Source organism: Rhinopithecus roxellana, chromosome 3, assembly GCF_007565055.1.
Source record: "Rhinopithecus roxellana isolate Shanxi Qingling chromosome 3, ASM756505v1, whole genome shotgun sequence".
NCBI classification, from domain to species: Eukaryota; Metazoa; Chordata; class Mammalia; order Primates; family Cercopithecidae; genus Rhinopithecus; species Rhinopithecus roxellana.
Window position 1 is genome coordinate 166,021,610 of NC_044551.1, and position 55,830 is coordinate 166,077,439.

At 49.6% G+C, this 55,830-nt stretch overlaps 2 protein-coding genes and 1 pseudogene across 2 annotated transcripts; 1 reads left to right on the forward strand and 2 right to left on the reverse strand.

Moving 5' to 3' along the window:
- Positions 1 to 1,922: 1,922 nt before the first annotated feature.
- Positions 1,923 to 4,614, reverse strand: C3H5orf60 (chromosome 3 C5orf60 homolog). The gene is given in 7 exon segments (XM_030927658.1): positions 1,923 to 1,954; positions 1,957 to 2,072; positions 2,452 to 2,793; positions 3,023 to 3,083; positions 3,619 to 3,676; positions 4,395 to 4,520; positions 4,522 to 4,614. Coding segments are annotated over 7 exon segments (828 nt in total).
- Positions 4,615 to 9,746: 5,132 nt separating this feature from the next.
- On the forward strand, positions 9,747 to 22,327 carry LOC104676230 (annotated as a pseudogene).
- On the reverse strand, positions 22,276 to 49,170 carry CBY3 (chibby family member 3). Its single transcript, XM_010381000.2, has 5 exons — positions 49,121 to 49,170; positions 47,701 to 47,795; positions 46,553 to 47,581; positions 36,995 to 37,303; positions 22,276 to 22,441 (listed from the first exon to the last, which is right to left on the reverse strand). Exons 1-3 carry the CDS (start codon positions 49,168 to 49,170, stop codon positions 46,851 to 46,853), a joined length of 876 nt encoding a protein of 291 aa, XP_010379302.1. The 3' UTR covers positions 22,276 to 22,441; positions 36,995 to 37,303; positions 46,553 to 46,850.
- Positions 49,171 to 55,830: the final 6,660 nt, after the last annotated feature.

Consider the following 55,830-nt stretch of genomic DNA (forward strand, 5'->3'; position numbering starts at 1 on the left):
GACCTCCTGAGTCTTGGAAAATGTGCATTTCTTAGAACTATTTAAAAAATGAATCCTTGGCCGGGCACGGTGGCTCAAGCCTGTAATCCCAGCACTTTGGGAGGCTGAGACAGGCGGATCACAAGGTCAGGAGATCGAGACCATCCTGGCTAACACGGTGAAACCCCGTCTCTACTAAAAATACAAAAAAAAACTAGCCGGGCGAGGTGGCGGCGCCTGTAGTCCCAGCTACTTGGGAGGCTGAGGCAGGAGAATGGCGTAAACCCGGGAGGCGGAGCTTGCAGTGAGCTGAGATCCGGCCACTGCACTCCAGCCTGGGTGACAGAGCGAGACTCCGTCTCAAAAAAAAAAAAAAAAAAAAAAAAAATGAATCCTACGGCTGGGCATGGTGGCTCACGCCTTGGCTCAGGCCAAGCTGGGAGGATCACTTGAGGTCAGGAGTTCAAGATCAGCCTGGCCAACATGGTAAAACCCTGTCCCTGTCTACTAAAAATACAAAAATTAGCCCGGCATGGTGGCGGGAGCCTGTAGTCCCAGCTACTTGGGAGGCTGAGGCAGGAAAATTGCTTGAACCCAGGAGGCAGAGGTTGCAGTGAGCCGAGATTGTATCACTGCACTCCAGTTTGGGTGACAGAGCGAGACTCGGTCTCAAAAAAAAAAAAAAAAGGAATCCTTCTAAGTAGTTCATCAGCTTAAGCCATGTTGGCTGAACATTAAGACTTTGTCAAATCCTAAGGAACAAAATAATATCAAAATTAGGATGAATTATTTTGCCATAGAATAAAATAGAAATACTGCCATACATTTGACCCATTTGTTTGAAAATCTTTATATGATTGTTGCTTCATTTTAAAAACCAGACCTCACAAACCTGACCCAAGTTATGTGCAAAATAACGTGTCAGTTGCACAGCCCCTGGAGGCCAGTGTGAGCCCACATGCCTCTGCTGGTGTAATTTCTAGAGTCCATTTGCTGTGGGTCTTTATCATGTTTCCAAAATAAGGAAGTCACCCAATGAAATTTTAAAATATAACATTGATACCGTTTGACTAGAAAATAACTAAAATTGGGCAAAGAGGATATTTTACTCTCATTGGAGGATGCAGCATTTTATTCAGGTTTAAAATTTGTGATTCATCCAGGTGTGGTAGCTCAAGCCTATGATCCCAGCACTTTGAGAGGCCGAGGTGGGCAGATATCTCAAGGTCAGGAGTTCAAGACCAGCCTGGCCAACGTGGTGACACCCTCTCTAGGCTAAAATTACAAACATTAGCTGGGTGCATTGACACGCGCCTGTAATCCCAACTACTCAGGAGGCTGAGGCAGGAGAATGGCTTGAATCTGGGAGGCGGAGATTGTGATGAGCCAAGATGGTGCCACCGCACCCCAGCCTGAGCAAGAGAGTGAGATCCCATCTAAAGAAAAAAGAAAAAAAAATTGTGATTCTCTAAACTGTGGGTCAGGGAACTGCAGATAACAGAAGTTTGCAGGTTACACATGGAATCTGCAGCGCTGTTAGGAAAGAATGGCATTGAAAAGACCAACAATTCCTGAGCCTCTTCCCTAGCAGAGTCCATTCTAGCGACAATGTTGACAATGACCCAAAGTCTCTGGGTTCTCCGGTGGGGGCACAGCTGATGTCATCCCTCCTGTGCTGGCAATTTTCTAAGTGAGTTCAGATCCTCTAGGAAGGAAGAACGGACACTCGGAGATCTCTGCGGGAGGTCTTTGCTTTGCAGTGGCAGGTCTCTGTGTGCAGCGCTGTGGAAGAAGTCTCTGTGCGGGCCAAGCCTCCCAAGCAGATTTACGGGCTCCAGGGACTGGAGGTTTAGACCCTGTCTCCGCCTCTCCCAATCCATTACAACACGTGTTTCTAGCATCTGTGGAGTGCCCAAATGAGGGGACATGCCTCCAAGTTGTCCTCAGGAGATTCCCAATTGTTCCTGGATGTCGATGTGCCGTGTCCATGGGAGTGTCTGGGATTTTGGTGTCTTGTGCGTCCAGCAGTGTTGGCACATCCAAGCTGAGGGAAGAGGGGTCCCTGCCTCCACCTGCCCTCATGCGGGGTCTCCCTAGAAGGAAGCCTTTGGTAGGTGGGTGGGGAGATTAAGGTGCTCGAATGGGTACTGTGAGGAGGTGCAGAGGCACCAGGCTCTAGCAGCCTCCTGCCTCCAGGAGAGGCCCAGGTCGAGATCACTGCGGCGACCAACGCCTCGGATCACTCGAGGACTAGAAGGCACCCACCAGCTGTGTCGACAGGAGTGCGCAGGGGCCTTGCACATTGGGCATATTGTGGCGTCAGTTTCGGAATCAGCCTGCGTGGAGTCGGTCCAGGACACCCAGCCAGGATTCCGTCGTCGGGGAAAGGAATGCCCACGTGGCCTGGAGGAAGGACACTCCAGGGGACACAAAGGCTCTGGTCGCTGGGAGGAGCTGAGGGATGACAGATACCCCAAGGATTCTGCGGAGGTGGTCATGTTTGGTGATAGGGTGCTCACAGGTGGCTGGTGTGAAGGCTGCTTCAGGGGATGCAAAGGCTCTGGTGGCTTGGAGGAGCTCAGGGATGACAGAGACTCAAAGGACCCTACAGAGGTCTTCAGGACTGATGACGGCGCGGAGGCCAGAGGAGCCGGGGGAGCCCGCGGGGACACATGGAATCTGGTGGGAGAAGCTTTCCCACGTCCCCCACGTGGCCGGTGGTTCCTCACAGACGTTCGTTTGTACACTGACCCCGAGCGGGCTTGGCGTGGAAGGTGATGGGAGCTGCCCTCAACAAGGAGCTTCCTCAGGCACCTGCAGCAGACAGGAGGCACAGGCTGCAGCCGGGAGCACTGGGCCCCTGCGGCCCACGCCTCTCCAGGGCCCCCCATGCTGACTTCACAAAGCTCTGCCTACCCCTGCCCCAGGGCTTTAATGATATCCCGGCTGTGATCTCCCCTCCCAGATCAGCCCCAGGCCCTGGGCTGGCATCCTAGGTCCTGGTAGGAAGGAGGACACTGGAGAGAAGGGGAAAGAGCCTCACTTTTTCGACAGGAAAGTGTAGAACTCAAGGTTCTCCAATTCTTTCAAGAGACTTCTGCAATCTGGAAAGCAGGAGATGGGTTATGGTGGCGAGGGAGGGAACTGGGACTTACAGGAGGCTGAGTGCATGTGCCCTTAGGGGAGACCCCGGGATCGGGGATCAGACCCTGGAGCCCCAGCATCCCTGTCCAAGGCCACATGGCCCCAAGAGTGAGAGCCAGGTGCCTGGGGGCCAGCACTTTGTCATTTACAAAGTGCTTCCCGACATGCCACCTCCTGGGGAGAGAGGACAGGGGCAGTCTCAAAGAGGACTCAGCCATGTTAAACAGCTGCCCACATAGACCTGCATCCCTTCCAGCATGTCCAGGTGGTCTCTGGTCCCCTCCCCCACACAGTCCCCTCCTGGGCAACACCTGCTCCCTGGACCCCGAGGCTTCATCCCAGCAGGGAATGGGAGACATATCCCAGGTTCCATTAGCCTTACCAGGAGCTTCCCCATCAGGCCTCTGCAAATGACTCCCTAGGAGACTTGGTGCTTGTTCCTAGGAACAGGTGAAGCTGTCATCTCTGGGGCTTCTGGGACTCTCAGAGACTTACCTTTCCAGGTGATATATTTATTTCCGATCCTGAGCCATTCCCCCACTTCACCTTGATCCTGAGAGACAAGACAGAGTGAGGGCGCAGGCCGGGTCTCAGTCTCCTGCCCCACAGCTGCAGACTCACAGTGCTCACGAATGACACACTTTCTCCGCCCAGCTCATGGAGCCCTGTGTGCTTCTCTTTCCTTTCACTCGTTTCTAAAGTGTGTAGTAACCTGTTCTGGTTTCCTTCTTTGAAAAGCACGGAGGGGTTTTCTATGTGAGGCCCGCCCTGGGCGTCCTCGGTCCCTGTTCCGCTGCTTGGGAAACACACACACTTGCATCTGCAGGAGCCTCTGAGCTGGCGGGGAGGATTCTGCCTCCGAGGAGGCCAGAGGCGACTCCAGGCTCAGGTGGGAGGCTCTCAGGGGCTCAGCAGAGCCGCCAGAGCACCCCACACAGAGGCCGGGCCCCGAGGCACCTGCCCGGGAAGGCGGCTGATGAGCCCGGGCTCAGGGCCTGTCGTCCCACAGAGACCTCACCCCTCTCATGACCGGGTCCTCGCCGCTGAGTCCCGGGGTTTGTTTTTGCTCTGATGCCTCCTGTGCACCCCATGGATGGTCTGGGAGCTTGGGATGGAAATCCTATGCCCACTCCAACCCCTGCCTGCCCTGCTGTCCCTAGAGGGATGAGACTTCCCATCATAGGAGCGCCTCTGCTTGATTTGGAAAAGTGGAAAAGAGAGCAGGAAAAATAGAATCATTCTCTGCTGGGTGTGGGCTGAGGGCTCCTTACGTTCTCGCTGTTCTCCTCTCTGGGAGGCACTGAGGACGGCTCCCTGGGAAAGTAGGGGCTTAAGATGATGAGGAACACCAGGCTAAACCCAACGAAGAGGATGAGATGGATGATCTGGGGAACAGGGGCTGGGGCACAGCTCTGTATCAATAACACTCAGAGGAAAGAGAATATCCATGTCAGCTGCACTGCTGTCCTCAGGCTACTGAGCCCTGGGCATCCCCTCTGGAAGTATTTATTGGGGCCCAGGCCCACATCACAGAGCTGGGGCCTCCCCCTCACAAAGGGCTCCTAAGGGTGGGTGGGCAGTGGGAGGAGGAGGCTAAATCCCAGCCCTGCCCACCACCACCCACCCCTACAGTTCCCTTCACCCTCCTGGCCTTCCAGATCCCTCCTTCCCACTCCACCTGCTCAACCTGTCAGAGACAGACCTGGTCCGTTTTCTGTCCTCTCACCCTGGCACACAGATGGTACCTGGCTCCTTGGAGATCTCTGCTCAGGCTCCCTCAATTTCACAGTTTTCAAAGATCTGGATTTGTCCCTGAAATTTCTGTTATTTCCGGGGATTATTGTTCTAGGGTCTCCTTTGCCAGCAATTCTAACTTTGCCACACAATATGTCCTTGCCTTGCATCAACTCAGACATAGAGCTTCCTTTTTTTTTTTTTTTTTTTTTTTGTGAGATAGAGTCTCACTCTGTCACCCAGGCTGGAGAGCAGTGGCGCGATCTCAGCTCACTGCAAGCTCCGCCCATTCTCCTGCCTCAGCCTCCCGAATAGCTGGGACTACAGGTGCCCGCCACCACAGCTGGCTAATTTTTTGGGATTTTAGTAGAGATGGGGTTTCACCGTGTTAGCTAGGATGGTCTCAACCTCCTTGGCCTTCTAAAGTGCTGGGATTACAGGTGTGAGCCGCCGTGCCTGGCTAGAGCTTACTTTTTATACTTCTTTGTATAAACACTATCATTGTGAGTTTTGAATAATTTTTTTTTTTTTTTTTTGAGACAGACTCTTGCTGTGTCCCAGGCTGGAGTGCAGTGGTGCAATCTCGGCTCACTGCAAGCTCTGCCTCCCAGGTTCACGCCATTGTCCAGCCTCAGCCTCCCGAGTAGCTGGGAACACAGGTGCCCGCCAACACGCCCGGCTAATTTTTTGTATTTTTTTTTAAATAGAGACAGTGTTTCATCGTGTTAACCAGGATGGTCTCGATCCCCTGACCTCGTGATCCGCCCACCTCAGTCTCCCAAAGTGCTGGGATTACAGGCGTGAGCCACCGCACCCGGCCTGAATAAAATTTTTATAATTTTTATTTCAGTTAATCTTTACATCTTCAGCTAGACTTAATCAAAGATTAAATCATTTATTAATCAAAGACTAAATCAATTCTTAGAGAATTAAATCAATTCTTTAATAATCAATTTTATTATTAAAATTCATAGGACTAAAAAAAGTATAAAAATTGAACTAATTAAGCCTTCCAAGGATATTTTTATGTATTTGCAATATTTTTGCTTCTAAAATCAATAAAAGTTAAAGTGTATGAGACAGTTTGGAATATTCGGCACACACACACGCACACATACCCTGAACTGACAAATCAATTCAGTATTTTCAAATAGAAGAACCAAGCCTTTCTTTCAGTTTAAAAAGCTTTATTTTAGTATTTCTTTCTTTTTTTTTTTTGAGACGGAGTCTCGTTCTGTCGCCCAAGCTGGAGTGCAGTGGCCGGATCTCAGCTCACTGCAACCTCCGCCTCCCGGGTTCACGCCATTCTCCTGCCTCAGCCTCCCGAGTAGCTGGGACTACAGGCGCCCGCCACCTCGCCCGGCTAGTTTTTTGTACTTTTTAGTAGAGACGGGGTTTCACCGTGTTAGCCAGGATGGTCTCGATCTCCTGACCTTGTGATCCGCCCGCCTCGGCCTCCCAAAGTGCTGGGATTACAGGCTTGAGCCACCGCGCCCGGCTATTTTAGTATTTCTTGTAAGTTAGGACGGCTGGCAGCAAATTTTCTGTCTTTATCTGGGAATATTTTTATTTTTAATGGATAGATTTGTTGGACATGGCATTTTTAGTTGACAATTTTTTTTTCTTTCATTCTTTGGCTATGTCATCCCATTGTCTTCCCATCTTTCTCTCTTGTTTTCTCTCTCTCTCTCTCCCTCTCCTTGTCTCTCTCTTCCTCCCTCCCTCCCTCCCTCCCTCCCTTCTCTCCTTCCTTCTTTCTTTCTTTTTGATGGAGTCTCCCTCTGTTTGTTGCCCAGTGGCGTGATCTCAGTCCAATGTAACCTCTGCTTTCCAGGTTCAAGCGATTCTCCTGCCTTAGCCTCCGAGTAGCTGGGATTACAGGCACACACCAAAATGCCCAGCTGATTTTTGTGTTTTTAGTAGAGACGGGGTTTCACCATATTGGCCAGGCTGGTCTTGAATTCCTGACCTCAGGTAATCCACCCGCCTTGGCTTCTCAAAGTGCTGGGATTACAAGTGTGAGCCACGGTGCCTGGTCTCACCATTGTTTCTGATCAGAAATCAGTGGCTAATTTTATCGTGGTGCTCTTGTGCATCAAGAGAAGTTCTTGTCTTATTGTTTTCAATGTTTACTCTTTGTCTTTTCATAGGTTGACACAAGGTGTGTAGGAGTGGATATCTGGGTTTTTATTTTACTAGAAGTAAACATTGATTCTATCGATTTAATGTTTTATATCAAATTTTGTAAGTTTTCAGTCATTATTTCTATAAATAATTCTTTCCCCTTTTCTTTCTTTCTGAGGCTCTCATTCTACAAACGTTGTGCTTGATGTTTCATAAGTCATTTTTCTTTTTCTTTTTCTTTTTTTTTGAGATGGAGTTTCGCTCTTGTTGCCCAGGCTGGAGCGCAATGGCATGATCTCGGCTCACTGCAACCTCTGCCTCCCAGGTTCCAGCGATTCTTCTGCCTCAGCCTCCTGAGTACCTGGGATTACAGGCATGCACCACCACATCTGGCTAATTTTGTATTTTTAGTAGAGACGGGGTTTCTCAATGTTGGTCAGGCTGGTCTCGAACTCCTGACCACAAGTGATCCGCCCCCCTTGGCCTCCCAAAGTGCTGGGATTACAGGCATGAGCCACCATGCCTGGCCATTTTTTTAGTTCTTTTAACATACAGTAACTGCTTTGAAGTCTTTGTTTGCTAAGAGTGACATCTAGGGACACAAAGACAGTTTCTATAGACTGGTTCCCCCCACACTTTCCTGATTCTTTTTGTCTTGTAACTTATCATTGAACACTGGATGCTTTAGGTTATAGACTGTTCTATGCTGGATTCTGATTCTTTTCTCCTGAGAATTGTTGTTACTGTTTTGTTCATTTGTTTGTAACCTGCCCGTACTAAATTTGTAAATTTGGTCAGCAGTGTGTAGCCACAGCCGCCTCTGCTCATTTTTTGTTTGTTTTTGTTCTTACGTATGGCTTCCCAGGAACCACTCCTTTATCTGCATGCGTGGTATTCCGCCAACAGTTGTGTAAATTTGTGCACTAACACCTTGAGTCGGTGAGGCTTCCATTGCTGCTGATGGATCTCCCCGTGGACTGGGGCGTGCGCACAGTGCTCAGGCCATCTGCTTTCCACAGGCATCTCCCCTTGCCGTGTCTTCTCTTCACATGCACGCAGGCACCGTCATCAGTCAGGGATGCTGGGTGGTTTGGGCAGGTTCTGGTCTCTGGGGAGACGAGCAGAGCTACTGGTCCTTCCTGTTTGTTTGCATCAATATCCCTGTTTGAAAATTCTCCAAATCATGTGAGTCCCTCTGGTGGTGACAGCAAAGCTGCTGGTTGCGTGGCGTTCAACAAATGTGTTTTACATTTAGGTCTATGAGCCCGGAGTGGTGGCTCAGGCCTGTAATCCCAGCACTTTGGGAGACTGAGGTGGGCGGATCACCTGAGGTCAGGAGTTCAAGACCAGCCTGGCCAACATGGTGAAACCCCATCTCGACTAAAAATACAAAAATTAGCCAGGCGCGTGGTGGCGCACGTCTGTAATCCCACCTACTCGGGGGGCTGAGGCAGGAGAGTCGCTTGAACCCGGGAGGTGGAGGTTGCAGTGAGCTGAGATTGCACACAATAAATTAATAATTTAATGCCCATATAATGGAGTGCAGTGAAGCTCTTAAAAAGAATGCCATGAGGATGATCAACAAATACTGTTCTCCTGGATGAGGATTATTACCATCAGCTGCATTTTTCAGATGAGAAAACCGAGACTTAGAGAGGTTACATAATTTTCCGAAGGTCACTCCCTACTGAATGTAGGAGCGGGGATCTGACAGCCACCTGATCACACGCAAGAACAGCATTCTCTCCTCCGCTCTCCTCCATGGCCCCCATGACTCCCAGGAGACCTCCCCAACTCTGCAGTCCCCAGGGCCCTGGTGTCCATAACCCGAGGAAGGGGAAGGGCCATGAGATCTTGGGCTTTCTCACTCTCGGAAAATGAGCAAGTGAGAATGAGACTTCGCTTAGAAGTATAAAATAAATGCAACATTTATTGCCTATCAAATATGAGAAGCAGTTTCTCTGTTTAACACATGTTAGTATCGGTGGCCCCTGTTATTCAAACTCTCCCTGTTGAGCTCAAGAATCAAAGTCAGATAACTGTCGATAAATCCCTTCCTCTCTACACCCTGGCTACTCACTGTCTCAAGACCCAAACTCACTGGGACAGGGCGCTGGCCCTCCTGATTCAAGCCTGGTGTCTGCCTCTCACTACGCAAATCGGGAGGCAGAGAGCAGAGGAGGGGCGGCTGTGAGTGCACAGAGCACACGCGTGCAATGGGATTGCCCCCACCCCGCCCCCTTAGCTCTATGGGTGTGATGAGAGAAACCTTCACCTTTCCGGTGAGCTGCTGTGCTGCTTTGACTTTCACAGGCGTGTTTACTTGATGGATTTTTGTAAATACAGCCGTCAGTGCAGGCCTCTTGTCCCCATCTCGGGAACCATAACCCAGATTCCCAAAGGGGAGCTTGCCCTCATGGATGGAAACTGAGGCCCTCAGAGATGCCGTCGGCCTTGATCCCTTGCTCCTATTCAAAGATCTCGACATTACCGGAGATTCCTTGGGGCAGCCGGACATTCCCGTGTTGAGGAAGCATCCACTCACGCACCGTGGGAACTTTGTAGATTTTACTGTGATGCAAACAACTCCCTATGAGGCCCCCGGTGCCCAGGGTCCATTGTTGGCTGCTTTTGAGGGTGGGAGGTGGAGGCATTTCCATTTTGCTTGGGGGATCAGCCTCACCCTTTCTCTCTTCTTTTCCTCTGGGCTGGTGCTCAGATGGTGAGAACACAGTGCTGATGAGGTGGGCTCTGGGGTGGAACCCATGGCCCCCTCTGACTCCCGGAGACCTGGCCAGCTGCAGCGGCGCCCGTGGACCAGCAGAGGGACAAGAGAGGAGCTGACGTGGAGGAGCCGAGGCCCACTGGGGGCTCCTGGCGAGTCCGTCCACCTGTGGACAGCAGCTCAGGGCTTCAGCTGCTTCCAGAGAGGAAACACCTCTCCCTAGACTGAGGCATCGTTCTGGTGAAAAAAAAAAAAAAAAAGTTGATTTTTTTTTCACCTTCGTGTAAATTTTTCTTTGTAACAATATGTTAGTTGTGACAGTTACCCCTATTTTTTTTTTTTTTTTTTACATTTTTGAAATTATTTTTAGAGATGGGCTTTCGCTATGTTGCCCAGGCTGGTCTCAGACTCCTGGCCTTAGTGATCCTCCCACCTTGGCCTCCCAAAGTGCTGGGACTACAGGTGTGAGCCGTGGCACCCGGCCTGTTTTCCTTTATTACCACAGATATTATATGGAGCCTTAAAGCCTCCTGGAGTGAGAGCTAGTTCATAACCACGCTGTTTGGAGAGAAGAGAACTACCTGGAATTCTTGTTCTCCAAAGATGTGGAATTATCATCCCAACAACAGCCGTCCCTCGCTCTGTCCTGAGGACCCTCAGGTGTGGCCCATCCACCCCCTCAGTGTGTCCCTCTGTCCTGGGAACTCTCAGGTGTGGTTCATCCACCCCCTCAGTGTGTCCCTCTGTCCTGGGAACTCTCAGGTGTGGTTCATCCATCCCCCTAGTGGTTCCCTCCAACCTTGGTACGCTCAGGTGTGGCCCATCCACCCTCTCAGTGTTTCCCTCTGTCCTGGGGACCCTCAGCTGTGGTCCATCCACCTCCTCAGTGTTTTTCCTCCCACGTTCTCTCTGTTTTGTTTCCAATCTTCCCACAAAGGTGGAGAGGAGGGGATCCCATTGCCTGTGAGGAGGACACGGCTCCTGGGTGGGCCCTGCAGATTGTGAAGTTCAAGTCACAGCTCCTGGGAAGGTCTCTGTCAAAATCGTGGGCGCGAGACAGATGCAGGGACCACACTCTGCCCTGCTCTATACCTCTGAGTGTTGATCGCTGCAGCTGCCTTGTGACCAGGACACTTAGAAGAACCGTAGATCCTGCAAGAGGGCAGGTTTGGAGAGCGAGGTGAGCATGCTTGAGGGATTAAAATGTAACTTGAACCACTGCTTTGCAAACTGCGTGAGGGTGTGCAAGTGTGTGTGTGCTGGGAGGATGTTTAGCAGCCTCATGGAGGGGTAACTGAAATACAAGAGAACAAGGCCGGGCATGGTGGCTCACGCCTGTAATCCCAGCACTTTGGGAGGCCGAGGTGGGTGGATCACCTAAGGTCAGGAGTTCGAGACCAGCCTGACCAACATGGTGAAACCCCGTCTCTACTAAAACTACAAAAAATTAGCCAGGCGTTGTGGTGGGTGCCTGTAATCCCAGCTACTCTGGAAGGGTTCCAGATGCTGGGAGCCATGGAAATTGTCCTCATCCCGATCATCTGGCTTGGCAAATGATGATGAAGATAGTTTTCCCACAAGATAGGCATAGCCTTTGGGACAGTGCCTCGTTTGTTTTCTAGCACAAAATAGGCATTAGAACAGTGGGACTTTGTAGGCATATGGAGATTTTTAAGGTTCCTTAGGAGGCAGGTAAAAATTTCTTCAATAAGACAAAACACTATCCCCAAAGAAAATGATTGATACATTGGGTGATAGTAAAATTAAGAATTTTTCGTCAATAAGAGAGCGAAAAGATGGGACTGGGTGTGGTGACTCATGCTGTAATCTCGGCACTTTGGGAGGCCAAGGTGGGAGGATCTCTTGAGGTCAGGAGTTAGAGAACAGCCTGAGCAACTTAGCAAGATCTTGTCTCTACAAAAAGTGAAAAATTAGCTGGGTGTGGTGGTGCACACCTGTGGTCCCAGATACCTGGGAGGCCGAGGCAGGAGGATCACTTGAGCCTGGGAGGTTGAGGCTGCAGTGAGCCATGACTGTGCCACTGCACTCCAGCTTGGGTGACAGGGTGAGACTCTGTCTCTTAAAAAAAAAAGGCAGGAATGGAGGAGGGTGAAAAGATAAATCATAGGTAGAGTATAAAGAGAATACCTGTACATTAATAAGAAAAATTCATGCGGGGCTTAATACCTAGGTGATGGGTTGGCAAGTGCAGCAAACCACCATGGCACATGTTTACCTATGCAACAAACCTGCACGTTCTGTACATGTATTCCAGAACTTAAAGTAAAATAAATTTTTTTTAAAAATTAAGAAAAAAGCTGGCAGACCAATAGGTGAAAGAAATGAAGAGGGACAAAAAAGGGAATGAGGAGGGAGGAAGGGAAAGGAAAGAACAAATGAACATTCCAGTGGCCAAAAAGCATATAAAACATGCTCAACCTCATAAGCCATCAAATTTAAACCACAGTGAGAAACCAATGTTACACCTACCAGAATGGCTAAAATTAAAAACACTTGATACCAAGTTTGGGCAAGAATGTGGAGTAACTGAAACTTCATATACTACTTTTGGGAATGTAAAATAGCACAACCACTTTGGAAAACCCTTGGGTAATACCTACTAAAGGAGACCACACCTGTGATCCCCACATTCCACTCCTATGCATAGACCCAAAAGAACTGTGCACTGTACATGTGTTCACCAAATGATGTGCACTAGAATGTTTGTATCAGCACAATTCACAATAGCCCCAACTTCCAACAGGAGAATGGATAAGTACCTCTCAGTGTATTTATAGAGTAAAATTCTTACAGCACTGAAAATGGATTAACAGCTGCCATGCACAGTTGGTGAATCTCAGCAACATAATGCTGAGCAGAAGAAGCCAGACACAAATGAATGGGTACTGCACGATTCTGTTTCTGTGAAGCTCTAAAACAAGCAAAAGAAACATCCGGTGAGAAGTCAGGATAGCAATTGTCTTAGTGCTCTGGGGGAGGGTGGCTCTGGTAATATTCTATTTCTTGATCTGAGGGCTGGTGTCCAGATGTATTCACTCTACGATAATCTACCAAGCTGCCCACTGGGGATTGGTGGCTTCTCTGTATGAATATTATGCTTCAATTAAAAAAAATAGCCAACAACAAAAACCTAACAATCAAATTAAGAAATTAGCAAGGCCAGGTGCAGTGGCTCACACCTGTAATCCCAGCATTTTGGGAGGCTGAGGCAGGCAGATCACCTGAGGTCAGGAGTTCAAGACCAGCCTGGCCAACATGGTGAAACTCCGTCTCTACTAAAAATACCAAAAAGCAGCTGGGCGTGGTGGCGCGTGCCTGTAGTCTCAGCTACTTGGGAGGCTGAGGCAGGAGAATCACTTCAACCCGGGAGGTTGAGGTTGCGTGAGCCGAGATCTGTCTTAAAAAAAAAAAAATGAGCAAAGGACTTGAATAGACATTTCTTAGCATCACTAATCATTAGGGAGATGGAAATGACAACAAGATACCATTTCACTCCTACTACATTGACTAGTATCAAAGAAAACCCGGAAAATAACGAATATTGGTGAAGATGTGGAGAAACTGGAACAGTTGTGCACTGCTGGTGGAATGTAAAATAGCGCCACCCCTCTAGGAAACAGTATGGCAGTTCCTCGAGAAATTTTACCACTCTAGCAATTCCACTTCTGGGCATATATCCCCCAAAAATTGAAAGCAAGGAAATAAAGAGACACTCGCCCATCCCTGTTGATAGCGGTGTTATTCACAATAGATAAAAGGTGGGAGCAGCTCGGCCGGGCGTGATGGCTCACGCCTGTAATCCCAGCACTTTGGAAGGCTGAGACGGGCAGATCACGAGGTCAGGAGTTTGAGACCAGTCTGACCAACATGGTGAAATCCCATCTCTACTAAAAAATACAAAAAAAATGTCCAGGCGCAGTGGCTCATGCCTGTAATCCCAACACTTTGGGGTGCCAAGGCGGGCAGATCACCTGAGGTCAGGAGTTTGAGACCAGCCTGGCCAGCATGGTAAAACCCTCTCTCTACTAAAAATACAAAAAAATTTAGCTGGGTGTGGTGGTGGGAACCTGTAATCCAAGCTACTTGGGAGGCTGAGGCAGGAAAATCATTTGAAAGCAGAAAATCATTTGAAAGAAAATGGAGGCTGAAGTGAGCGCAGATTGCGCCATTGCACTCCAGCCTGGACAACAAAAGTGATACTCTGTCTCAACAGAAAAAAACCAAAAAAAAAAAAAAAAAATTAGCCAGGTGTGGGGGCACATGCCTGTAATCCCAGGTACTCAAGAGGCTGAGGCAGGAGAACCACTTGAAGCCAGGAGGCAGAATCTGCAGTGAGCAGAGATCATGCAACTGCACTCTAACCTAGGTGACAGAGCGAAACTCTGTCTCAAAAAAAAAAAATTCTGGTTTGTTGCTTAGTGTGTGTGTATACATATATGCACATATGCGCGCACACACACATATAAAACAGTGTGTTAAAATAAATTATTTCATATGAATGCAGGAAAATCATAATTTTTTTTTTTTTGAGACACAGTCTTGCTCTGTCGCCCAGGCCAGAGTGCAGTGGTGCGATCTTGACTCACTGCAAACTCCGCCTCCCAGGTTCACACCATTCTCCTGCCTCAGTCTCCTGAGTAGCTGGGTCTACAGGCGCCTGCCACCACGCCCGGCTAATTTTTTGTGTGTGTTTTTAGTAGAGACAGGGTTTCACTGTGTTAGCCAGGATGGTCTCAATCTCCTGACCTTGTGATCCGCCCGCCTCGGCCTCCCAAAGTGCTGCGATTATAGGTGTGAATCACTGCACCCGGCCAGGAAAATCATAATTGTTTTGGTAAATTGATCACTTTGCAAAGCATGTGAATTCAGACCATTACAGGAAGGTATTAACATAAATTAAGAGGGTAACGGTTAACTCTGTTTTTGTAAATGTGATTTTTTTTAGGCTTGCCACAGAATTCTGAAGGAATGCTACTCACTAAATTCATTTTTCCTCTACTTCAAATAGTGCTATTAATATCCATGTGGAAATTAGAGTGTGAAGGGGATAACCGAATCGAGAATGGTAATATTCTGTACTCCCGAATAATTGATATCATCAGTCCTTTAGAGCCATATTCTTAGTCCAAGAAACTCACAAATTATGCTTTGAAATGGCAGTGGGATAATTAAGGAATCAGAGAGACCGAGGGGTTGAGGAGGAATTATTTAATTATTCAGGTGCAGCCACCCAGTCGGATTAACATCCAAAGGACTGAGCCCTGAACAAAGAGTCGAGTTACCTTTTAAGCATTTCGTGGGGCGGCAGGGAGCTCTGCTTCTTAAGCATTTCGTGGGGCGGGGGAGATCTGTGCATGGGGGAAGCATGTTACAGAAGCGAGAAACAAAGACAGTTATTCAATTGAGACATGCATTACATAATTTTTTACTTTTCAAGGAACAACATGTTTTACGACTTATCTGTCTAGGGCCCTTGCAGCTGCACAGCTGGAGAAACAGGGTCTTCACAATGCCTGGGATAGGGAGAGAGAAGGCTCAGTAGCCACAGACAGAAAAACAGGCAGTTAATTTTTAGAGGACTCCACCTCTTTCTCTTCCTCAGGGGGAATTGGGTTTTCTTACACACAACGGAGTTTTTGTTTACACGTTCTTTAATTTCTTTTCTTTCCTGTTTCATTTCCCCCCTTTGGTGCTTTTTATAACAAAGGTGTTGATAGAAAGCACCACTATTTGCCACCTCTTCGTGGAGCTGAGCTTCTTCTTTTACTGGCAGTGGCTGATATTTGGTTAATGCCATCCATGGCGTGGTAGTGTGTTGGGTTACTGCTGCCTCTATAGTTGACTGAATACTCCTAATACACAGGGGTAAAAGGCAAGGGAGGATGAGGCAGGTGCCAAGAATAAGAAAAAACCTACCAATGAGGGTTTGAATCCTCCAAAGGTTGAGAACCATCCTCCAAACAAGGAATCCGGGGACCATCCAGACCAAGTCTAAACTGGAACTTGGGCCGACTTGCGTATTCTAGCTGTGATTATGCTGCTTCTAGTTTTTTTATTTTTATCATAAATTGGATACCCTGAGAGTTCCCCTTGGTTTAGAGGAAGTTAAAAGAAGGATGGCTTGATTGTTTCTAACACACATGTCCTTGTCCATTTAGCCGGCAGTTGCCGATATGCCCGTGTTCCACATATCCAATATAGGCCAGAGGGTGCTTTCCAAGCATCTGGAGCCTCTAGCTGATGCCAAGAGTGGCTTAGAGTAGAGAATCGAGAGAAAGGATTTGGATCTGGTAAGTAGGAGTGGTTCTGGGCGTTTCTCCGTTGAGTTTTGTTTTCGGCTCATTGTAATACGCTGCCCTAGGCAGGTGGTTTCTCCTACTGCCTCTGTGAAAGTCTTTCCTTAATGGGAGATACAGTATTTTCCAATTATGGAGGTTTTTAACAACCAAACACTGACTGAGGCAGTAGGTTCACTGGCAGGGTTAGGCGAAGCGAAGTTATCTTGTAGCATTAATTTCTTTGCCTCTCCCGGCCACTGGTTCCCCATATCAGTTCCTCCACATACGAAGCATGAGGACATTCCTAAGCTGCCAGCTATGTTTTCAGCTAGTTGAGTAAGTTTTTGGTCGATGGGAAAGCTCAGGCACTGACTGATCAAAATGCTTATTGAATGACTTATGGACCCACAATTGTGGGGTTGGTCAGCTTCCGGGATGTGACTAGAGCAGAGCTTGCAGGATCCTCAAGCTTCAGCCATGCGTAGACTGACCAGCCTCCAGTGTGGTCAGAGCAGGGCAGTTGTCCTTCTTACCGCTGGGCGTACGACTATTCGGGTGGGGAGATCTGGGTCTTATTGGTTAATCCACTGGTCATGATCGGGAGTCACTGCTGCCGCTGGTTTCAGCCGGCTAGGATGAATCCAAGGTGTGATACCTGCAACTTTCACAGCAGTGGAAGTAGACATGATTACAATATGAGGCCTATCCTATATGGGTCCTAGAGTGGTTGGATTCCTTTTTTTTTTAGCTTAAACAAAATCCTTAGGTTTGAAAGGGTGTACTGGGTCTGTTAGACTTACAGTCATTTTTCTATACCTAGCCATGCATTTTTACATGGCCATACTTAAAGTCTGCATTTGCCTTCTTAAAGTTAGTTGTTCTCGTTTATAGAAATTACCCTTAATCTGACTTATGATGGGGTGGGGGTGGCCGGCCAAACAAAATCTCATAGGGCAAATACCCAGTTTGTTTGGTGGAGGTGCACCCGACTCGGAGGAGGACCATGGGTAAGACCTGATCCTACCTCTGATGAGTTTCGTGACACAATTTCTTCAGTAGCTGTTTGAATGTCCGGTTCATGCGTTCCACCTTCCCTTAACTCTGTGGTCGGTAGGCTGTGTGCAGTTTCTCTTTGATCTTTAAAATTGAGTCAGCTGTTGTACAACTTCTGCCACAAATGCAGGACCATTGTCTGATCCTAGGGTTAGAGGCGATCCAAACCTTGGTATGATGTCCTTCAGTAGCACCTTTATCACCCCTCATGCCTTTTCAGTTCTGGTGGGGAAGGCCTCAACCCACCCCGAGTAGGTGCAAACAAACACTAGCATATACCGGTAACCCCCTGCTCGAGGCAACTCAGTAAAGTCTACAAGCAGGTTCTCACAGGGCACAGCTCCCACTTCCTGAATTCCTGGAGGTCGAGTAGGTCCTTGTTTTGGATTATTCTGGGCACAGGATAGACATTGTTCACAAACAGCACGGTGATGGCAGAGGGCCGTGGCACACAGAAATGCCGACCTATTAAAGTCTCTAGGGCCATCCTTCCAACGTGTGTTCCTTGATGGATCTTCTTCACAAACCTTGGGGCTACTGTTTCTGGGATGGCTAGCCTCCCATCAGAGAACAGCCACCATCCACCTTTAATATATTTTCCTGTTTCCTGACCAAACCAAGGTTTTTCACTTCAGAGTAATTGGGTACCTCCGGTAAAGGGGGCTCTATAAGGAGAGGCATTGCTAGAGTTCTTTCTTCAGGTGAAGCCTTGTTCCTTGCTGCCCACCTAGTCTCCTGATCTGCCTTTCTGTTGCCTTGTGCCTCACAGCTTTTCCTGATTTGGTGTCCTTTGCAATGAATGACAGCCACCTTCTTTGGAGCTTATGTGGCTTCTAATAATTGCAAAATTTCCTCTTTATTTTTTTTTTATTTCTTTTCCTTCAGTAGTCAAAAGTCCTCTCTCTTTGCATACTACCTCATGGGCTTGCAGGGTTGCAGAAGCATATCGTGAATCAGTATATATGTTTACTTTCTTCCCCTTGGCCAATAACAGTGCTCTGGTTAATGCTATTAATTCAGCCTTCTGAGCAGAAGTGCCAGAAGGTAAGGCTTGAGCCTCAACTACCGAGTGTTGGATCACTACTGCACACCCCGCATATCGCACCCCATCTGTTATGAAACTGCTACCATCAGTGAAGTATTTAACATCTGGGCTTTCCAAGGGGTTATCTCTGAGATCTTCCTGGCTCGAGAACACTTGGTCCACCATATTTATGCAACAGTGGGGAAGCTCCTACCAGCACTGAGGCAACCCATGATCCTTCCAATCGGGTTCCTCCACAGGCAGCAGGGTAGCTGGGTTCAAGCTATTTACAGTCTCCAGTGTTACCTGGGGATTTTCACACAGAAGCCCTTGATAGTTTAGCATTCTACAGTTGGACAGCCAACGATGTCCTCCTTGCTCCATTAAGGTGACTACAGCATGTGGCACCTGGACTATTATCTTCTGACCTAGGGCCAGCTTGTTGGCATCTTCTATGAGGACTGCAGTAGCTGCCAACGCCCTGAGGCAGTGGGGCCAACCTAAAGCCACCAAGTCTAGTCTTTTGTATAACTATGTTACTGGCCAGTGCCAAGAGCCTAACAACTGAGTTAAGACTCCGACTGCCATCACTTTCGTTTATCCACATACAAAAAGAAGGGCTTTTTTAAAATCTGGCAACCTTAGCGCCGGGGCTTGAATGAGAGCTTCCTTTATACCTTTGAAGGCCTTTTTTTGTTCCTTTTCCCATAGAAGGCGCTCTCTTTCTTTTCCTTTGGTAGCGCCATATAAGGGCCTTGCTATAAGGGAGAAGTTTGGAATCCAGGTTCGGCAGAATCCCACCACACTGACCTGCTGCCTTGTAACTGGGGTGGGCAAAGCACACCCAGCCTCCTTGTGTGCACTTCCAAGCCTGCACTGGCCTTGGGATACTATGAATCCTAGATATCCAACCTCCTGAAAACAGACTTCTGCCTTGTCCTTGGACACCTTGTAAACTGGCCTGTATTCACCATTTGGCTTGCACACAGGCAGCAGAGGAGTATTGCAGGAGGACTTGCATTTTACTATAATCCCATGTTTATAGGGCCGATTGAAATGTTTTGTTATGCCATCAGTTGCCTCTCTGGGTGGGGGATATTGACGGACTCATGCTGGGGCAGCATGAGGGTTAAGCTCTACTACCACCGGGGGTCTGTTTGCAGCAAGTCCAGGGGGTTGTCCTCAGCCCATACACCTGGTACTTTGAAAAGCATTCCCCACATATTGTGTAGGTCCGGCTGTGGTAGCCTGCTGGCACACAGTTCATAGAGCCGCCATTCCTCAGTTCTCCAGACAGAGTCAATACCATTGCCTTAGTCTTTTCAAACTCCAGTGTCATATTCCCTTTAGATGTAAAGGAAATTTGTGCCTGCAGTTTCTGGAGTGAGTCTCTTCCCAAACAAGGGCACTGGACAGTTTGGCATATACAGAAACTCATGCTGCGCTTCTTGTCCCCCAATAACACATCTCCTGGATTTGCAAAAAGGTCTCTTTTCTTTGGCCCCAGTAACCCCTACAATAGTAGCACAATTCTTTGTTGAGGGGCTAACTGAGTGAGTTATCACAGAGAAATCAGCACCAGTATCGACCAAAAAATCCATTAATCGGCCCTCTACTTCCATAGAGACCATAGGCTCCCCAGGCCCTAAAAGGAGGGAGCCCAGTCTGTCTCAGTCCTCTAAATTCTCGGCCCCTGCTAAGCCGATCAGATCAGGATCTGCCTTACAATTGCTGATCCACATGCGCTGACGAACCTTCACAAAGTCTTTCTTCAAACTCATTGGTGCTTTTATCTGCACCCCAGAGCACCTCTGAGATTTTTTTTTATATTGGTTGCCTTTTTCTTTTACCATCCTTTAGACTTTGCAGAAGTGCTTCTCAGCACTTTTGTAGGTGCTGAAGCTGGACTGCATCATCTGGGTCCTAGTGGGGGTCCTTTTGTCCTCTTAAGAGGCATAAGCATAATTTGGGCATGGCCAGACCTGAGACAGCCTGCCTGACTTTTCTGGCCTTTCACTTTAACTTCCCGGAGCTCTGATTTCTGCTTCTTGGGTGATACTGGGAGCCTGTATCTCTTAACCCCTTAGGGACAGTTAGCCTTGGTAAAGGGGGGAAGATTGGAATGTAGGGAGGAGGGGTCTCTATTCCCTCCTGTGGTTCTTGCAAAACCGGTTTTCTCTTTCCTGAGACTTTTCTTTTGTTTCCATAGCTGCCTGGGCAGCTGATTTTTACTTCCACTTTTGGTTTTTACTTTTCACTTTTTACTGTTGGAGTTACAAGCCTCTGTGACTTTCCCTTTACTCTGTAGCTGCCAGCGCAGCTGGTTTATCTTGGCATGAGCTGCGAGCATTCTACAATAAACTGCTAGGCAGGGCTGCATTTATTTAGCCATGAATCAATATAAAGACTAGGTCTGAATGCCCTGGCTGTCCTTCGACCCTAGTCACCACCTTAAAACACATGGCCAAGTTCTCTATATTGCCTTCGGCCAGCCATCCAACACTAAAAGAGGGCGGTTCTAATTCATAGAATGTCCTTAACTTTTGAGCATCCAGTTTCATCCCACAATCACCTCTAAATCCTTTTTAAAACCTTTTTTTTAACATGCACTCCAAAGGAGTTGGTTTTGATGCTTTTCCTCCCATTTCCTTCCTTGTGGCACACTTTCAGTCTCGGGTCTACCAGACCAGGTCCTATTATGAGAGTTTTGGATGCTGCTTAGCCAGGAATGTGCCTTCCCCTCTCACAGCCTGCTGCAGCCGTGGAGCTGGTCCTATCAGCCATATGCAATGCCCTAGGTCTGATTTCCCCTGCACTCACCTCGGAGCACACAGCCCACACTAAGGGATCTGTGCCTCCCCACGTCACTCCCTGCATTGGCCTCTCCCATACCATCTCTTTCACACACCTCCTCTGCCCCAGGACTCCTCATCAGATGAAACTGGCTTCTCCTGTGTCCCAGGTGAACCTAGTTAGGCTCCCACATTCACACACATACATATACCACTGCTACCCCAGGACTCCTCATTGGACGAAATGAGCCCCTCTCATGTCCCTGGTAGCTTCATACACACCCACACACTCCCAGTTCACATGCACCCACACACTCCCATTTGGGGTGGCAAACCACTCTTGCTACCCTGCCAGCAAGCTCTTTCTTGCTGCACTTGCCACTCTGTTGGCCTGTTTTCTCCCTTCCACCTTATTAGTGGGGACATGAGGTTCATCCAAATTGGCAGGCCACTCCTGCCACCCCCAGCCACTCTGGGTTGGATTAGTGGTCGGTCCCTGGGAGGTGATCAAGCTCCCCTTTGACCCTATGGGACGGGCTTTCCTGCCTTGGGCCTTTCTCCTTACAGCAGTTCCTGAAGTGCTGCTATCGTCCTGCAGCCCTGTCTCTGGTTCCACCACACTGTGGGGCAGGGCACCAGGACACAGGGAGAGCCGGTCTCCATCCGGTATTTTTAGTAGAGATGGGGTTCACTGTGTTAGCCAGGATGGTCTCGATCTCCTGATCTTATGATCCGCCTGCCTCAGTCTCCCAAAGTGCTGGGATTACAGGTGTGAGCCACTGCGCCTGGCCTGGCCTCCTGCTTTTTAATTTAACATGGTGCAGATGACAATGTTCACTAAAAGCTGTGATCCATCATGACTACTGACTCATGAATATATAACAACTACAAAAAGAACCCAAACAAATAAGAAAGAGGGTTGACTTACAGGGCTAAAGCCAAGGAGCCCTGTAGGAGGAATGAGGAGGCTGTTATCAGAGCCCTGTGGAATGGCCCACAGCCCCAGAGTCCACTCCAACCTGCAGCCTTACAAGGCCATGATGTAGATGAGCACAACACAGAGTAAGGGCTGGTCCTAACTGAGTAGCTGTGACCATGGCCCTCCAGCTCAGAGTGGGAGCTCCCACACCTTCAGCTCAGTGTGAACGTGAGGTGTGCCAACCTTGATTTGAGCATACTTTCACTTGCCAGCCAGCATCCAAGAAAGGAACTCTGGATTCTTAGGGCTCAGAGTTTCCAGGGAAATAATCTGTCTGCCTGTCTGTTTGCTAGTTTGCTTGTACTGTTTTGTTTCTGAAAGGATTTAGGGTGTGTTAGTCAGGATAGGCCCGGTTTGCTGCAATAACAACACCAAATCTCAGTGACTTTACATGACAAGGTTTATTTCTCACAGCTCATACTACAGGAGGTGAATGACGCCTCTGCCATCTGGATTCATCACTATGGCTCTTAAAGGCTTTTGCCCAGAAGTGACACACATTCCTTCTGCCAACATTTCATTAGTCATATAAGTCACATGGCCAAACCTTTCCTCAAGATGCCAGGAATGAAAAACCTTCCCATAGGCCTAGAAGGGAAAGAATCAGAAATATCAGTGAACTACAGGAAAGACCACCCTTGGCAGTGTGTCTGTGTTTATATTATATACACATTGAAAAAATATATATTTATACACATTGAAGACAAAATGCCTCTTGCACTAAAAATAGAGCACCTTCTTGGTAGCACAGCTAAATTTCATTTAGCCTTTGAACCATTTACCTTGGTCCATCCTCACCTAATCAATCAGTCAGGAGGTGATGGCAGTGTACCAGAGAGCTGGGCCTCCTCAGTGATACCCAAATACACCAAAGCCCTTGCCCTTCTCCCCTTCGACACCTTTCCTCCAGGGTTTCCCCCACTCACCGCTGTGTCTATTGACTGACAAGACCTAGACTTTTGGTCCTGAAATTTGACAGATAACTATTTTATTTTATTTTAATTATTTTTTAGAAATGGGATCTTGCTGTGTCACCCAGGCTGGAGTCCAGTGGCACAATCATAGTTCACTGGAGCCTCCAACTCCTGGGCCCAAGCTCTCCTCCCATCTCAACTTCCCAACAGGCCGGGACCACAAGTGGGTGCCACCACACCCAAGTAATTATTTTAAATTTTTAATAGAGACGAAGACTCGTTTTGTTTTCTGGGCTGGTTTTTGTTTTGTTTTGTTTTGTTTTGTTTTGTTTTGTTTTGAGACGGAGTCTCACTCTGTCACCAGGCTGGTGTCAGTGGCATGATTTTGGCTCACTGCAATCTCCGCCTCCCGGGTTCAGGCAATTCTCCTACCTCAGCCTCTTGAGTAGCTGGGACTACAGGTGCAAGCCATCATGCCCAGCTAATTTTTGTATTTTTAGTAGAGACGGGGGTTCCCCTTTTATTGGCCAGGATGGTCTCGATCTCTTGACCTTGTGGTCCGCCCGCCTGGGCCTCCCAAAGTGCTGGGATTACAGGCATGAGCCACGGAGCCCGGCCCCTGTTGGGATTACAGGCGTGAGCCACCACACCGGTCTCAAATAATTATTTTAGAGTTGAGTTTTTACTGAATCTGGTGAGTTTGACTAATGTAAGACTTCCTTTTAGCCCTAGGTGAGTATAAAAGGCCGGGCGCTGTGGCTCAGGCCTGTAATCCCAGCACTTTGGGAGGCTGATGCAGGCGGATCCCCTGAGGTCAGGAGTTCGAGACCAGCCTGATCAACATGGAGAAACGCTGTCTCTACTAAAACTACGAAATTAGCCGGCCATGGTGGTACATGCCTATAATCTCAGCTACTCAGAAGGCTGAGGCAGGAGAATCAATCGCTTGAACCCGGGAGGCAGAGGTTGCTGTCAGCCGAAAGTGCGCCATTGCATTCCAGCCTAGGCAACAAAAGAGAAACTGTCTCAAAAAAAAAAAAAAAATTAAAATTAAAATTAAAATTAGAAAAATAAAAACGAAAGGTAAAGCGAAGCCCTTGTGTCAGGAGCAAGCACAGGACAAAACCACACAGAGCGGTGAAAGAGGGGGACTGGGAAGGCAGCCACAGCTGTGTGGGGTGGTCTGGAGAGGACATGGGGCAGCCACAGCTGGGGGCAGGGGCTGGGGAGGAGAGGAGGAATGTGCAAGCTCAGCTGTGCAAGTTGGGGTCAATGGCTGCATCAGAGCCAGACCCCACTGCTGGTAGCTTCACTGTCTCGCGCTCATGGGGCCTCCCAGCTGTCCCAAGTCTCCAAGAAACAAGCTCAGAGACCTGCGCAGTCAGAGGTCCAGCGAGGAGGAGCGCGGAAGTGAGCTCCAGGCCACGTGCAAGTGCAGTCCCGGTCCCCCGCCATCAGCACAACCTGTGTGACAGTACAGGGTATCTGGGCAGAAGGAAAACTAGGGGAGCCTCATCCAGCGCTAGAGATGGACAAGCTTTGGGCTCCTCGACGGCGAGGCACCCGGGGAACGGGGAGTCACTTAGAACCTCAAAGCAGCCTCCGGCGGGAACAACCAAAACAATTCCAAGCTCTAGCATGGCACAGAGGGCGCGAAACCCGCCCCGCTTTCCGGCCGGCCGGCAGGGGGCGCGCGCTCCCCGAGCTCCCGCGCACCGCGGGGAAGGCGGCCCTGGCGCGAGGAAGCAGGGTGAGGACCTTCCATTTCCAACCCTGCTCTTTAAGTACGAAACATACCGTCTGGCGCATGTACAAACGTGTATTATTTTGACCCAGTGCACGTGCCGTAGGTGACTTGGCTTGGCTTCCCGTGAAAGCGGCGGCTGTGGGGAGTTGATTGGGAAGTGAAGGGCGCTGGGCGACCCGGCGAGTGGAGCCAACACCAGCGCTCCTCCTGACCGAAGGGTGTCCCCGCGCGGTGGCTGTCCGGCCCCAAGGACAGGAGGGATGTGTGCACTGACTCCTGAGCCGTCCTCCAGCACTGCTCTGAAGGGAGAGTGTGTGCAGTGGCAGCTGTGCGAAGCCGGCCAGAGCCTGCCCAGACTGCCCTGTGCAGGATGGAGTAAAAGGTGAGCCCAGGGGGTCTGATAAAATGACCTCAGTAGCCACCTGTGGGAAGGGGCCCAGAGGAAAGCACACACAGTGACTACCAGGCGCCTTATCTCAGGGCTATTTGTGACGGGGGATGCGTGTTTGAGATCCATTCTGTGAAGTGGAATTGCCTGGTCAGAGGGTGAAGGCACACGCGGTTTTGCTCCCCATTGTCAAATCTCCTTATGTAGGCATTTTTCCATTGTACATTTTCTTCAGCAGTTTTATGTGAGTGCCTGCCCACAGCCTTGCTGGCAGTGGATGTTGCAAACTCTTGGGTTTTTGCTAATCCCTCAGGTGAGCAGAGATTTTTATTTTTATTTTTATTTCTTTTTGAGGCGGAGTCTCCTCTCCCAGGCTGAAGTGCAGTGGCTCCATATCGGCTCACTGCAACCTCTGCCTCCCGGTTTCAAGCGACTCTCCTGTCTCAGCCTCCTGAGAAGCTGGGATTACAGGCATGCGCCACCACACCTGGCCAATTTTTGTATTTTTAGTAGAGACGGGATTTCACCATGTTGGCCAGGCTGGTCTCGAACTCCTGACCTCAGGTGATCCACCCACCTCAGCCTCCCAAAGTACTGGGATTACAGGCATGAGCCATCGCCCCCGGCCTCTTTGTTTTTGAGACAGGATCTTGCTCTGTCGCCCAGGCAGGAGTGCGGTGGCTCAGTCTCGGCTCACTGTAACCTCCACCTCCTGGGTTCAAGTGATTCTCCTGCCTCAGCCTCCCGAGTAGTTGGGACTACAGGTGTCCATCACCATGCCTGGCTAATTTTTTGTATTTTTAGTAGAGACAGGGTTTCACTATGTTGGCCAGGATAGTCTCGATCTCTTGACCTCGTGATCCACCCGCCTCAGCCTCCCAAAGTGCTGGGATTACAGGCATGAGCCACAGTGCATGGCCCTAATTTTTGTATTTTTAATAGAGATTTAGTAGAGATGGGGTTTCACCATGTTGGCCGGGATGGCTCTTAGTTTATTTTTAATTTTTATTTTGCATTTCTGTGATTAGGAGGAAGACTGAGCACCCTACCTTATACTCAAGACTTTTCATTACAGTTTTGTTGTGTTTTGTTTTTTTTAGACGGGGTTTCCCTCTTGTTGCCCAGGCTGGAGTACAATGGCGCGATCTCGGCTCACCACAACCTCCACCACCCTGGTTCAAGGGATTCTCATGCCTCAGGCTCCCGAGTAGCTGGGATTGCAGGCATGTGCTACCACGCCCGGCTAATTTTATATTTTTAGTAGAGATGGGGTTTCTTGATGTTGGTCAGGCTAGTCTTGAACTCCTGACCTCAGGTGATCTGACTTCAGGTGATTCGCCCGCCTCAGCCTCCCGAAGTGAGCCACCACTCCCAACCTCATTGCAGTATTAATTGTATGAATGAAAGACAGGAAACACAAAACCACAGTGGGGTACCACCTCACACCCATCAGGATGGCTAGTGTTAAAACAACAGAAAATAACAAGTGTTGGCTGGGCGCAGTGGCTCATGTCTGTAATCTCAGCACTTTGGATGGCCAAGGCGGGTGGATCACCTGAGGTCAGGGGTTCAAGACCAGCCTGGCTAACATGGTGAAACCCCCACCGTCTCTACTAAGAAAATACAGAAATTAGCTGGACGTGGTGGCAGGCACCTGTAATCTCTGCTACTCAGGAGGCTGAGGCAGGAGAATCACTTAAACCCGGGAGATGGAGGTTGCAGTGAGCCAAGATCGTGCCATTCCACTCCAGCCTGGGTGACAAGAGTGAAACTCCGTCTCAAAAAAAGAAATTTAAAAAAAAAGGAAAATAAGTGTTGTAAGGATGTGGAGAAATTGGAACCCTTGTGTACTGTTGGTGGGAATGGAAAAAGATACAGCTGCTGTGGAAAATGGTATGGAGGTTCCTCAAAATATTTAACATAGAATTATACGATCTGGTAATCCCGCTTCTGTGTATATACCCAAAAGAACTCAAAGCAGTTCTTTTTTTTTTTTTTTTTTGAGACAGTGTCTCACTCTGTCACCTAGACTGGAGTGCAATGGTGCAATCATGGCTCACTGCAGCCTGGAACTCCTGGGCTCAAGCCATCCTCCTGCCTCAGCTTCCCCAGTAGCTAGGACTATAGGCATATACTACTGTGTCTGGCTATTTTATTTATTATTTATTTTTTATTTTTTGAGGCGGAGTCTCGCTCTGTCGCCCGGACTGGAGTGCAGTGGCGCGATCTCGGCTCACTGCAACCTCCGCCTCCCGGGTTCAGGTCATTCTCCTGCCTCAGCCTCCCGAGTAGCTGGGACTACAGGCGCCTGCCACCTCACCCGGCTAGTTTTTGTATTTTTAGTAGAGACGGGGTTTCACCGTGTTAGCCAGGATGGTCTCGATCTCCTGACCTCGTGATCCGCCCGTCTCGGCCTCCCAAAGTGCTGGGATTACAGGCTTGAGCCACCGCACCCGGCCTATTTTATTTCTTTATTTAGAGACGGAATCTTGCTCTATTGCCCAGGCTGGAGTTCAGTGATGCAATCTCGGCTCACTGCAACCTCTGACTCCTGGGTTCCGGGCATTCACCTGCCTCAACCTCCCAAGTAGCTGGAACTACAGACACCCGACACCATGCCCGCTCAGCTAATTTTTTGTGTTTTTAGTAGAGACAGAGTTTCACCGTGTTAGCCAGGATGGTCTTGGTCTCCTGACCTTGTGATCTGCCCTCCTTGGCCTCCCAAAGTGCTGGGCTTACAGGCGTGAGCCACCGCGCCCAGCCATTTTTTTTTTTTTTTTTCCTTTTTGAGAAGTCGTCTCATTCTGTAGCCCAGGCTGGAGTGCAGTGGTGCAATCTCGGCTCACTGCAGCCTCCGCTTTCCTGGGTTCAAGTGATTCTTCTGCCTCAGCCTCGTGAGTAGCGGGGATTACAGGTGCACGCCACTGCACATGGCTGGTTTTTTACATTTTTAGTGGAATCGGGGTTTCACAATGTTGGCCAGGCTGGTCTTGAACTCCCAACCTCAGTAATCTGCCCACATCAGCCTCCCAAAGTGCTAGGATTACAGGTGTGAACCACCGCGCCCTAATTTTTATTTTTTTAGATGCATCTGGCTAATTTTTATTTTTTTAGAGAGGGTCTCAATTTGTTGCCCAGGCTGGTCTCAAACCCCTGGGCTCAAATGATTCTGCTGCCTCAGGCTCTCAAAGTGCTGCGATTATAGGCATGAGACAGCTTTATTTATAATAGCCAAACCTGGGAACAACATAAATAATTTCCAGCAACAAGTGAATGGATAAACAAATTGTAGTATTTATTTATTTGAGACAGAGGCTTCCTCTGTTGCTCAAGCTGGAGTGCAGTGGCACGATCTCGGCTCACTGCAACCTCCGCCTCCTGGGTTCAAGCAACTCGTGCCCCAGCCTCCCAAGTAACGCGTGCCATCACACCTGACTTATTTTTGTATTTTTACTAGAGATGGGTTTTCACCAAGTTGCCCAGGCTGGTCTCGAACTCCTGGCCTCACATGAGCCACCAGCCTTGGCCTCCCAAAGTGCTGGGATTACAGGCGTGAGCCATTGTGCCCAGCCTTTTGTTGTTGTTGTTGTTGTTTGTTTTTTGAGACAGGATCTTGCTCTGTCACCCAGGTTGGAGTGTACTGGCAGGATCACAGCTCATTGCAGCCTCGACCTTCTGGACTCAAGCGATCCTCCCACCTCAACCTCCCGAGTAGCTGGGAGTACAGTCATATGCCACCCTGCCTGGCTGATGTTTTGTTAGTAGAATCAGGGTCTTATCATGTTGGCCAGGCTGGTCTCAAACTCCTGACCTCAAGTGATTCACCCGCCTTGGCCGCCCACAGTGCTGGGATTACAGGCATGAGCCACCACACCTGGCCTCAAATGATTTTTCTGTATCTGTTGAGATCGTATGACTTTTCTCATTTTTATTTTCTTTCCTTTGTTTTTTTTTTTTTTTTTTTTTGTTTGTTTGTTTTGAGACAGGATCTTGATTTGTTTCCCAGGCTGAAGTGCAGTGGTTCAATCACAGCTCACTGCAGCCTCAACCTCCTGTGCCCAACTGATTCTTCCACATCAGCCTCCCAGGTAGATGGGGCTACAGGCACATGCCACCATGCCAGGCTAATTTTTTGTATTTTTTTGTAGAGATGGGGTTTTGCCATGTTGCCCAGGCTGGTCTCAAACTCCTGGACCCAAGTGATCTGCCCACCTCAGCCTCTCAAAATGCTGGAATTACAGGTGTGAGCCTCTGTGCCCAGCCTGCTTTTTCTCTTTTAATCTGTTTATGTATATATTTATATTTATAGATTTTTTCCCTAACATTAGTCACCTTTGTATTCCTAGGATAAACTCAGCTTGCTCATGACAAATTGCCACTTCAATACATTGTTGAATTTGGTTTGCTAATAATTTGTAGAGTTTTCTGCATTTGGCTTTCTGGTTGCTGACTTCGAATTAAATTGCTTCTATCTTTCTGAGGGAACTGAGGGTGATTTTCTTTCTTTCTTTCTTTCTTTCTTTTTTTTTTTTTCTGAGACAGAGTCTTGCTCTGTCACCCAGACTGGAGTGCAATGGCACAATCTCAGCTCACTGCAACCTCTGCCTCCCGGGTTCAAGTGATTCTCCTGCCTCAGCCTCCTGAGCAGCTGGGACTACAGGCACGGACCACCGTGCCCAGTTAATTTTTGTATTTTTAGTAGAGATGGGGTTTCACCATGTTGGTCAGGCTAGTCTTGAACTCCTGACCTCAGGTGATCTGCCTGCCTCAGCCTCCCAAAGTGCTTGGATTATAGGCATGAGCCACCACACCCAGCCAATGAAAAAAAAATTTTTTTTTTTTTTTGAGATGGAGTTTCGCTCTTGTTGCCCAGGCTGGAGTACAATGGCACGATCTCGGCTCACCACAACCTCCACCTCCCGGGTTTAAGTGATTCTCCTACCTCAGCCTCCCAAGTAGCTGGGATTACAGGTATGCGCCACCATGCCTGGCTAATTTTGTAGTTTTAGTAGAGACAGCGTTTCTCTATGTTCGTCAGGCTGGTCTCAAACTCCCGACTTCAGGTGATCTGCCTGCCTCGGCCTCCCAAGGTTTTGGGATTACAGGCATGAGCCACTGCCCCCGGCCTGAAAAAAATGTTATTATGGAAAATACCCAACCATAAACAAAATTAGTGAGAACAGTATTATAAACCCTCATGTACTCATCACCCAGTTCCTTTTTGTTTTTTTTTGAGATGGAGTCTCCCTCTGTCGCCAGAGTGTAGTGGTGCTATCTTGGCTCACTGCAACCTCCACCTCCCGGATTCAAGTGATTCTCCTGCCTCAACCTCCCGAGTACCTGGGACTACAGGCACCTGCCACCATGCCCAGCTAATTTTTTTGTATTAGTAGAGATGGGGCTTCATTCACCATGTTGGCCAGGATGGTCTCCATCTCCTGACCTTGTGATCCGCCCACCTCAGCCTCCCAAAGTGCTGGAATTACAGGCACTCATCATCCAGTTTCTAGAATAATTGATTACCAAACTTTTTTCATATATAGGCCCACCCACTTTCTCTACTCACATCCTAGACTATTTGGAAACAAATGGTAGACGTCATATCCCTTTATCTGTAAATAGTAATATCTCCAAAAGATAAGAATTTTTAAAATCCCATAATCCTGATCTGTACATGTCACGCATGCATCTAACAATACTGCAATAGAAATCTAAGAATACTGCAATAGAAAATATTTGGTCTGGCCAGGCACGGTGGCTCATGCCTGTAATCCCAGCACTTTTGGAGGCTGAGGCGAGCTGATCATGAGATCAGGAGTTGGAGACCAGCCTGGCCAATACGGTGAAACCCTATCTCTACTAAAAAATACAAAAATTAGCCGGGCGTGGTGGCGGTGCCTGTAGTCCTGGCTACTTGGGAGGCTGAGGCAGGAGAATAGCTTGAGCCCAGGAGGCGGAGGTTGCAGTGAACCGAGATTGCGCCACTGCACCCCAGCCTGGGTGACAGAACGAGACTCTGTCTCAAAAAAAAAAAAAAAAAGAGAGACAATATTTGGTCCATTTTCACTCTTCTCCAGTTGTCTTATGTGTTGCCGTTGTTGGTGGTATATGTTGTTCTGTTTTGTTAGGTTTGTTTGAATCGAGGCAAATGAAGACCTCGCATTGTGACTGGTTGATCTCTCTGTCTCCCCCCCAGGTCTGCTTGAGGTTTGCGAGTCCCAGCTCCCACTGCCCCTGCCACCTGCCTTTCCCTTCTCAGCACATACACAAGACTGGGTGAAAACGAACTAAGCGTTTGATATTACAGTATTGTTAGGTTTTTATATATGCGGTATCTTAGGAGGGAACAGAAAGCAGCAGACACACCACTGACCATGGCTCCCAGTGCGGCAGGGGCCAAAGCCCTTGCTCTGTGGCTCCAGGGGCAGCCTGTGCAGGCCCAGCCTGGGCCACTCATGCTCCCCGGCCCCACTCGCCGCCAATCCCGTCTCAGCATAGGCTTCCTTCTTTCCACCGTTCCTGGTGACCCAGCAGGCTGTCATGGGCCTTTGGTCCTTGCACAGTCCACTCCAGTGGCCACCAGGCTTCTGTGGCCATTATTTCCCATGTGCATATGGGAGAGAACTCGGCCAGGCTTCTAAGTTATCTAGACCTTCTTTTCTTTTTCTTTTTTTTTTTTTAAGACACAGTCTCACTCTGTCACACAGGCTGGAGTGCAGGTGGTACGATCTTGGCTCACTGCAACCTCTGCCTCCTGGGTTTAAGTGATTCTCTGCCTCAGCCTTCCAAGAAGTTGGGATTATAGGTGCACACCAACATGCCCAGCTAATTTTTTTTTTTTTTTTTTTGAGACGGAGTCTCGCTGTCACCCAGGCTGGAGTGCAGTGGTGCGATCTTGGCTCACTGCAACCTCCGCCTCCCGGGTTCATGCCATTCTCCTGCCTCAGCCTCCCGAGTAGCTGGGATTACAGGCATGAGCCACCGCGCCCAGCTTAATTTTTGTATTTTTAATAAAGACGGGCTTTCACCATGTTGGCCAGGCTGGTCTCAAACTCCTGACCTCAAGTGATCCGCCCACCTTAACCTCCCAAAGTGTTCGGGTTACAGGCGTGAGCCACCGTGCCTGGCCTGGACTCTCTTTTTGACATGTGTGAGCATAGGCAGCAAGCAAGGCCATGCAGAGAAGGGGTGCTTCCAGACTGACCAGGCCAGGGGCATCATTAAGGGTGGGAATGTCTCAGGAGTGTCATAGGAGAGTTGAGACCAACACGCAAGTGTCAGAATTGATGGTCGAGGCAGGAGCAAGGTTTTTTGGGGTTTTTAAGATGGGGTCTTGCTTGTAGCTCATAGCAATCATAGCTTACTGCAGCCTCGAACTGCTGGGCTCAAGTGGTCCTTCCAACTCAGCCTTCGGAGTGACTAGGACTACAAGGACTACAGGTGGGCCCCACTGCGCTGGGCTAGGGTTAATTATTACCATAGGTTTTAAAATATGCTTTGTACTGGGTTTGCATAGGCTATTTCCCCTCTGTCTGCAGGATACTCACGTCCCCATCTCTCTGTATAGCTGCAAACGGGACCAGGGAGGCATTACTGTGGCAACAGCCATGGCAGGGTCAAGGAGTTCCTTGTGTGACTTTCATACTTCTGACAGGCTGAGATCCAGGCCCTAGACCTGTGGTGATGCTGCCCATCTAGCCACCACCTGGGCTGAGGAGCAGACATGAGGCCCCCAGGCCAGAGTAGAGACCTGCCAGAGCAACCTCCATTGTCCGCCCTGATGTGGGGCCACCTTCTCATGTCCCTTATCCTCCTGCCCAGCGAAGCAGTGGCTGCTCCAGCTGGAACTCCAGGAGACAGGGCTACACTATGCCTTGAACCAGAGCCTGGGTGATGGAAGGGCCCCAAAGTGGGACCAGCCTGACTGTCCCCATCCACCAGGCAGAGAGGAAAAGCATGGCACTCCCCTGCTGGGAAATACCCCTGCAGTCACAAGTCACAAGATGAACTGGCTAGATGTGTGGACACTGCTACGTCTTTTTTTTTTTTTTTTTTTTTTTAAATTAGAGATGGGGTCTCACTTAGTTGCCCAGGATGGAGTGCAGGGGCACAATCATGACTCACTGCAGCCTCAAACTCCTGGGCTCAAACCATCCTCCCATCTGAGGCTCCCAAGTAGCTGGGACCACAGCTATGTGCCACCATCTCTGGCAGGAGCAAGATTAAAGTGCACAGTGGGAAGCCATTCAGAGCTGAGCAAGACGCAGGCAGGAAAAAAAGACAAGTGGGGACTGTGGGCCGGGCGCGGTGGCTCACACCTGTAATCCCAGCACTTTGGGAGTCCAAGGCGGGCGGATCACAAGGTCAGGAGATCGAGACCATCCTGGCTAACACAGTGAAACACTGTCTCTACTAAAAAATACAAAAAATTAGCCGGGCATGGTGGCGGGTGCCTATAGTCCCAGCTACTTGGGAGGCTGAGGCAGGAGAATGGCATGAACCCGGGAGGCAGAGCTTACAGTGAGCCGAGATTGTGCCACTGTACTCCAGCCTGGGCCACAGAGGGAGACTCCATCTCAAAAAAAAAAAAGAGAAGTGGAGACTGTGGTTGTGAACACTGTGATCCTGGCCAGACATGGGTCAGGCAGGTGGTTTTCTGGAGAACACCCTGCTAGCTGTAATCAGACACCCTGGGACCCCTACGGAGGAGGGCACAGCCCCATCCTGGCCAACACAAGGCCAATGCGTGGGTCCTCCATGGGACCTGTGGCTGTGGCACAGTCACATATGTTTTTCATCCTTTTTACCCTGCCCATGCTCTCTCAAGCACCTTTTATAGTTACTTTTTATTTTTTATTTATTTTTATTTTTTTTTTTTGAGACGGAGTCTCGCTCTGTCTCCCGGGCTGGAGTGCAGTGGCCGGATCTCAGCTCACTGCAAGCTCCGCCTCCCAGGTTTACGCCATTCTCCTGCCTCAGCCTCCCGAGTAGCTGGGACTACAGGCGCCCGCCATCTCGCCCGGCTAATTTTTTGTATTTTTTAGTAGAGACGGGGTTTCACCGTGTTAGCCAGGATGGTCTCGATCTCCTGACCTCGTGATCCGCCCGTCTCGGCCTCCCAAAGTGCTGGGATTACAGGCTTGAGCCACCGCGCCCGGCCTACTTTTTATTTTTTTGAGACAGGGTCCTGCTCTTTTGCCCAGGCTGGAGTGCAGTGGTGTGATCATAGCTCACTGCAGCCTCAACCTCCCAGGTTCAAGCCTCAGCCTCCAGAGTAGCTGGGACCACAGGTGCATGCCACTATATCTGGCTAATTAAAAAAAAATTTTTTTTTGTAAAGATGGAGTCTGGCCATGTTGCTCAGGCTGTTTTTCTTTGTTGTTGTTGTTTTTGTTTTTGTTTTTTTGAGGTAGAGTCTCACACTGTCACCCAGGCTGGAGTGCAGTGGCACAATCTTGGCTTACTGCAACCTCCACCTCCCAGGTTCAAGCGATTCTCCTACCTCAGCCTCCCAAGTAGCTGGGACTACAGGTGGATGCCACAACACCTGGCTAACTTTTGTATTTTTAGTAGAGACTGGGTTTCATCATGTTGGCCAGGCTGGTCTTGAACTCCTGACCTCAGGTGATCTGCCCGCCTCGGCCTCCCAAAGTGCTGGGATTACAGGTGTGAGCCACTGCACCCAGCCTCAAGGACTTCTGTCCTGGGCTTTGCAAGGTCAGTTTTTCCTCTTAAGAGTTGTACTTCTTGTGCTTTTCTGGCTACTATTCCATTCTGGACAACCTTCCCTGCACAACTGCCACTGACAATTTTTTTTTTTTTTTGAGACTGAGTCTCATTCTGTTGCCCAGGCTGGGGTACAGTAGTGTGATCTCGTCTTACTGCAACCTCCACCTCCCGGGTTCAAGCGATTCTCCTGCCTCAGCCTAAAAGAGTTGCTGGGACTACAGGTGTGTGCCACCACGCCCGGCTAGTTTTTGTATTTTTAGTAGAGATGGGGCTTCACCAAGTTGCCCAGGCTGGTCTTGAACTCCTGACCTCAAGTGATCCGTCCTCCTCCATCTCCCAAAGTGCTGGGATTACAGGCTTGAGCTGCCACCCCAGCTGCCACTGACAGTTTTTACTGCCACTTGTTATAGTCCCAGATGCCACCTGCCACCTGTATTAGGGGCTTCAGAGTGCTTAGCTGCAGGTTGAGGTCCTGGTCTCATCACCGGTCTCGCTGAGCCTGCTTCCGACGCACACATCACATTTACTTCCCCGCAGGCCATTCCTTAGCATCTCCTACTGCCTGGCCTCCTCCTTAGTCCATGTGGCTGGCACAGCTCTCACTCCACATTCTCAAATGGTTTTAAAATGTTTTTCTTTGGGCTGGACGCGGTGGCTGATGCCTGTAATCCCAGCACTTGGGGAGGCTGAGGCAGGTGGATCATGAGATCAGGAGATCGAGATCATCCTGGCCAACACAGTGAAATGCTACTAAAAGTACAAAAAATTAGCCAGACATGGTGGCGGGCACCTGTAATCCCAGCTATTTGGGAGGCTGAGGCAGGAGAATCGCTTGAATCTGGGAGGCAGAGGTTGCAGTGAACTGAGATCATACCATTGCACTACAGCCTGGGCGACAGAGCGAGACTCTCTCAAAAACAAAACAAAACAAAACAAATGTCTTTTTCTCTGATTTTCTTTTTTTAGAGATGGGGGTCTCATTATACTGCCCAAGCTGGTCTTGAACTTCTTGCTTCAAGCAATCTTCCTGCCTTAACCTCCCAAAGGGTTGGGATTACAGGCGTGACCCACTGCACCTGGCCTAAAATATCTTTGTATAATTCAATCTGTAGGTCAAACCTGCCACTCTACTGTAGTGGTAGAAACTGAATTTCAGTTAATTTAAAGGTTTTCCTGTCTTTCCCAAAGGGGTGTGGCACTGTCAGAGGAAGACTGTCAGATCTCTCCAGCATGACCCTCGTCCTTGTTCCCAAACTTTTCTGTCAGTCACCGTCTGCCTCCCTTTCTTTGGTTAGCTACCCATCAATGACCTGTTATTGTCATTGCCATAGACCCCTGAGCAGCACTCCCCCTCCCACAGTTGCCATTCCAGTCTTGCTGCACAGTATGATAAGAATGCCCTCTTGGCTTCTGAGGGTTAATTGTTGCCATCCAGAACGGTTAAATGCCATTCCAGAATTGTGTCATCACCAAGACACTAAGGAGCCAAGTTCCATGGCAGCATCTCCTAGCCACAAAGCACAGCCAGCACCAGCTTTCTGACACCAGTGCCCCCTCACGTCCACATTCTGCATTGCCTTAGTGAAGGGCAGCTCCATGCAACACCTTCTGGTCTCATGTAATAAATCCATTTTAACATTCCCACTTGCCTGAGCCTTCATCTCTTTTTTTTTTTTTTTTGAGACAGAGTCTGGCTCTGTTGCCCAGGCTGGAGTGCAGTGGCACGATCTCGGCTCACTGCAACCTCCGCCTCCCGGGTTCAGGTCATTCTCCTGCCTCAGCCTCCTGAGTAGCTGGGACTACAGGCGCCTGTCACCACGCCTGGCTAATTTTTTGTATTCTTTAGTAGAGATGGTGGTTCACCATGTTAGCCAGGATGGTCTCGATCTCCTGACCTCGTGATCTGCCCGCCTCGGCCTCCCAAAGTGCTGGGATTACAGGCGAGAGCCACTGCGCCCGGCCTAGCCTTCATCTCTACCTCATTAACAGTAGGCCACTATGGTGTCCAAGCTTCTGGGAGCCATCTGGCATGAAGACAAGCTCCAGGTGTCCTTTGACAGGACTTTAAATCCTGAGTCTTAGGGGATGCACCCTTGTCAATCAATGCCCTACCGGTCTTCTGTTGCTCCCCCCGCCCCCCCGCCTGGATCTGGTACCGCATCTAGATCTGGTACCCTCACAATCGCTCCCACAAGTATTCTCTCAGGTCCTGCAACTTTTTGGGCAACTGAGTGATTTCCTCCTAGGGTAGGAAATATTTCACTGCTTGTCATATGCTGAGATGTGATCCTGCTTATTGGTCTGGAGGCAATGACAGGAGGTGGATCTTGAGGAGGATTAGTGTTATCTTACAGGGCACTCACCTATAACGGGGAAATCTCTGCACTGTCTCCAGGGTGGCTGAAGCTGTCCTCCTCTATCAATGGGAAGAAGGCAGCTTCTGCTGGCCAGGATGCTTCAGGGGACTCTGGGGGCTCAAGGTTCTTTGGTACATCCACTCAAACATCCCATGTCAGGCTTCAGGGTCCATTTCTTCCCTTTAAAAGCCCCCAATGGGTCGGGTACTGTGGCTCACGCCCGTAATCCCAGAAGTTTGAGAGGCCATGGCAGGAGGATCAATTGAGGCCAGGAGTTCGAAACCAGCCTGAGGAACACAGCAAGATCCCCCGTCTCTACAAAAATAAAAACAATAAAAGCCCCCACTTTAGTACAGGAAAACTGCTGAGGATGCACAAGTGTCTTTTGCAGCTCTGCTGCCCTTGTGATGAAATCTTGGTTCTCATTTTCAGCATGCTCTGCCTACTGGCCACGGAAGCAACGTTTTCTTTACACGTTGTCTTGGGAGAGTTCCTGGCTTTCACAGCATCCTCTGAGTAGATAGCAGGCTGAACTGCATCTTTCATTCTCTTGCTTCAAAGCTTCTAAGGTGATTTAGAAAAGCTAGCCACCTCCATAATCCTTGCAACAGCAGCTGCTTCCACGTCTTTCAAGTGCCAAAGCTACTGCATAAACCAAGCTTTCTCTTCAACTCCTATCTCTTTATCAAGCACAGGTAAGAGCCTTATGCTTCGGGACACAGGGAGGTTATCACCAACTCTGTGTGTGTGTGTGTGTCTCTTTGTTGCCTTCTGAATGGTAAGTGACCCACTTTTAGATTCCTATCCCTAGGTCTGTCTTCTAGTGCTACCTCCAGGACTCACTGCCTTAGCTTGAATCCTCACAAAAACAGAGCTTGAACCTGGAACTTAGGCGTAGTTAACTTGGTACATTCCAGGAAACTGTAATCCATATAATTCCATGCCTATAATCCCAGCACTTTGGGGGCCAAGGTGGGCGAATCAGTTGAGGTCAGGAGTTTGAGACCAGCCTGGACAACATGGTGAGAGAGGTTGGGAAGAGTGACCCAGGGTACAGAACCATGAGCCCCAGCTGCAGCTTCAGTCAGAGCAGGGCTGACCAGATATGACCAGAAGCCCCAACAGCATCCTGGACACCTCTCCTGCTCCTAAGGGAGCAGAAATCTGTGACAACGGCTAAGTAGTGTCTGCTCCTCTGGATTCAGGTGCCTATCTCTTGTGGAGCTTTGTTCATTCTAGAAGGATTTGGAGAGGTCCGAGCATCGTGCCTCGTGCCTGTAATCCCAGCACTTTGGGGGCCAAGGTGGGCAGATCAGTTGAGGTCAGGAGTTTGAGACCAGCCTGGTCAACATGGCAAAACCCCATCTCTGCTAAAAACACAAAAGTTAGCCAGCCGTGGTCATGCAGACCTGTAATCCCAGCTACTTGGGAGGCTGAGGTAGGAGAATTGCTTGAACTCGAGAGGCAGAGGTTGCAGTGAGCTGAGATCGCACCATTGCACTCCAGCTTGGGCGACAGAGTGAGACTACGACTCAACGAAAAAAATAGGCTGGGCGCAGTGGCTCACGCCTATAATCCCAGCACTTTGGGAGGCCGAGACGGACGGATTACAAGGTCAGAAGTTCGAGACCATCCTGACCAATATGGTGAAACCCCGTCTCTACTAAAAATACAAAAATTAGCCCAGCGTGGTAGTGTGTGTCTGTAGTCCCAGCTACTCGGGAGACTGAGGCAAAAGAATAGCTTGAACCTGGGAGGCAAAGGTTGCAGTGAGCTGAAATCGCGGCACTACACTCCAGGCTGGACGACAAAGCGAGACTCCATCTCAAAATAAATAAATAAATAAAAATAGAACTATTTGGAGAGGGCCAAATAAGTGGGGAGCACTTCTTCACACTGAGATACAGGAAGGAACAGAAAACAAACCCCATAGAGCTTAGGTTTTAGTTGGGGGAGACTAAGAATAAATAATATATGTAGTAGGTCAAGTATTAATAGGTGCTAGAAAACCAGAAATGGGGGCCAGGAGCCGTGGCTCACGCCTGTAATCCCAGTACTCTGGGAGGTCAAGGTGGGTGGATCACCTGAGATAAGGGGTTCAAGATCAGCCTGGCCAACATGGTGAAATTCCATCTCTACCTAAAATACAAAAATCAGCTGGGCATGGTGGCAGGCACCTGTAATCACAGCTACTCGGGAGGCTGTGGCAGGAGAACTGCTGCAACCCAGAAGGCAGAGGTTGCAGTGGGCTGAGATCATGCCACTGCATTCCAGCCTGGGCGACAGAGTGAGACTGCATCTCAAAAAAAAAAAAAAAAAAAAAAAAAAGGGCTGGACACAGTGGCTCACGCCTGTAATCCCAACACTTTGGGAGGCTGAGGCGGGCAGATCATGAGATCAGGAGATGGAGACCATCCTGGCTAACATGGCAAAACCCGTCTCTACTAAAAATACAAAAAGAATTAGCCGGGCATGGTGGCAGGTGCCTGTAGTCCCAGCTACTCAGGAGGCTGAGGCAGGAGAATGGCGTGAACCTGTAGGCGGGGCTTGCAGTGAGCCGAGATTGCACCACTGCACTCCAGCCTGGGCGACAGAGTTAGACTCCATCTCAAAAAAAAAAAAAAAAAAAAAAAAGAAAACATGAAGTGGAAGGGAGGATACATTGTGCAGATACCTCAAAGAAATGAGAGTGAGTGAAACTGGCCAGTCAATGGGAAGGCACACCTGTGAGGGAAATCAGAAGAGCATGGTGCCCTAGAAAGCAAGTGAAGCCAGGGTTTCAAGGAGGGGTCAACTCCTGAGATGCTGCTGATGCACTGCGATGAGGACAGAAAACCAGGCAGAAGCCTTAACCGCATGGAGGGCACAGCATCCTTGACAAGAGCAGGCTGGGGAGAGAGGGATGTGAGAAATCTGAAGTTCAAGGTAGACCAGGTGCAGTGGCTCATGCCTGTAATCCCAGTACCTTAGAAGGCCAAGGTGAGAGGATCACTTGAGCCCAGGAGTTTGAGACCAGCCGGGGCAACATAACGTAGTGAGACCCCCTCATCTTTTCTTCTTCTTCTTTTTTTTTTTTGAGAGTCTCACTCTGTCCACCAGGCTGGAGTGCAGTGGCGCGATCTCGGCTCACTGCAAGCTCCGCCTCCTGGGTTCACGCCATTCTCCTGCCTCAGCCTCCCTTCTTTTTTTATAGATGGAGTCTTGCTCTGTTGCCTAGGCTGGAGTGCAGTGGTGCGATCTCGGCTCACTGCAAACTCTGCCTCCCGGGATCAAGCAACTCTCCTGCCTTAAACTCCTGAGTAGCTTCTACAGGCGCGTGCTACCACACCTGGCTAATTTTTTGTATTTTTAGTAGACAGGGTTTCACTGTGTTCACCAGGATGGTCTCAATCTCCTGACCTCGTAATCCACCCGCCTCGGCCTCCCAAAGTGCTGGGATTACAGGTGTGAGCCATCGCACCTAGCCTTCTTTTTATTTTTTTGAGATGGAGTCTCACTCTGTCGTCCAGGCTGGAGTGCAGTGGTGCAATCTTAGCTCACTGCAACCTCCACCTCCCAGGTTCAAACAATTCTCCTGCCTCAGCCTCCCGAGTAGCTGGGAGTACAGGCACAGGCCACCACACCTGGCTAATTTTTTTTTGTTTTTTTGTTTTTTTGTTTTTTTTTTTGAGACAGTCTTGCTCCGTCGCCCAGGCTGGAGTGCAGTGGTGCAATCTTGGCTTACTGCAAGCTCCACCTCCCAGGTTCAAGTGATTCTCCTACCGCAGCCCCCTGCGCAGCTGGGACTACAGGCGTGTGCCACCATGCTCACTTTTGTATTTTTTGTATTTTTTTGTATTTTTAATTTTTGTATTTTTAGTAGAGATGGGGTTTCACCATATTGGTCAGGCTGGTCTTGAACTCCTGACCTCGTGATCTGTCTGTCTTGGTCTCCCAAAGTGCTGGGATTACAGGCCTGAGTCACCATGCCCGGCAACGCTGGGCTAATTTTTGTATTTTCAGTAGAGACGGAGTTTCACCATATTGGCCAGGCTGCTCTGAAACTCCTGACCTCAAGTGATCTCCCACCTTGGCCTCCCAAAGTGTTGGGATTACAGGCATGAGCCACCACGCCTGGCCTTTTTTTTTTTTTTTTTTTTTTTTTGAGATGGAGTCTCGCTCTGTCACCCAGGCTGGAGTGCAGTGGTGCAGTCTCGGCTCACTGCAACCTCCGCCTCCAGGGTTCAAGCAGTTCTCCTGCTTCAGCCTCCTGGGTAGCTGGGATTACAGGTGTGTGCCACCACGCCTGGCTAGTTTTTGTATTTTTAGTGAAGATGGGGTTTCACCATGTTGGTCAGGTTGGTCTTGAACTCCTGACCTTGTGATCCTCTCACCTCAGCCTCCCAAAGTGCTGGGATTACAGGTGTGAGCCACTGTGCCTGGCCTTTTTTTCTTTTTGTAGAGACAAGATTTCAGTTTGTTGCCCAGGCTGTTCTCAAATTCCTGGCATCAAGCAGTCTTCCTGCCTTGGCCTCCCAAAGTGCTAGGATTATAGGTGTAAGCCACCACGCTCAGCCCAAGACCCCCAGGTCTACAAAAACAACAAAAAATTAAGCCGGGCACGGTGATTCACACCTGTAATCCCAGCACTTTGGGAGGCGAAAAGGCAGCAGATCACCTGAGGTCAGGAGTTCAAGATCAGCCTGGGCAATATGGTGACACCCCATCTCTACTAAAAATACAAAAAATTAGGCAGGCGTGGTGGTGCACGCCTGTAGTCCCAGTTACTTGGGAAGCTGAGGTGAGAGAATCACTTGAGCCCAGGAGTTTGAGACTCAAGTGAGCCATGATCACACCACTGCACTCCAGCCTGGGGGACACAGCCAGACCCTATCTCTAAAAAAGAAAAAGAAGTTGAAGGGAGTTAAGAGCAAACAGGGAAGGGAGGAATTGGGGATGTGAATATAAGCAACTTTTTGGAATTTAGTTATAAAGGAAAGCAAAGAAATGACACAGTAGCTAGAAGGGGAATGTGGGACCAAGACTATTTTGTCTCACTCTGTTGCCCAGGCTGGAGTACAATGGCATGATCATGGCTCACTGCAACCTCCACCTCCAGGGTTGAAGCAATTCTCCTGCCTCAGCCTCCTGAGTCGCTGGAACTACAGGTGCATGCCACAATGCCTGGCTAATTTTTGTATTTCTAGTAGAGATGAGGTTTCACCATGTTGGTCAGGCTGGTCTTTTTTTTTTTGAGACGGAGTCTTGCTCTGTCGCCCGGGCTGGAGTGCAGTGGCCGGATCTCAGCTCACTGCAAGCTCTGCCTCCCAGGTTTACGGCATTCTCCTGCCTCAGCCTCCCGAGTAGCTGGAACTACAGGCGCCCGCCACCTCGCCCGGCTAGTTTTTTGTATTTTTAGTAGAGACGGGGTTTCACCGTGTTAGACAGGATGGTCTCGATCTCCTGACCTCGTGATCCGCCCGTCTCGGCCTCCCAAGGTGCTGGGATTACAGGCTTGAGCCACCGCGCCCGGCTGGCTGGTCTTAAACTCCTGGCCTCAGATGATCTGCCCTCCTTGGCTTCCCAAAGTGTTGGGATTACAAGCATGAGCCACTGTGCCCAGCCTTTTTTATTTTTATTTTTTTGAGATGGAGTTTCGCTGTTGTTGCCCAGGCTGGAGTGCAATGGCATGATCTTGGCTCACTGCAACCTCTGCCTCCCAGGTTCAAGTGATTCTCCTGCCTCAGCCTCCTGAGTAGCTGGGATTACAGGCACCTGCCATCACACCTAGCTAACTTTTGTATTATTAGTAGAGATGGGGTTTCACCACATTGGCCAGGCTGGTCTCAAACTCCTGACCTCAGGTGATCCACCTGCCTCGGCCTCCCAAAGTGTTGGGATTACAGGCGTGAGCCACCACGCCTGGCTTTTTTCTTTCTTTTTGAGACAGGATATTATGATGTCACCAAGGCTGGAGTGCAATGGCACTATCACGGCTCACTGAAGCCTTGACCTCCCCAGGCTTGTGATCCTTCCACCTCAGCCTCCAGAGTAGCTGGAAATCCAGGCGTGTGCCACCACACCCAGCTAATTTTTTACTTTTTGGAAAGAAGGGGTTTCCCCATGTTGCTCAGGCTGGTCTCACACTCCTGGGCTCAAGCGATCCTCTCACCTTAGCCTCCCAAAGTGCTGGGATTACAGGCATGAACCACCATGCCCAGCAAGAAAAGATTTTTTTCCAAGATAGAAGACCCAGTGAGATTCTCACTTATGCTTCTCTTCATCTCTCCTCTTTTTTTTTTTTTTACTTTTGAGACGGAGTCTCGCTCTGTTGCCCAATCTGCAATGCAGTGGTGTGATCTCGGCTCACTGCAACCTCTGCCTCCCAGGTTCAAGAAATTCTCCCACCTCAGCCTCCTGAGTAACTGGGATTACAGGCTCGTGCCACCACGCCTGGCTAATTTTTGTATTTTTAGTAGAGACAGGGTTTCACCATGTTGGCCAGGCTGGTCTCGAACTCCTGGCCTCAGGTGATCCGCCCATCTCGGCCTCCCAAAGTACTGGGATTACAGGCATGAGCCACCACACCCAGCCCTCATCTCTCCTCTTGCTTGACAAACCTACAGAGCCTTTTTGACCTGCCTCCTCAAACCCAAAAATATTTTGGCAAAGTTCTATTCCCCAGAGGGTTCTGAGCTGTAGGAGGTAAAAGCCAGGGTCCTTTGTTCCTACTTTCTGCTCTGTGGCTTTCATCTCCGGGGGCAAGAAGGTGGGCTGCCCCTTGGCAGGGCTCAGGACCAGGCTGTGAAATTCTACAGCCGAAAGAACAAAGTTAGATATTTCAAAATATCATCCTGCCCCTTTTATTTCAGGCCCTTGATCCACTTGGATACCCCCACACACACACTTTTTTTTTTTTTTTTTTTTTGACAGAGTCTCGCTCTATCACCCAGGCTGGAGTGCAACGGTGCGATCTCGGCTCACTACAACCTCCACCTCCCAGGTTCAAGCAATTCTTCTGCCTCAGCCTCCCAAGTAGCTGGGATTACAGGTGCCTGCTACCACGCCCAGCTAACTTTTTGTATTCTTTTTAGTAGAGACAGGGTTTCGCCATGTTGGCCTGGCTGGTCTCAAACTCCTGACCTCAGAGGTGATCCAACCGCCTCGGCCTCCCAAAGTGCTGGGATTACAGGTATGAGCCACTGCACCTGACCTGTGGATGCCCCTTTCTAAACAGGGCCTGCACTGGGCTGTAAGGCTCCCTGCCTGCTGCAGGTTTGGTTGGGGCAGATAACCCTTTTCCACCCTAGGACTTTATTTGTTTTCAAGTACTCTGGGCAAAGCAATATTCCCTAAACTTTAGGCATTCTTGGATCCCTTTATGAGTTTTGCTATTTTGGCATGCTACATGTAAGTTTTGCTTAATGTTTTTATGTAAAGCATCTTCCTCCTTTTACTTCTTTTATTGTGATAAAATTCACATAAAATTCACCGTTTTGAAGTGTACTATTTAGTGACTTTTATTACAATGTTGTGAAACTATCACCACTATAGTGCCAATTTCTCACCACCCCAAAAGGCAGCCCCCTTGTGTTCACACACACACATACACACACTCTGTCCTCCCATCCCTTGGTAACCTAATCTGCCTGTTTTTTTTTTTTTTTTTTTTTTTTTTTGAGACAGAGTCTCACTTTGTCATCCAGGCTGGAGTGCAGTGGCTCACTGCAACCTTCACCTCTCCGGTTCAAGTGATTTTCCTGCTTCAGCCTCCCAAGTAGCTGGGATTACAGATGCCTGCCATCACGCCTGGCTAATTTTTGTATTTTTAGTAGAAATAGGTTTTCACCATGTTGGCCAGGTTGGTGTTGAACTCCTGACCTCAGGTGACCCACCCGCCTTGGCCTCCCAAAGTGCTGGGATTACAGGTGTGAGCCACCTGTGCCTGGCTGGATTTTTAAATTTTATTTTATTTTTTTGAGACAGAGTCTGGCTCTCAAGTGCAGTGGCGTGATGCTGGCTCACTGCATCCTCTGCCTCCCAGGTTCATGCGATTCTCCTGTCTCAGCCTCAGGAGTAACTGGGACTGTAGGCGCATGCCACCAAGCCCAGCTAATTTTTGTTTTGTTTTGAGACAAGAGTCTCACTCTGTCGCCCAGATTGGAGTGCAGTGGTGTGATCTCGGCTCACTGCAACCTCCACCTCCCAGGTTCAAGTGATTCTCCCGCCTTAGCCTCCAGGGTAGCTGAAACTACAGGCATGCGCCACCACACCCGGCTAATTTTTTTGTATTTTGGTAGAGATGGGGTTTCACCATGTTGTCCAGGTTGGTCTCGAACTCCTGAGCTCAGGCAATCCGCCCACTTCAGCCTCCCAAAGTGCTAGGCTTACAGGCACCCGACACCGCGCCAGCCGATTTTTGATATTTTTAGTACAGACGTGGTTTCACCTTGTTGGTCAGGCTGGCCTTGAACTCCTGACCTCAAGTGATCGGCTCGCCTCGACCTCTCAAAGTGCTGGGATTACAAGCGTGAGCCACCACGCCTGGCCCCAGGAAATCTTGATTTTTAATGTGGTATCTCCAAATTCTGAAACTTTGGCAACTAATGCAATTTTTAAAAGATTGTGGGCCAGGCAGACTGCATTCTATGGAGGTAGAAAAGGAGGCCTGAGGACGGGCGCGGTGGCTCACGCCTGTAATCCCAGCACTTTGGGAGGCAGAGGCGGGCACATCACGAGATTAGGAGTTCGAGACCAGCCTGGCCAATATGGTGAAACCCCATCTCTACTAAAAATATAAAAATTAGCCGGGCGTGGTGGCACGCACCTGTAGTCCCAGCTACTCAGGAGGCTGAGGCAGAAGAATCGTTTGTACCCGAGAGGCGAGCTTGCAGTGAGCCGAGATCGCACCACTGCACTCCAGCCTGGGTGGCAGAGCGAGACTCTCTCAAAAACAAACAAAAAATTAGCCGGGCGTGGTGGCGCATGCCTGTAATCCAGCTACTTGGGAGGCTGAGGTAAGAGAATCGCTTGAACTCAGGAGGCGGAGGTTAAGGTGAGCCGAGATCGCGCCATTGCACTCCAGCCTAGGCAACAAGAGCCAAAGTCCGTCTCAAAGAAAAGGCAAAAGAAAGAAAAGAAAAAGGAGGCTTGAGCCCGGCGCAGTGGCTCACGCCTGTAATCCCACGTTTAGGAGGCTAAACTGGGAGGATTGCTTGTGTCTAGAAGCTCGAGGTTGCAGTGAGCCATGATCGTGCCACTGCGCTCCAGCCTGGGTGATAGAGCGAGACCCCGTGTTTAAAAAAAAAGGGGGGGGCCTGTAACACAGACGCGACTCCCCAAAATGCCGCACAGGCAAGTGGGGGCCGCACAGCCCATGGTTTCCAGAAAGCTTCTCTTGGGAATGTAAAGTAACACTTAACCCTGGGTCTCCTAGTTTCCAGACCTCCTGAGCCTAGAGGCCCTGAGGACGGAATAAGTGCAAAGTCCCCGACTCCGCACACCGTCCTCGGCTCGCTCCGCACCGCAGCCTTCATTCCCTGAGCACCACGGTTCGTCCGTCTCCGGGACTTCGCCCTCCATTACCTGGATGGCCTGCAAGGCCATTACTCGCCACTCCGCCCTAGCTGGGTTATGTCGGCGGCAAGACTTGCTTCCACTCCGCACTACCGGAGAGCCACGCGCAGACCCTCCTCCACAGCCCCATCGCACCCTCCCAAATTAGGCAGGTTAGGCTTGCGTCCCCTGCCGACACCCAGCACCGAGGGGCAGTCCCCGAGGCCGCGCAGACAACGGCCCAGGGAACCGCGGGAGCCAGTCTAGCGCGGGGAGAGTGGCAGGCGAGAGGCGCGAGGCGCGCATGTGTAGCGCGGCCTTTATTTCGTCACTGCGAATCCAAAACGCACGACGGGATCATGAGCACGCCCCCGCTGGCGCCTGCGCGCTTGCGCATCTTCCTCTGCCAGGCGGGCGCCGCAGCCGTCGGGGTCACCTCGGGGTTGAGCTTCTTCTCCAGCAAGTGCATGCGCGCCATGGCCTCAGTCATCATGTCCATGAGCAGTTCCCGCTGCAGCTTCAGGTAGTTGTTCTCCTCCAGCAACACCTGGCTCTTGGTCTGCTGCACCTGAGCGTTCCAGCTGGAGGCGGTCCGCGAGAGCAGCGGCGACCGCGTCCGCGCCAGCGGGCCCTCAGTGGTCCACCGGCCGCCGCGGAACAGGAAGGCCTGGTTGCTGAGGCGCATGCGCGGCGCGCCGTAGGCGAGGCCCAGCTCTGCCTGGCGTGTGTTGTGGTCCATCAGGTAGAAGGTGGACAGGGAAGACATGCGGCGCAGCGGCGGCCGCCGTGGCGAGAAGGGCCGCGAGATGTGATCGGCCCAGAACTGCTGCAGCTGCTCCCACAGGCGGCTGGCATGGCTTGTAGCCAGCCACTCGAAGGTTGCCAGGGCGTGGACCTTGTAGGGCACGCAGGAGCTCGGAGGGGAGCCTCGGGAGCGCTGGCGACTCGTGCTGCGCGCTTGTTGCGGGACCCCGGATGTCCAGAATGATGAAGGCGAGCCAGGGGGCGCTGCTAGGAGACAAGAGTCCGGGTGAGCAGCGTGCTTGGTACAGGCCGCCTCTCAAACCGCGAGGCCGGTGGACATGTCTTAGTCCTGCACCTAGTGCTGCGGCTGTGGCTAACCGGCTGCTGGCCACCGAGGAGCCCCTCCCTCCACGCTGCACAGGCAGCAGTCTCACCTAAACCACCTTCCCCAAAGACCACTGAGGGTTCGGGCCCTGGGATAGATATGCAGATGAAGGACGGGAGGAGGGCCCTGTTCTCTGAGTTGCAGCTGGAAGGGTGAGGGGTAGGGAATGATAGCAAGACAAGTAAGTAGGTATTTAAAGGAGGAGTAGGACTGTGCCAGGTGGGTTGAGGATGGAAAATGGAGAGCTTCTAGGCAGAAGGAAGAGCCGAGCACGGCTTTTTCTTTTTTTCTTTTTTTTGAGACAGAGTCTCGCTGTTGTTGCCCGAGCTGGAGTGCAATGGCACAATCTTGGCTCACTGCAACCTCCGCCTCCCGGGTTTCAGCAATTCTCCTGTCTCAGCCTCTTGAGTAGCTGAGATTACAGGCGCCTGCCATCACCCCCAGCTAATTTTTGTATTTTTAGTGAAGACAGGGTTTCACCATGTTGGCCAGGCTGGTCTCGAACTCCTGACCTCAGGTGATCTGCCTGCCTCGGTCTCCCGAAGTGCTGAGATTACAGGCATGAGCCACTGTATCCGGCAGGGCAGGACTTTCATATTTCAGATGTAAACACGAGGTTGGATAGGATTGGTGCTGGGAAAAGCAGGAGAGGAACCTGGGAAGGTGGACCAGTGCACTACGTGAAGGTGCTGTACAGGCAGGCTCAGAAGCTTAGACTTCCTTTTTGTGGGTAAGAGGGAACTGTGGAAGAATTACAAAGCCAGGGTTAGATCTGGATTCTGAAAACAATCTGGGAGGATGTCTAGCATAGCCAACAGCATTATTGCCCTCATCATTCAGTCATTTGATGGACTTGAACTAGCATCCGCTCTGTGCCAGGCTCTGGTCTTGGGAAGGGGACCCGGAACAGCCTCTACCTGCCCTCAAGATGCTCCTAATCCAGGTTGGAAGACAGATGTGTATACAGACCACAGTCCAGTGTGTTCAGTGACATCCTGGGGTATGTGCCATAGGCTAGACCTATGCATAGGGCTCAAAGTAACAGGGATTGTGCACACTAAACATGACATTTGTTCCAAACAAACTATGCCCTCAGGGAGTCCAAAGTCCAGATAACAGACAAGTCCCATTTTGCTCCCTTCTCCCTGCACCCACCCACCCCCTGGCCCAGTAAGTACTGATTCTGTTATGTGAAAAAGGGAGTTATGTGTTGTTTCTAATTCCTCTTCTGCCCATGGACAATGAGAAGAGAAAGAACTGGAGCAGGGTTCCCCCTCTGTTATGTCTTTGTTAATTCATAAGACACTTATCCCTCACATATAGGTGGACAGAGGCTGGATGGTACATACCATCCCCAAGATCTGGTTCAGGGAGATGGTCTCTGGAAGCCCACATCCAGGCCCACCCTTGAGATTGTATCTTCTCAGAGGATCCTTCCCCGTAAATCCTCACTGTATGTTGTGCCTCACCTGGAAGATGTGGTGGAGTTGCGGAGCTGCTGTCCCAGGGCTAGTCCCATCTCCGACCCACTCAGCTCCTGTCCACCTGCTGTGACTCACAATGCCCCCAGGCCAGGCCACCCCTGGACAAGAAGGGGTGCTGACCACTGAGCTGTCAAATAGACTCTGGGCTCTCCCTTGCATGCATTCAGTGCATCATTGAGCACCTACTGTGTTCTAGGAACAGTTCCAGGGAAGTGAAGAAGATATTCCCTCATTAAGCTGTCATTCTTGGCAGGGGAATGAGGGGAGTGGTCATAAGCAGAGTCTAAGACAGGAATTTGTTCTAGGGGAACTAACAAGATAGTCTCTCAGGAAGCTAACAGAGGGTGTCATGAGTCAGGTTCCCTAGAAGCAGAACCTAAGATGAGCATTCTTGTTCAAGTGAATTATTGGGGAAGTGCTCTCAGGAGAAGGGGGTGAGGGAAGCAAGACAGGGCAGAGAAAACAGGCTAAGGCTGAGCCAGAGTGTGGTCTCACATGGAGCCTAGCTTCTGCTTGCTGTCATGGGGAACTCGGAGCACAAATAGCACCACAGTTAGGCCTCCTTAAGGCAAGGGAGTCAGCCTTTTGTACCCTCCTTTTACATGTCAGTCAGTTATTGGCCGGGGCAGCTGAGAGTTATCAACCAGCACCTACAGCACTTTTGGGTGCAACCAGGGATCTGGGTTCTCAGTGGGGTGCCAACTGAGGAGGGAGGAAGATAATAGATGATAAAAATAGCCAACATGGCAAGACCCCATCTCCACAAAAACAAAGTAGCTGGGTGTGGTGGCATGTGACTGTAGTCCCAGCTACTCAAGAGGCTGAGGTGGGAGGATCACCTGAGCCCAGGAAGTGAAAGCTGCAGTGAACAGTGATTGTGCCACTGCACTCCAGCATGGGCGATAGAGACCTTGTGTTAAAAAAAAAAAAGAGGGCCAGGCATGGTGTTTCACGCCTGTAAATCCCAGCACTTTGGGAGGGGAAGGTGGGTGGATCACCTGAAGTCAGAAGCTCAAGAACAGCCTGACCAACATGGTGAAACTCCATGTCTACTAAAAATAGAAAAAAATTAGCCGGGCGTGGTGGTGGGTGCCTGTAATCCCAGCTACTCAGGACGCTGAGGCAGGATAATTGCTTGAACCCAGGAGGCAGAGGTTACAGTGAGCGAAGATTGTGCCACTGCACTCCAACCTGGGCAACAAGAGCGAAACTCCATCTCAAAAAAAAAAAAAGGAATGACTAAATGAATAAGAATATTCAGGCCAGGTGTGGTGGCTCACACCTGTAATCCCAGCACTTTGGGAGGCTGAGGTGGGTGGATCATGAAGTCAGGTGATCGAGATCATCCTGGCTAACTTGGTGAAACCCCATCTCTAATAAAAATATAAAAAATTGGCCAGGTGCAGTGGCTCATGCCTGTAATCCCAGCATCTTGGGAGGCTGAGGCAAGTGGATCACCTGAGGTCGGGAGTTCGAGACCAGCCTGACCAACATGGAGAAACCCCATCTCTTCTCAAAATACAAAATTAGCCGGGCGTGGTGGTGTATCCCTATAACCCCTGCTGCTTGGGAGGCTGAGGCAGGAGAATTGCTTGAACCCAGGAGGCAGTGGTTGCAGTTGGCCGAGATCGCACCACTGCACTCCAGCCTGGGCGACAGAGCGAGACTCCGTCTCAAAAAAAATAAAAGAATAAATAAAAAGAATGTCTAATTCTGATACGTACAGTGAAGAAACCAAACCAAGGAAATACAGAAAGTGATTTTGGGACAGGGTGAGGAGTAGGAACTAATTTAGACGTGGTGCTCAGTGAAGGCCCTTGACATTCATGCTAAAACCTGAACTCCAGTCCCTTGAAGACCTGGGGGTAAAGGAAGGAAGTGGCTGGGCATGTTTGAAGGACAAGTGCCATGTGTGCGGACAGTGGAAGGAAATGAAGTCAGTCCTAACTGCTAAGCCCACCCACCTGACTACAAGGGACAGACCCAGAATCACAGGAGCTCACAAGCTGGGGCAGAGCCCGCTGGTAGTGCCACCTCCTAGGAAACTTCTGTAATCGTTTTATTGAGGTATAACTGACATAATCAACTACATTTATTTTTTTATTTTTATTTTTATTTTTTGAGATGGAGTCTCGCTCTGTCGCCCAGGCTAGAGTGCAGTGGCACGATCTCAGCTCACTGCAAGCTCTGCCTCCCAGGTTCACGCCATTCTCCTGCCTCAGCCTCCCAAGTAGCTGGGACTACAGGCACCCGCCACTACGCTGGGCTAATTTTTTTTTTTTTTTTTTTTTTTTTTTTTAGTAGAGACGTGGTTTCACGGTGTTGGCCAGGATGGTCTCGACCTCCTGACCTCATGATCCACCCGCCTCAGCCTCCCAAAGGGCCGGGATTATAGGCGAGATCTACGCCCGGCCAACTACATATATTTATAACGTATAATGTGAAGTATTTCGGCCGGGCGCGGTGGCTCAAGCCTGTAATCCCAGCACTTTGGGAGGCTGAGACGGGCGGATCGCAAGGTCAGGAGATCGAGACCACCCTGGCTAATACGGTGAAACCCCGTCTCTACTAAAGAATACAAAAAACTAGCCGGGCGACGAGGCGGGCGCCTGTAGTCCCAGCTACTTGGGAGGCTGAGGCAGGAGAATGGCGTAAACCCGGGAGGCGGAGCTTGCAGTGAGCTGAGATCCGGCCACCGCACTCCAGCCTGGGCGACAGAGCCAGACTCTGTCTCAAAAAAAAAAAAAAAAAAAGTGAAGTATTTCGATAATTTGTTATGTGAAATCATTCTCAAAATCAAGATAATGAATGTATCCATCTGGTGGTATCCATTACCTTTTTTTCTTTTTTTTGAGAGGAGTCTCTCACTTTGTTGCCCAGGCTGGAATGCAGTGGTGCGATCTCAGCTCACTGCAACCTCTGCCTCCCGGGTTCAAGTGATTCTCCTGTCTCAGCCTCCAAAGTAGCTGGGATTACAGGTGCACACCACCACACCCAGCTAATTTTTGTATTTTTAGTAGAGATGGGGTTTCACCATGTTTACCAGGCTGGTCTCAAACTCCTGGCCTTAAGTGATCCACCCACCTTGGCTGCCCAAACTGCTGGAATTACAGGCATGAGTCACCGTGCCTGGCCTCAGTATAGATTTTTTTTGACATTGGCTTCTCATCACATAATTATTTTAAGATTTATCCATGTTGTTGCATTTATTAACAATGCATTACTTTGAGTAGTATTTCATTGTATGGAAACACCACACAATTTGTTTTTCCATTCAGCTGTTGATACACATTTGGGTTGTTTCCAGTTTGGGGGCTACTGCAAATAAAACTGCTCTGAACATTTTTGTTCATCTTTATGTGGACATATGCTTTCATTTCTCTTAAGTAAATCCCCAGGCTGGGTCATATGGCAGGTGCACGTTTACCTTTTTATTAAGCCACTAACAGTGAGTGAAAGTTTCTGTTTCTGTGTATCCTGGCCGACACTTAGTTTGGTAAACCTTCATTTTAAAAAAATTTGCTTAATTAAAGGTGGTGATGGTGTTTTGTGAGACAGGGTCTCACCGTGGTGCCTAGGCTGGTCTCAAACTCCTGGGCTCAAGGGATCCTTCCACCTGGGCCTCTGGGCCTCCCAAAGTGCTAGGATTACAGGCAGGAGCCATGGGACCCAGCTAGTAAGCCCTTTTTTTTGAGACGGAGTCTCGCTCTGTCGCCCAGGCTGCAGTGCAGTGGCGCGATCTCTGCTTACTGCAAGTTCCACCTCCTGGGTTCACACCATTCTCCTGCCTCAGCCTCCTAAGTAGGTGGGACTACAGGTGCCTGCCACCACACCGGCTAATTTTTTTTGTATTTTTAGTAGAGATGGGTTTTCACCGTGTTAGCCAGGTTGGTCTCGATCTCCTGACCCCGTGATCCACCTGCCTAGGCCTCCCAAAGTGCTGGGATTACAGGCTTGAGCCACCCTGCCCAGCCAAGCCTTTTTAATTTTAGCCATAGTGGTAGTGTGTCTAAATTGTGGGGTTTTTGCTGTTTTGTTGTTTTAAATTTTTAACAAGCTCATCCTTAATTTATTTTATTTATTTGTCTGTCTATTTATTTTTTGAGATGGAGTTTCGCTTTTGTTGCCGAGGCTGGAGTGCAGTGGTGTGATCTCGACTCACTGTAACCTGCGCCTCCTGGGTTCAAGCGATTCTCCTGCCTCAGCCTCCCAAGTAAGTGGGATTACAGGCGTGTGCCACCACACCTGGCTAATTTTGTTTTATTTTTTTGTTTTTTGTTTTTTTTTTTTTGACTAGAGATGGGGTTTCACCATGTTGGTCAGGCTGGTCTTGAACTCCTGACCTCAAGTGATCCATCCACCTCTGCCTCCTTAAGTGCTGGGATTATAGGCTTGAACCACTGCGCCCAGCCTTAATAAATCTGTTTATTTACTTATTTAATTTTTGGAGGCAGAGTCTCGTCCTGTCACTCAGGCTGGAGTGCAGTGGCGCAGCCTTCGGTCACCACAACCTCTGCTTCCCAGGTTCAAGCGATTCTTCTGCCTCAGCCTCCTAGTATGTGGGATTACAGGCATATGCCACCATGCCTGGCTAATTTTTGGTTTTTTTTTCTGAGATGGAGTTTCACTCTTGTTGCCCAGGCTGAAGTGCAATGGTGCAATCTTGGCTCACCACAACCTCCACCTCAGCCTCCCGTGTAGGTGGGATTACAGGCATGTGCCACCACGCCTGGCTAATTTTGTATTTTTAGTAGAGACGGGGTTTCTCCATGTTGGTCAGACTGGTCTTGAACTCCCGACCTCAGGTGATCGCCCACCTTGTGCTGGGATTACAGGCATGAGCCACCACGCCCAGTATTTTTTTTTTTTTTTTTTTTTGAGATGGAGTTTCGCTCTTGTTGCCTAGGCTGGAATGCAATGGCATGATCTCAGCTCACTGAAACCTCTGCCTGCTGGGTTCAAGAGATTCTCCTGCCTCAGCCTCCCAGGTAGCTGGGATTACAGGCACCTGCCACCACGCCTGGCTAATTTTTGTACTTTTAGTAGAGATGGGGTTTCACCATGTTGGCAAGGCTGGTCTCGAACTCCAGATCTCAGATGATCCACCTGCCCTGGCCTCTCAAAGTGTTGGGATTATAGGCATGAGCCACTGTGCCCGGCCCAATTTTTGTATTTTTAGTAGAGATGGGTTTTCACCATCTTTGCCAGGCTGGTCTCAAACTCCTGACCTCAGGTGATCTGTCTGCCTTGGCCTCCCAAAATGCTGGGATTACAGATGTGAGTCATTGCGCCTGGCCTCATCGTTAATAAATTGAGGTTTTAATTTGCATTTCTCTAACAGCTAATGCTATTAAGCATCTTTCCATGTGGGTATTTGTTATCTATTTTATTTATTTATTTATTTATTTAATTTATTTTTTTTGAGACGGAGTCTCGCTGTCTCTCCCAGGCTGGAGTGCAGTGGCGCGATCTCGGCTCACTGCAAGCTCTGCCTCCCGGGTTCATGCCATTCTCCCGCCTCAGCCTCTGAGTAGCTGGGACTACAGGCGCCCGCCACCATGCCCGGCTAATTTTTTTTTGTATTTTTAGTAGAGATGGGGTTTCACCGTGTTAGCCAGGATGGTCTCAATCTCCTGACCTTGTGATCTGCCCGCCTCAGCCTCCCAAAGTGCTGGGATTACAGGCTTGAGCCACCGCACCCGGCCTTTTGTTATCTATTTTAATGAAGTGGTTGTTCAAGTCTTTTTTTTTTTTTTTTTTTTTTTTGAGACAGAGTCTCGCTCTGTCACCAGGCTGGAGTACAGTGGCACGATCTTGGCTCACTGCAACCTCCGCCTCCCGGGTTCAAGTGATTCTCCTGCCTCAGCCTCCCAAGTAGCTGGGATTACAGTCACGTGCCACCACACCCAGCTAATTTCTGTATTTTTAGTAGAGATGAGGTTTCACCACGTTGGCCAGGCTGGTCTTGAACTCCTGACCTCATGTGATCTGCCTGCCACGGCCTCCCAATGTGCTGGGATTACAGGTGTAAACCACCAAGCCCGGCCATCTTTTTTTTTTTTTTTTTTTTTTTTTTTTTTTTTTTCAGTGGTTCAAGTCTTTTTGCCTATTTTAAAAATTGGATTGTTTGTCTTAACACTCTTGTCTTAGCTCTTGTTGCCCAGGTTGGAGTGCAATACGTGGGTCACTGCAACTTCCGGCAGCTCACTGCAACTTCCGGCTCCAGGATTCAAGCAATTCTCTTGCCTCAGCTTCCTGAATAGCTGGGACTACAGGCGCCTGCCACCATGCCCAGCTAATTTTGTATCTTTAGTAGAGACAGGGTTTTGCCATATTGGTCAGGCTGGTCTTGAACTCCTGCCCTCAGGTAATCCTTCTGCCTTGGCCTCCCAAAGGTCTGGCTACACAGGCATGAGCCACCGCACCCAGCCTGCAGTTTCTGTTTTTGTTTTTGAGATGGAGTCTCCCTCTGTCGCCCAGGCTGGAGTGCAGTGGAGTGGTGCTATCTCGGCTCACTGTAAGCCCCGCCTCCCAGGTTCACGCCATTCTCCTGCCTCAGCCTCCCGAGTAGCTGGGACTACAGTTGCCCACCACCATGCCTAGCTAATTTTTTGTATTTTTAGTAGAGACGGGGTTTCACCGTGTTAGCCAGGATGGTCTCCATCTCCTGACCTCGTGATCTGCTCGCCTTGGCC

Excerpts from the sequence above, each read along its gene's own strand:
- CBY3 (XM_010381000.2), bottom strand. The coding sequence starts at position 49,170 with ATGGGACTAGCCCTGGGACAGCAGCTCCGCAACTCCACCACATCTTCC. Across the intron at positions 47,796-49,120 it reads AACTCCACCACATCTTCCAG|CTGCAACTCAGAGAACAGGG; the intron begins GTGAGGCACAAC and ends TCACCCTTCCAG. Across the intron at positions 47,582-47,700 it reads CTTTGGGGAAGGTGGTTTAG|AGGCGGCCTGTACCAAGCAC; the intron begins GTGAGACTGCTG and ends TCGCGGTTTGAG.